This window comes from Mesoplodon mirus (assembly GCF_964341445.2).
Source record: "Mesoplodon mirus genome assembly, chromosome: 2".
Taxonomy (NCBI): Eukaryota; Metazoa; Chordata; class Mammalia; order Artiodactyla; family Ziphiidae; genus Mesoplodon; species Mesoplodon mirus.
The window spans coordinates 31,962,467-32,029,770 of NC_138977.1; the positions used below are offsets into that span (position 1 = coordinate 31,962,467).

At 38.7% G+C, this 67,304-nt stretch overlaps 1 protein-coding gene across 2 annotated transcripts; it reads right to left on the reverse strand.

Moving 5' to 3' along the window:
* Positions 1–13,536: 13,536 nt before the first annotated feature.
* TMEM144 (transmembrane protein 144) lies at positions 13,537–60,481 on the reverse strand. 2 transcript variants are annotated; one of them, XM_082602361.1, is made up of 12 exons: positions 60,391–60,481; positions 47,310–47,481; positions 45,028–45,150; positions 42,022–42,121; positions 40,307–40,387; positions 33,490–33,571; positions 31,538–31,614; positions 29,219–29,337; positions 26,093–26,212; positions 24,514–24,611; positions 22,512–22,565; positions 13,537–16,760 (listed from the first exon to the last, which is right to left on the reverse strand). In XM_082602361.1, the coding sequence occupies exons 2-12, from the start codon at positions 47,416–47,418 to the stop codon at positions 16,677–16,679; spliced, it is 1,047 nt and encodes a 348-aa protein (XP_082458487.1). In that variant the 5' UTR covers positions 47,419–47,481; positions 60,391–60,481; the 3' UTR covers positions 13,537–16,676. The 2 variants fall into 2 exon arrangements, with proteins under 2 accessions (XP_082458487.1, XP_082458488.1); XM_082602362.1 differs by lacking the exons at positions 42,022–42,121; positions 45,028–45,150; positions 47,310–47,481; positions 60,391–60,481 and adding an exon at positions 41,409–41,488.
* Between the last annotated feature and the right edge of the window lie 6,823 nt (positions 60,482–67,304).

Consider the following 67,304-nt stretch of genomic DNA (forward strand, 5'->3'; position numbering starts at 1 on the left):
TTATTCAACATAAGAATTTCCCTAATATAAAAGTGTTGCATATATCTAAACATCTCTGTTGATACCCACACGCGCATGTGCGTACACACACACACACTTTGGGGGTAGAGAGAGAAGGCTAGGCCAGGCCTTAAGTGCTAGGCAGGTGCTGCAATTATGCGTTAGTTGTCTCATAGCTGTCTCTTTCCTGTGCAGTGGCTTCTGCTGTCACTGTGACCTGGACCTGGCAGGGAGCCATGTGAGGGACACACAGTATCTCTGTGTTGGGATAAAACACCAGTGCAGGTTTTACAGATTTGCAAATTAGGCAAAGCCAGTAAGCTGAAGTTGATAAAATGCTCAGACCAAAAAATCCCTAGAAATGAAAGTGGTTTCGTAAGGACTATACCATCTTTAGTTTTGATCTTAAAACAACCTGGCTACTTCTCTCAGGCACTTGATGCCCTCAGATTTCAGTACCAGTTGGTGAGTCCTGGTCTTGCTGTTACAGGACTTGACCCTGATTCCAGATCTGCCGTTTATAGTTCACCCATGGTGGACACCAAAACTCTCTGAACTTCAACTTCCTATCTGCAAAATGAGGGCTCTGACTGGACTAGGTTGTCTCTAGAGCTGCTTCTCACTCCATCAGTCTCATTTTCTTACTTTGTAGCGGCCGCCCACGGTGATGCATGATCCTGCAGGAACTGCACTGTTCCTTTCTACTCAGACTCTCTCCTCACCATGAACTCAAGGGTCCCAAACTTTCCTGTCTTTCCTTGATGCCCCTATTCCTTCTCTGTCTCATTCACACTCTCCTTTCCCTTTCTAACCCCTTAAATCTTGGCCTTTCCCACAATTCATGCTATAATCCCTCTTTTTCACTCTATACACTCTCCCCGTGTGACCTCATAAGCTTGAGGCTATCACTCTGTGCCGTGGACTCCTCCAACTTTGGAGTGTTTACTTACTGTCCACTGTGCATCTTCCGACTTCATGGCAGCTCCAATCAGCATGTCCAGAACGAACTGACCACCTTCCATTCTAAGCCTCCTCCTACTTGCTAATGCCATCAGCATTTACTGGTCATTCCTGTGTTTAGCCTTCACTTTTCCCCTTCCTTCACCGTTCCTATGCTATCAGTTAACTCTTGAGTATTTCACATTTTCACTGCCCTCGTGCAGAAAATCTCAAATGAACAACTGACCCCCTACCCACTTCAGCTCTCCTTGTCCAGGGTCTTGCTCTGTCGTACAATTCTGACCATCTCTCTCTAGGGTTTGAAAGCTTCATTGACTTTTCATGGACTAGAGTAGAGTACCCAGTTTGTAGCCTATAAACCTTTGATGATATTTTGATATTTTGGTTAATGTTTGCAGATCTATGCTGGGTGCAAAATTTGATTATAATCTGAAAAAATATCCACTATAGAAAATATTATGGAGGTTCCTTAAAAAACTAAAAGTAGAGCTACCATATGATTTAGCAATCCTTCTCCTGGGTATATATCTGGAAAAAATAAAAACTGTAATTTGAAAAGATACATGCACCCCAATAATAGTGCTGTAATAGCAGCACTATTTACAATAACCAAGACATGAAAGCAAGTTAAGTGTCCATGGACAAATGAATATGGGTAAACAAGATGTGTTCTGTATATACAATGGAGTACTACGCAGCCATAAAGAGAATGAAATAATGCCATTTTCAGCAACATGGATGGACCTAGAGAATATTATACTTAGTGAGGTAAGTCAGATAGAGAAAAACAAATACTATATGATATCACTTGTATGTGGAATCTAGAAAATAATACAAATAAGTTTACATACACAACAGAAACAGACTCATAGACATAGAAAACAAACTTATGGTTACCAAAGGGGAGAGGGAGGGAAAGAGGGACAAATTAGGAGTATGGGATTAACAGATACACACTATTATACATAAAATAGATAAACAAGGATTTACTGCATAGGCACAGGAAATTATATTCAATATCTTGTAATAACCTATAATGGAATATAGTATGAAGAAATACATGTAACTGAATCACTTTGCTTGATACTAACACAATTATTGTAAATCAACTATACTTCAACAAAAATAATAATACGTCATACATAATTACATGATTGTTTTTCAAAAGGTTGTAGATGCAGGTTATGACTAGTAATATAAATAATAATTTCCTCAATTGTGGTGAACTTGTGGTAATGTTTGACATTGTGTATTTTCTTTTTTTTTAAATGTTGGGAGTAGGAGTTTATTAATTTATTTATTCGTTTATTTTTGCTGTGTTGGGTCTTCGTTTCTGTGCGAGGTCTTTCTCTAGTTGTGGCAAGCGGGGGCCACTCTTCATCGCGGTGTGCAGGCCTCTCACTATCGCGGCCTCTCTTGTTGTGGAGCACAGGCTCCAGACGCACAGGCTCAGTAGTTGCGGCTCACGGGCCTAGTTGCTCCACGGCATGTGGGATCCTCCCAGACCAGGGCTTGAACCCGTGTCCCCTGCATTAGCAGGCAGATTCTCAACCACTGCGCCACCAGGGAAGCCCAGACATTGTGTATTTTTAATGTATGTGAATATTAAAAGCACAGTTACCATCATGTGGAGGCCCTAAATTCATCAATGTTAAAAGGGGGTTCTCACATTTGAAAAAGTTGGCAGCCTTTGACTAAATTCTAAGCTTTCTAGAAATGACTTACAGATCCATGACCAGACCCCTATGCTCCTAGTTACCTCTTCTGCCTCATTTTATAACCACCTACCTGGGACACTTAACTCTTTGTGGTCCCCCATTATGCAACATGGTATTTTTCTTTTATGTGCCTTTACAAATGAAGAAGAAACTGACGCTTAGAAGGCATAATGTACCAGAGTTTACCCAAATACCAAGTGGTGGAGCTAGAGTTTAACTTGGGTCAATAAAATGCTAGTCTGTTTATATCAGTCACTGCATTGCACACCCTTTCTTAAGTGGCGCTGACGTATCTAGAAGAAGTAAGCAGCCTAAAGTCACAACAAATCGTTATTCCCTGTGGCTAACTTTGGCATACACGATTGATGACCCTTGATCTAGTATAAGAACAACTCAATTGCTATATATTAAAAAACAAAGAGTTGGGGCTCAGGCCAGGCATCCCCCAAATATGCCACAATTGCATATGGATTACTTTGAATAGAAGTTGCTGGAGAAGCAGCCAATCCAAGAAGAAAATTGACCCTTCTCTGTCTCCCAGAAAAGCAGGAAATAAGTCTCCCCTGTGAAAGTTGATCTCCCCGCATCTAGAGGTGGAAGGACATCCTTACTGTCAGAGACGGGGAATTTGAGTGGAGAAGCCTATATAAACAAACCATATTTCTTTTTAAATTTACTACCCCAAGTCCAAACACTGTTTAGATTCTTCACTAATTGAGCGCCCAAAGCCTAAGTTTTTTGTCCTGTCAATTCCTCACAAATGTATTGTTTCTTGGTCTAAAAATTATAAAACCTGCCTGCTTTGGCCACTTCTTAGGTCCCATTTCTATGAGACCTCCATGAGCATGAATTAATAGTTGTTTTTTATTTTTTTCACCTGTTAATCTGTCTTGTGTTAATTTTCTTATTAGTCTAGCCACAAGAACTCAAGAGGGGTCCAGGGGAAATTTCCCATTCCCTGACAAAAGTAAATATCCATCAGAGAAAGTAGAATACATAAAAATCCTAAATAATGAACAAGTGCTGAGATTTCATGTCTTAATCCTGTTTAATTTATGCAGCAAAGACATCCTCTTAGAATAACTATTAATTTGAATACTAGATACATTTATATTTCCTAAGATAATGAGGTAAGTAAAATCTCTCTCCTAAGATACTTGATTAGGGCACTGAAAGCACACTAATGGGTACTTAATGTTACAGGATGTTAGTTTGAATAATAATGTTTTCGTTTGCATTAATCCCTTGTTTCTCCAAATAACTGTGCTAGGCGGGGTTGGTATTTTATTTTATTTTTTCCACATTTTTATTTTATTTTTTAAACATCTTTATTGGAATATAACTGCTTTATAATGTTGTTAGTTTCTGCTTTATAACAAAGTGAATCAGTTATACATATACATATGTTCCCATATCTCTTCCCTCTTGCGTCTCCCTCCCTCCCACCCTCCCTATTCCACCCCTCTAGGTGGTCACACAGCACCGAGCTAATCTCCCTGTGCTCTGCGGCTGCTTCCCACTAGCTATCTCTTTTACATTTGGTAGTGTATATATGTCCATGCCTCTCTCTCACTTCGTCCCAGCTTACCCTTCCCCCTCCCCGTGTCCTCAAGTCCATTCTCTACGTCTGCATCTTTATTCCTGTCCTGCCCCTAGCTTGTTTTGAGTTCTGACAGGTACATCATCTTTCTTTTACTGTGACTTTGGCATGCCTCTGAAATTACTTCTTCATCCTAGCTGTTGCTGCGTTTGCTTTGTCCCTGCAACCCTGTTAACCCAATTCGGGGTTTGGTCTTTTTCTGAGTTCATCCTGGTCTGATGACTGCTGATGCCATTTTGTCTCTGGGCTCATCCTCTCTTTGTGTGACAAGCCTCTGGAACTTTGCTGTCTCACAGATTGTCTTCAGCACTCTGGCCAATAATGTGGCCTCATAATAGATGAAGAAACCAAGGCTCAGGGAGGTTAATCAAATGATCTAGTACTACAGTACTAGTAGGTGGCAGAATCAGGTTTTAAGCGTTTGCCTCTCTGATAATGTAAGCAGCTTTTGGCAGGAAAGAGCTCTCTGCAGGAGGCCCCTTGGTCTTGTCACTAACCTTAAACCAGGCACCCCATGCTCTACTCATCTCTGGCCCTAGCACACCTTTCAAAATCTTTTGATCACACCATACCTTGCCTAATTTGCTGGTTGTTTCCATAGATCAAAGAAGTAGAAATGGAGACTAAATCATTAATAGAGGACCAGACCTCTTCCCAGCCTCCCCTTCAGTAATCTCATAAACAAGCTGTGCGAACAAGATAGCATCTAAAGAAAGATCACAAGAAGTCAACAGCCTGTACACAGTGGGGGACGGCAACAGCTGTGACCCCCTATCTCAGTGATTCATTGAGATTGCTTCCCTTTTTGCTTTTAAAAACCTTCACGGCTGAACAGAATCTTCAGAGTTGTTTTGTAGACAGTGAGTCTACCATCTCCCCAGATTGCCAGCATTCTGATTAAAAGCAACCTTCCTGTCCACTAGCATTTGCCTCTCTCTAGTATTGATTTTTGAGAGGCAAGCAGCCAGACCTGAGTTTGGAATAATACTGAAAATTATAGTCTTGAATATGACTGCACAGGGTTTTTGATACCGACCAGGGTTCTTGGCCTCCCCCAATCAATAGAAATTGATCAGAGGCCAGACAAGAAATTCAGGCAGAGCTATGAGAAGCCCGCGCACCACAACGAAGAGTAGCCCCCACTTGCTGCAACTAGAGAAAGCCCACGCGCAACAACGAAGACCCAACGCAGCCAAAAATAGATAAATAAAAAAATAAAAAATAAAACAAAAGCGTGGATTCTGGAGTCAGACCAGCTGGGCTTGAATCCTGGCTCTGGCACTTATTAGCTGTATGCCCCTAGGCAAGTGTCTTTTTGTGCCTCAGTTGTTTAATCTGTAGAATGGAGAAACTGAGAGCAGCTATGTTAAAGACTTACTGTGAGGATTGTGTGTTAATATGTGAAAAGCATTGGGACACAGATCGGTACATGGGTAAGCACTGAAGAAGTATTAATTACTATTGTACATGAATATGCTAGATTAACATGGCCACTTCAATTCAAAAACCAACAAAAATATATTGAGTCTATACTACATTTACTGAGCTTGACCCACACTCTGTAGTTTGCCCCATGATCTTATTTTTTCCCCTCTTGCTTATGGATTTAGTAGGCCAATTACAAAGCCTAGACTGACCCATTCCCTAAGATGGGCAAATGGCTGAGAGCTGTGATGTCAAATGTGATAACCACTAGCTATCTGTGGCTATTAAAATTAAAATTTATATTACTGGAAATGGAATAAAATAAAAAATTCAGTTCCTTGGTCACATTAGCCACATTTCAAGAGCTCAATGGTCACATGTTGCTAGTGGCTACCATAAGGAACAGTACAAATATAAGCATCTCCAACTTTGCAGAAAGTTCTTTTGGGTAGTTCTGATAGAGTTTGGTAGTGTGCCAGCTCTCTTGTTCCATTCTAACCTATAGCTAATATAAATAGCTTCTAATTTACAAATGAGATGCACACTGAAAGTTCATTTGCAAGTTGGTGGGAACTTTGAATACAGGTCCCTATGGACCTATTATATTAAGATTATGGCAACATAAATCCTGTGAAGAGGTCAATGGCTACAAACATAAGGAAATATTCAGGCTCATTGAAAATGGAAATTATGACAATGAGCTTAGGTTTGATTATCCAACTGGAATGATTAAAATAGTGTTCACGTTCAATGCTGGTAAATGTGCAGTGAAGCACGAATTTGTGGGTTTATATGTTGGTGAAATTTATCTGTAAAGTAATTTGGCAATACATTTTAAAAATCTTAAAATTGTTTGTACTCTTTGGCCCTATAATTCACTCTCCAGGACTTTAATATAAAAAAATAGAGATACTTCCAAGATCCAGTACAGAGGTTCTCATAACAGGATTAATTATAGTAACAGTTGGAAACAACCCAAGTGTTTTACAACAGGGAGAGGGTTAGGTCAGTTATGACTTGGATATATTGGAATGCTGTATATCCATTAAAATGCTAATGTTAATTAAAATGTTCTTCTTTTACAACATAGGAAATACTCATGTAGAAATAACTGAAAAATAATATTTAATACTGCATAGAATGATTAAGTAAAATATCCTTAGGAAACAGTTGAAAATAAACTAAAATGTTAATAGTAATAATCTAAGTTTTATGGGATGGTGTGTGATTTCTTTTTTAATATTCTCTTATACTTTTAAGTTGTCTACAGCAGGGGTCCCAAATACTTGTTTAAAGGCTATGAAAAAGACAATAAATAAGGTTGATTTAATAGGTATATGCTGAATTTAATAGTCTGAGAACAGTTATGACACCTTATTTTCAAACATCATTAAGCATTTATAGAAATAAGATCCTATCTTAGCACACAAAAAATTCTTCAGTATATTTTAATAAATAGAAAGAATATAGATTGCATTAATTATGTGAAAAATAGAAAGTAGAAAAATAAAAATTAAAAATTTTAACCACCTGGACATTTTTAAGTGCTGCCTTAATTATTCTTGTGTAAAGCAGGATACTGAAATTGATAGTACAGAATCCCTAGAAAATGAAAATAAAAACTCTAGATATCAAAAATTATGTGACTTGTCTAAAACCATATTTATAGAAAAATTAATAGGCCTAGGAACTTATACTTACTAAAAGAAGTAGAATAAAACATTGAATTAACCACTTAACTCAGATTAAAAATAAAGAGGATTAAAATGATTACAACAGATATATGAAAGATAAGTAGTAGAATTGATAAATAAAACCAAGAACTGGTACCTTAAAACAATAAAAGTAAGATAGAAAATCACGCAGTAGCACAACCAAAATATTTTAAAAATGTGCAAAGATATTAGATGCTCTTGAATAGGAAGACTCAATATTTGAAATTTATATATTGAATTATTTGAATTGTTATTAAAATATGATTCAATATTTGAATTAAATCTACAAATTCAGATGCTATCCAAACAAAATACAAACAGATGTCTCATTGCTGTTATATGCGTTTGCTTGGAACTTGATAAACTTATTCTAAATTCATCCAGAAGAGTAAGCATGCAAGAATAGCCTGGAATAACCTGAAAGAGAATAACAACAATAATGGACAAGCTAAACAATTTTAATATATGTTATTAAGACAGTAACTACAGCACTTCCCTGGTGGCACAGTGGTTAGGAATCTGCCTGCCAATGCAGGGGACACGGGTTCCATTGCTGGTCCGGGAAGATCCCACATGCCGCGGAGCAACTAAGCCCGTGCACCACAACTACTGAGCCTGTGCTCTAGAGCCCGCGAGCCACAACTACTGAGCTCACGTGCCTAGAGCCCGAGCTCCACAACAAGAGAAGCCCCCACTCACCGCAACTAGAGAAAGCCCGCGCGCAGCAACAAAGACCCAACGCAGCCAAAAATAATATAAATAAATAAATAATATGAATAAATAAATAAATAAATAAAGGAAACTTAAAAAAAAAAAAAAAAAAAGACCAGTACATTACAACTCGGTGGTCCTAGCACAAAAAATGATTACAGGACCCACAGATTTATTCAAGTACCTACAGGAATTTTGTATTCATTAAAAACATTTCAGAACACCAGACAAAAGCAGAATTTTTCAACAAATGGTGCTGGAATAAATACCAAGTTGTCATCCAACCCCTCCGCCTCCAATAAAATGCACAAAATCCTATTGGAATATATTGTGAGTTAATTATATATATTTTTTCTTATCACCTATTTAAGAACTATGTTATATTTCCATGTGAAAGCTGAAGGTTTTATTACTAAGACAACACCTATATGTGATTTTGGAATTTCAGACCTGAGGTCCTCAATAGGAAGCATCACAAGATGATGTAAATGAAGAGACAGGATTCTAAATGACTTCTGTTGTGTAAATGAAGAGAAATTAAGAAGATTCTGGAAAATATCTCCGTTTCTGATTTGAGCATTTTAGACATGTCCAGCTTTCCTATCTCCGTGGAACTTGTTTCACGGTAATTTTCCACCAGGCACTTCAGAGCTGAAACAGACATCAGGCTCATTTGCTACTGCATTTACGTCAAACAATTCACCTTAGTAAGACATCGTTCTGTACCCAGGAAATAGGAACTGAGAACACGCCTTCCACAAGCCAGTCTACCAGTGATGGGAAGACCCTTAAGAATCCATATTTAGAATCCATCCAGATACCGCGTAGGATTTCTTAATAGCCTATTGGGAAAACATTTCTGCCTCTTGGTTGCAAAAAGTTCTTCAAAAATAGCAGGGCAAATAGTCCCAGGTCTCTGTGACCTAAAATGCCTAATGAAGCTGAAGAATTATTAGAGCATCTTAGAGAAACCTGAGGCAATTCGGCCTGACGATTTAGTAATGACGGTTCTGTCACTGGCTCAGAGAATTACGAGACTTCTAGCTCAGTATTTGTTCAGCATTACTCACAGTGCTGGCAGCACGGGCTGCGAGAATTCTTCTAGGTCCTGAATATTCTAAGGCGACACACTCTTCTGTTTGAACAACTCTAGGTATGGGTTTATTTTGTGATGTGTTCAACTTCTAGGAAACCAAATGATAAAGTCCAAATAATAAAGCTGAAAAGGCGTGAAAACATACAGAATTAAAAGCAGACGTCACACTGAGGATTCGACTGATACATGTAAGACATAAGGCAGGCAGTAGTTTTCTTTCCTAGTTCAGATTTTTAAAATCCATTGATGGGGCTTCCCTGGTGGCGCAGTGGTTGAGAGTCCGCCTGCCGATGCAGGGGACACGGGTTCGCGCCCCGGTCCGGGAGGATCCCACATGCCGCGGAGCGGCTGGGCCCGTGAGCCATGGCCGCTGAGCCTGCGCGCCCGGAGCCTGTGCTCCGCAACGGGAGAGGCCACAACAGTGAGAGGCCTGTGTACTGCAAAAAAAAAAAAACAAACAAAAAAACAAACAAAAAAACCAACACACACACACACAAAAACAAAAACAAACAAAAAAATCCATTGATGGCGAATTATAGTCATTTCCGAAGAGACGTGCAGGGCAGGGGTGGGGACGGGGAAGAGTGAGGAAGCCCAAACTTAAAAAAATAAAGTTTACACGTTTTAACATAGACTATCACAACTAAGCCTATACTGCCTCCTGGTGGTCAAATATGAAAATGTATTTCTACAGATGAATTAAGTGAATGGTTATTCAGCATACGTCAAAATAACTAAAGGTAGAGCAACCAAGTGCCTCACTTTGTATGAATATCCCATTTTCACTAACTCACCTGACTACATTTCCCTAGTTATTAAGGTTGAATGGCTCTTTTTTGGAGAGGTCCCAATTCTACACTTTTCTAAACTGTAAGTAGTAAATTGTATTGGATAATACTACTTATATACTTGGGATTTAGGTATTTACATATGTTACAACTTATGCAGAAATAATAAGAAAGAATATTTTCCTCGATCTGTTACACTACTTAATCTTAAAAAGTAGACAATGAGGGCTTCCCTGGTGGCGCAGTGGTTGAGAGTCTGCCTGCCAATGCAGGGGACGCGGGTTCGTGCCCCGGTCTGGGAGGATCCCACATGCGGCGGAGCAGCTGGGCCCGTGAGCCATGGCCGCTGAGCCTGCTCATCCGGAGCCTGTGCTCCACAATGGGAGAGGCCACAACAGTGAGAGGCCCGCATATGCAAAAAAACAAAACAAAACAAAAAGTAGACAATGAATTATTTAATGCCTTAAATAATTTTACCATGCATATTTATCAGGCATATTAAAATGAATATTTTAGGAACACAGACATGTACATTATTATCACGGTATATCAGGCTATATAGTCTCTTAACCCAGCAATCATACCTAGTGCTCTTGGTGGTCAGATAATTTTTCTGATTGACAATTTTAAATTTCTCAAACTTGAACTTTACTACTTGCACAATAAAAGATATTTCTTTAAAAGCAAAAATATGAAATGCAGAGGAATCAAATGATCTGCCCACAGTTTCACTGATGGTAGTATGTAGGGGCCCTAACACCATCCAGTGATTTTCTCTCTAGTCTTCAAAGTATGACATATTTCCTGTTACTAGCAAAAATGTAAAGTTTCCTCTGAACCTGCTTTTCATTACAATGTGCTGTTCCTATTTGCTTTCAGTCGCATTTCAGATGCTAATCCCTTTGGGGTGAGTACTCAGGTGTGGGGCTTTAGACCTCCAGTGAGGTCTTAGTTCCCCGACCAGGGATTGCACTGGAAGCATGGAGTCTTTTTTTTTTTGGGGGGGGGGAAGTTGCTTTACACTGCTGTGTCAGTTTCTGCCGTACAGCAAAGTGAATCAGTTATACGTATACATATATCCCCTCTTATTTAGATTTCCTTCCCGTTTGGGTCGCCACAGAGTACAGAGTACAGTTCCCTGTGCTCTACAGTAGGTTCTCATTAGTTATCTATTTTATACATAGTAGTGCATATATGTCAATCCCAATCTCCCAATCCATCCCACCCTCCCCTTCCCCCTTGCACAGTCTTAACCAATGGACCACCAGGGAAGTCCTCAAAAGAGTTGTTCTTGGGTGCCTTTCCCCAGCATGTCAGTGGGGTCATTAGTGGGTGTCCACTCTTCACTGGGGCTGTAAGACAGATGAAGAAGCTTCTCTGTAGATGCTTATACACTGAAAACCAGTGGAGAGCTGTCTGCAAGATCAGACAAGGGCAACTCCCCCTTGTTCTTTGCTGGCTTCCGTTCCTCATACAGCAGACATTGTTAGGAGCTGCTGTGAAGCAGTATCAGTTCAGTCCACACAAACCGACCTTCTCTTACCCATGGCCTATCACCCAGCAAATGTCACAAATTGCCTCAATAAAAGTAAACCTCAAAGTTTCCCCAAAGCTTCTTTCTCTTCCTATATCATATTTTGAACCAAATAGAAACACTATTTCGAACATAGTCTTACCATGTTTTTCTCCATCAAAATTTATGGAATTTTATCACTTACTAAAACATTGTATGTATTTAAAAAATTTATTGTGAATGAACTGACCACCAAGCTCATAATGCTGTGACCAGTCAAGTAAATGACAACTTACCCTACTCCTTTGTATTTCAACAGCTCTGTGTCAGGTTTCAGCTGACAGATGCGTTACACACATGGAGAAAATCTATTGAGTTTCCTTTTTCAGACTGTGCACAAATTTTTTAAAAGGCTGAACCATGCTTTTTTACATGCTTCCACATGTTTACTTCTATAGAGCTTAATTTGACTTTAATATAAGTGAGTGAAATTTGAATTAATGTCAGATCAGGTATGATCCAGAGGAAAACCTCCTAAGAATTGCATGTTCTTTTGTGTGTTTATAATAAACATGTTTTTACTAGAGTCTCAGGCACATCGTAAAAATCTCCACATGGTAGTATCACCAAACAGTGGTTTGTTTGTTTTCATGGGATCTTGTCAACATGAATTGTGTTAGAGATTTTATACTGGAGGAAGAATCAATTTGCATAATCTGAAGTGAAAATAGACTTGGCCACCAGGCAGAGATGATTCAATGTGTGGAAGTTAAGTGGTTTGAGCCAAAAAAGAGAATATGATGCTCAGTCATTATTACTGTTATTTTTTGCCAAAAATTCCACTTAAACCGGATGGTTTCAAACATTTCATTTTTTTCTCCTAAAAATCTTCATAAAATTAAGTGGATACCTATTCTTTTATATCTTCTCTCTTTCCTCTAGGAGTGGAAGACAATATTCTTTATTATTTTGTAATAACCTAGTACTTTGAAATTTTTTAGATAGCAAGGTATAAGTCACAAATAGAAAAAATTTAGAGCACAAGTGTGGTAAGAATCACCAAGAGTACTTGTAAAAAGTGCAAATTCATACTTCCCAGCCCCAGAGATTATAATCCATTAGGTCATTGTAAGAAACCCAAGAACAGGCGTTTTTTTTCAACATGTAGAAAATGGAGGTCATCTAGTTTAAGCAGTTTAATATCTTACAGCCCCTCAAAAGAGAACATTATAGGGTGGGGATGGACTCAAAGGGTAGCTAAGAATTCTTCTTAACCACACTATTAATTTAAAATGGTGACTTTCTGGAACATGACACATCACACACTTAAATATAACAATTCCAAATGTTAATCATTTTTGCTTTAGTTGTTATTTTGAATACACACATATGCTTTCTTCCACTAGGGAGGATAATTGAGAATGCATTAAAATTGTTTTAGATCAGTAAAAATTGTTTGAAAATGGCTAGAAGATGAAAGAAATCAGATATGAAGGGTACATTGTATATGATCCCATTTATATGAAATCTTAGAATAGGCAAAAGTAATCTAGAATGACAGAAAACAGATCACCAGTAAGCTACAAAGAGGCAGAAGGGAACTTTGTGGGTTGCTGGAAATGTTCTGTATCTAGGGTGTAGTGGTGGTTCCATGAGAATATATTTGCTGAAGCTCATAGCACTGTTCACTTAAAATGGGAGAATTTTATTGGATGCAAATTATACCTCTTAAAGTTGATTAAAATAGACTACAAGGTATTTGTGAGGTTTTTTTTGTTGTTGTTTAATGAGGCCAAATTTCTGCAACAACTCTATTAGTTAGCTCACAGAATCTCCAGCAGGACCATGGAATTGGGCTTGGAGGCTCCATGGTCAGAAAAACCCTTAGATCCTACCACAGGGAGGCTAGGAAAGCGAGTTTCTGGCTTCCACCTTTAGGAGGTGGGACTCCCACACTGGAAAATTTCCCAGCTTTGTCTTGATCTTTGTCTTTTTAGTTTGTTTGTGTGTGTGTGTGTTCATTCTTGCTTTGATATTTTAAACAGTTCCTAGTTTGAATTACTTTAACATTTTAGACATATGCTTCTGAGATTTTCTGCCATTGATTCTTTAACACATATTAAAGAACACATAGATGAATTTATTGCCATAAAAATTAGAGTATTACAGGTAATGCTCAAGGTCACCTTGACCTAGTGTCACCATTTTATTCTCACTATATGAGTTTGGTACATATGTTTTTCTACTATGTTGCATAAATATGAATTCACAGAAAATGTACATATTACTTTGATTTTTTAAAATTTAGTTAAATGGTATCATACCATGCACACATCTCTACAACTCACCTTTTTTACTCAATGTGTTTTTCAGAAGCTCTCCCAATATTGATACATACAAGGCTAGTAGGTAGCAACTCTATAAGTACAAATAAATCAGTATAACAGGACTAAAAGGAGGTTTGGTAGCTCAGGGGAAAGTCTGTACTATTAATTCTTTAAAACTCATTAGGGATTTTTGGTAATCAGGCATTTTTCTTCTGATAGTAGAAAATTACCATAATCTGGATGCCAGCTTCATTGGGGGCTATGCTCTCCTAAGGTACTGCCTTCTGAACACAGAGACAGAAAGCCAAGCCAAAATTAATGCATACACAAGAATCTTACCATACTAGACAAGGAAAAAGAAAACTCCCAAACTTTAAGAACCATGGGCATTAACTTCCTAAGGTAAGCGAAGGGAGTGGAGATTTGGAAATTGCCCATTTAGACTAACCTCTACATAAAAAGTTGTTTGTTTGGTAAGCATTTTGAAAAAGCTTGTTCTCTCCCACACTACTGTACTAACATTATAGGCTCTATCTGGTAGCAGAAACTGTAGAGTGGTAATAAGATTTTTTTTCATTTTTCCTCTGCAATTGATTTACTTCACATTTAAAATTTTGCATACAAACTGGCAACCTCAGCTAAAGAATAATTCAATGCCATTAATATCAAATTTTAAAATATATTTAAACAAGAAAAATAGCTTCATATCGTGTCAGTTGATTCAAAGATATCAATATTTTAGGTTAAAATTAAAATGAATTTTTGGAAGATGTTACAATCAAATATTTATTTATATTCACACTTCAACAATTAAACAGGGACTCCAGTATCACTTTTAATTTGAGCTCATAGAAAGGCATAAGGAGTTGTTTGAGTGTGGATGGTGTTGAGAGGAGTAGCTCTTACAAAGTATTCTCCAATCTACAGACACAGGCTTTCTTTCTCAAACAAGACATATTATAATAGCTAAGAATTAGAGGGACTTCCCTCATGGCGCAGTGGTTAGGAATCCACCTGCCAGTGCAGGGGACATGGGTTCGAGCCCTGGCCCGGGAAGATCCCACATGCCATGGAGCAACTAAGCCCGTGCACCACAACTACTGAGCCTGCGCTCTAGAGCTCGCGAGCCACAGCTACTGAGCCCGCGTGCCTAGAGCCTGTGCTCCGCAACAAGAGAAGCCACCGCAATAAGAAGCCTGTGCACCGCAGTGAATAGTAGCCCCCGCTTGCCGCAACTAGAGAAAAACCCGTGCAGCAACGAAGACCCATTGCGGCCAGAAGTGAATTTAAAAAAAAGAATTCTATATTTGCCAAGCGCCAGACACTCACGAAAATATTTTACAGATTTTCACTAATTTGAACGTCCCATTAACCCTGTGAGATGGATGTTACAATTATCTCCAGTTTACAGATGGGGAATCTGATACAAGGGGTGCAGGACCTTTACCCAAAGTCACACAATTAAGATGAAGCAGAGGCGGGATTTGAACCCATACAGATTAGCTAGGGAGTCACACACTTTCTGCCTGTCCTAGCGGCAAAGTAAAGTGCTTCTAGGAGAGGGAGTGGGTGAAATTGACACAGCACTCTTCCAGGGTTTTTTTTTGTTTTTTGTTTTTTGTTTTCGGTACGCGGGCCTCTCACTGTCGTGGCCTCTCCCGTTGCGGAGCACAGGCTCCGGACGCGCAGGCTCCGCGGCCATGGCTCACGGGCCCAGCCGCTCCGCGGCATGTGGGATCTTCGCAGACCAGGACACGAACCCGTGTCCTCTACATCGTCAGGCGGACTCTCAACCACTGCGCCACCAGGGAAGCCCTCTTCCAGGTTTTTAAATTCGACTATTTTGAGAGTTTGGGAACCATGGTGACAAACACTGTACTAGCAGTTCCATTTCAGTTTTCTTAAAGAACACTATCATTTTCTGTGATTTTCTTTTACCTAGTGGAAACAGCCAGTTAAAACAGGAAGAAAACCACCTGTTACAAGAGGGATTTTAGAAAAATGTATTTCAGGAAAAAAAATTAAATTGTACATCTAAAGGAGTGTGTTGGTCCCTTAAAATTCTCACTCCGATAAGCTAGAATCTCACTTCACCAATTCTAGAATCTCCCCCCAATTTGGAGTAGTACATACATATATGCATGTGTATTCATGTGTGTACTTGTTTATGTATGTATATGTGTTACACACATATTCTCAATGGTGGAAGTTTTTGTTCTCTGAGGATGGATTTTTATCTGGAGATAATCAAAAGGCACTTTGAGCTAAGTCAGCTGAGTGATGGAGAACTGGGTAACATTAATTTGAGGTTAAAATAAGTCTGGGCTAAAAATAATGAAACGGCCCTTTTCACATTCTGTTACCAGCTCTGACATTTACTTTTTCTTGCAAAGGCCCCAGATATCTTTGGATTCTAATTCCACTATGTCTTCTTCCCACTCCTCCCCTCCAAACATTTTTTATGCCTCTCTTCACTAATGAGGTTCATATGTTGGAAATATGGACATGTACCAAGTTCTTTGTATACGAAATCCACACTGTTTTCTAGATTATGTACCAGTAAATACATATTGTCATTAAAGCAGCATCCTTAGATGTAATGCTTCATAAATAGTTCATTAGAAGAATTCCTCATTTTTATGCTCAACTGAAAGTGTTTTCCTTCATTCTCACATTTGTGGGGAAAAAAAAATCATTTACCCTAATCCGGGTTGGATGGAGATCCATTTGCTGTATGAACATGAACCCTGCTCTCAGCACAGTCTCTGTGTCCAGGAGAGACGTGTTCTCAAGCACTGCTGCCATCTGCTGGCCTCATGGTTGTTAGATTTTAGAAAAAGCTGTGCATAAGGCTCCAGCCAAGATGATGCAAAATGCAAGTATCATCAGCAGGTAGTTTTGTCGACCCTAAGTAATAAAAATGAATAACTGTCATTAAGAAAATCTGAACCAAATATGCAAAAAGCACAGACTCTCAACGTTGCTGTGGACCTTACCAACCATCTGGTTTACCTCCTGTATATTTTTTTGCTACCCCTCTGCCTGATCTTCCTGACTCTCTGGAAACCCCACAGATCCTGCATCATTTAACTATTCAGTAAACACATGTGCGATCCCACTATGCATCCACACTTGCTGAGGTTAAAATGGTGAACAAAAACGTGACCCTATTCAGCTACTCACATAATATGGGAGACAGGAATGAATAAAATCATTACAGAAAGGCATGTTAAAAGACAGAGAGAGGCTAACAAGCAAACACTCAAGGCTGTTTGTGTGTTACCAAGGAATCTTAAGGTGGGAGGTTTGAGGTTGAGTTGAGCTTCTAAGCATCAATGAACTGAGCAGGGAAGGAGGGTAGCAGGTAGAGATCCTGGGTGGAAGGAGTGTGTGTGCAGAGCTCTGCTGCAAGAGAAACATGGTACTCGCCAGGGATTAAAAGAAGGTCCGAGAGGATTAAAAAAAGGTTCAAGAGGCTACAGCAGTGAGTTAGGTGGAGCTCGCTGAGGTTGGAAGCTATGGGCCTGAGCACACAGGCCTCTTAGAGGCCATGCTCTACTTTTGGTTTTATTTTTCCAAGCAGTGGGAAAACATCGGAGAAATAGGCAGAGCTGGGTGTGGCAAAAAGATGGGATTTGCATTTTGTAAAGCCCACGCTTTTGCAGACGGTGAACAGATTGGAGGGGACCAGAATGGATGCAAGGGAACCAATGAGAAGGTGATCGCAGTCCTCCTGGGCAGAAACGATGCAGTGCAGATGGAGAGACAGAGACCAGTCTAAAGGGCAAGGGAAAAACAGAGATGGAGTTTACTCGCCCAGCTATGTTGTCTTAAAGATGGAAGCATGGAGGACCACTTCCCACCGCAGCCAGCCCATCTGTACCTTAACAAAGAAAGACTGTCCTGTGCGCAGTAGAAATATTGTATTTCTCATAAGTTCCATCTCTAGGGGTACGGATAGATCAATTCTAATCTCTCTTCCACAAGATAAACCCTCAAACATTGAAAAATAAGTGTCTTTTATCCCTGAAGAATCTTTTTCCCTGGTCAATATTTTAGCTTCTTTGACTATCTTTCAAATGGAACGGTTTCAAGCTCTCGCACGGTCCTGGATGTTCCCTTCTGAATGATTGCCAGGCTGTCTACATAGCTCTTTAAATATAGACCCAATACTCGGAGGCAAGTAATATAGGGTCTCAGAGATCTCCTGGTAGTCAAATCATATGATACTATTACCAGCTTTTTTTAAAGATTAATGACAATTAATATATAGTCAAAAATGTATATCCCCTTCTTTTTCATCTTAAAAAACAGGTGGGTTAAAGTGGGTGATTTTGCGTCTGTTTGATGACCACAGTGGTCTTTGCAAGTTGGGTTGGGCTGGTTGAATTACCTGATTCACTGTCAGCACCAGCCCTACCAGAAGTCACTCTAATTCAGGTTCTACAAGTGAAAGACAGCACAAATCCTTGCCAGGCACAGGGCAGCCTATTTACACACACACACACACACACACACACACACACACACACACACACACTCCTGCATGAAGGCGTTAAGGGTCCCTGACATTTTTTTCTTAGTCTTAAAGATTGCAGCCTTTGCCTAGATACCAGTACTGGTGCAGAGTGGGCGCTCAATAAATATTTGTTCAAAGAATCAATACACTCATCAATACACTCAATACATTTGGCAATTTCCAAATGTGCTTTGTGAATTAGCCAATTGATGCAATCACTGAAATAAGAGAAAACAATATATGGGGCCTCACTTATCAGCAGTTTACCACCTACTTATGTGAACGCTTCATAAACTCTCTATTTTATTGTCTATGTAGACAGAAGAACAATGTTCTTAAGGGATAAAAATTTTTCCCTTTTAAGGTTAAGAATCTGTCCAAACTGCCTAGTGTCCTAGATAAAAAGACTGATTATATTTGGGCAAAATAGTTTTCCTTTGTCAAAGGTGAATGTTGACTCTTAGAAAGATCATGCTAACATTCCTTCCCAAGCAAAAAAAGTGTTTAACTTGGATTTCTGAGACAGCTACTAAAATGACAAATCATCTCATTCTTTATCTGGGTGTTGCTACGGACCTGTAAATTGCTGTGGTAACAATCCCCTGCATTGGGATTACTGTGGACACACTGACTAAAATGTGTTGCTAAAAATATAATGTCTGTCTAGTTTAAAATAGCTAAATATAAGATTCTAAAACAAACTTCCCAAAGAAGAACAGATATCAGATATAAAAGAATGTCTCAAGGGCAAAGCAGACAAATCAGAGCCCTGATGTCATTAAAATGAAATAAAATCGTTAAAATTTTTCACACAAAAAGTGTTTGGATCTCTGATTAAATCCTTATTGCTCCAGGTTGTAGACTTTTAAATATGTGTCTTTGAGGACTGCTTCAAGACATAGCTGATAGGACCTATGAGTCATAAAGATAAACGTTTTGGTTTTGTTTTCCTCTAGGTTTTATCTTCTTTATAAGAAAAATAATTTTAAAAATTCAGATAGGATTTTGGCATCACTGTCTAGTTGATAACTCTTTGTTAAACTCGTTGGCATGGGAAGTATTTAAAACTTTCCTTTAAAGTTGCTGTCAAGAGGCAACTCAGTATCTGCACTGAATAAGTACGCTGGACACACCTTAAGTTCTGTTTGTAGACAGATTTGTAAGGCTTTTTAAACTAGAGTTAAAAGGTCAGCAAAACTCGCTGTGCTTTCAGCTTTGCCCTCTCTCTATTTTTACTTACATACTTGGCCAAACTTTTGCACCCATTCTCAAATCTGCAGATCAAACACACTGGGATTTTATCTGAATTACACTGAATGTAATTGGAGGTGCTGCCTAAACCACAGTGAGCTGTTCCATCAGGGATATCTGAGTCTCCTATTTGTTCTGATAGTTTTTTATGTTTTGTAGTAAATTTCTGCAGTAAAGGAAAAGATTTTATAAATCCAGCACATTTCTTGTTAATTATTTTCTTTTATTTTTATAATTTTTGTAGGTATTAATAGCATTTATTTTCCTCTTTTTAATTGGTTCTTGGTGGCATATTGGAAAGCTATTGATTTAATATTTATCCTATATTTCAGTGCCTTAGTAAATGATCTTATTGGGTCTCAAGATTTTCAGCTGATACTCTTAAATTTTTAAAGAAGAGAATGTTATATGCAAGTGACAATTTTCTCTCCTATATCTAGTCCTCTTATTTCTTAATTTTATCTTATCACACTGGCTAGGATCTCCAGAAAATACTGCATAATAGCAATGATGGAAAATCTATGACTTCCAACTTACAGAGCACTCTTATTTTTTCAGTTCTATTGAGATAGAATTGACAGAGAACTCTTACATTTCACCTTAGTTACGTATTTGCTATTGTTTTTTGATAGACATCTTGTATCAACTAAAGCTTCTTCCTATTTGTAAGAGGTTTCTACTATTGTAAGAGGTTGTTTTCTTAATTAAAAACTGGTTTTTAATTTTAGTAAATGCCTTTTGAATATATATTGTCACAGAGTTTCTTTCTGTTTATCTAATAGTATAATAAATTGCATTAATTAACTTGCATATTATGAACCATCCTTGCATTCCTGAATTAAACCCTACTTGGTCATGTTTTATCATTTTAAAAAGTTCCTCCTCTATTTGGTCTGAGCTGTTTTTTTCAAAGGTGTCTTAAAAAAACATTTCTTTGAATGTGCTTAGTGTTTTTTAGAGGACTCTGAAGAATTAACATGAGGCCCAATGGTTAGGGATTCTCTCTCTCAAAGGAGTTCTTGTATCTAGGGAAGAAGATTTTAAATTCAGTATCATTATTACTGTGGTAGCGACTAAAATAATTTTTAAATGTTTCATAATAAATCTATTCTTAGTTTGTGCCTATTTATATCTATAGTTGTAAATAAGCTATGGTTACTTACTTGTTCTTTTCTAAGGCTTCAGAGTGTTATGCTGGATAATACTCAGTGCTTAAATAGAAATCATTATCCTTCATGAGGCAGATGAAATATTTGCAAAGAGATTTACAGCATGCCTTGGGCATAGAATTACTTTCTGTGGAAAGCAACCCTAACTAAAATAAGTAAGAAACATGTGCACAAAAGTAACTTATGGGTCTACAAATGTTTTAAATTGTCTTGTAAATTTAAAAACACAAAAATTAAGATTGTGATCCAAGTATCTTCTAAACAAATTTATTACTTCTTCAATCTGAAAATCTTACTTGTATTAACATCTTATGGCTTTCTAGGTCAAAACATTTCATTTGGAATGAATGAAATGATGTTTTAAATGTAAAGCTGAAAAATCATTTTAAGAATTATCCAGTGACATGTTCAATTTATGGCTCTCAGAGATTAGCAACATCAGATCTTCTTAGAAATAGGAATTATTTGCTGCTTATTAAGACAAAAGTTATTATATCTATGATGCCTTGACAGTGTCTCTAGTTTATATATTTTTTTAGTAAAAACTATTACAAAATATTGGGCTTCCCTGGTGGTGCAGTGGTTGAGAGTCCACCTGCCGATGCAGGGGACGCGTGCTCGTGTCCCAGCCGGTGAAAATCCCACATGCCGCAGAGCGGCTGGGCCCGTGAGCCATGGCCATTGAGCCTGCACGTCTGGAACCTGTGCTCCGCAGCGGGAGGGGCCTCAACAGTGAGAGGCCTCACAACAGCGGGAGGGGCCTCAACAACAACAACAACAAAAATACTATTCACATAGATTGCTCAACTGAAGACTTTTTCCACAAATAAAGGTAAAGGGGAAAAATCCTAAAACAATTTTTAATGAGAATACACACACACATCCTAGAACTATTTGATGAATGCAATTTTAAGTCCACACCATTGGGGGCTTCCCTGCTGGTGCAGTGGTTAGGAATCCGCCTGCCAACTCAGGGGACATGGGTTCAAGCCCTGGTCCGGGAAGATCCCACATTCCATGGAGCAACTAAGCCCGTGTGCCACAACTACTGAGCCCCTGTGCCACAACTACTGAAGCCTGTGCACCTAGAGCCTGTGCTCCACAGCAAGAGAAGCCACCACAATGAGAAGCCCACGCACCACAACGAAGAGTAGCCCCCGCTTGCCACAACTAGAGAAAGCCTGTGCACAGCAGCAAAGACCCAACACAGCCAAATAAATTAATAAAAAAAAAAGTCAGCACCATTTACACTCGAGAGGGAAGAGGTGGTCGTCACCTGTTACCACACTGTTTTCCTGTAAAGTTGGTAGTTGGATATGGAGGACCTTGGGAGGCATGAGAGCTAACAGAAACTCTATTCCCAAATTCCATTTGCCTCAGGGATATTTTAATCTTTGGGATAAAAAATCTTTCATCTTGTTTATCTACCATATTTTACACTAGATAAAATTTCCTCTCTATCATATTTTATTGGATTATTTAACCAAAATCTCTTACAGGAAAATAAAGTCAACTAAAGCATTTTTCCCTGAAGTTGGGGTGGAGAAAAACATGTTCATAATAATTGTCATATCGTTAATATTTTCTTTCCTAGTTAGAGATAATAGCACTTTCAGCATCTGACCTGTCAAATTCATTCGTGTTGCATGCAATTTTCAGAAAATAACACATAGTATTAAATACCCTTCTCAACTGGACCTACACCTTTCGTGTACATACCTGTATTTCCTTAAACATGAAGACACCCCACATTGCAGCTATAAATCCTGGACCCTTAAATAAAAATAAGAACTTTATTTAAATTGGTTATTTTTCTGTGACTGTACTCTACACAAATACAGTAAGGTGGAGAGCTGACCTGACACTTTCCTCAAATAAACTTCTATTGTAAAAACAATATAACAATATTGTCAGGACAAACTATTCATAATCTCAATCTGAGCTCACCATTGAGTTAAACTAAGTAGCGTTAGGTGAAAAAATGAAGACTTTTTTCCTTTTTTTTACCTCTATGGTTTTCATTTTTATTATTTTGATGATGCTATAATATTTTATGCCATACAATGTGTTTCTTTAATGTGATTTATAATAAAATATTTTAATAATCAAATAGTTTATTTTTTCTAGTGAACTACTTCCTTAGGGTTCTAGAAATGGGCTTAAAAGGAAAAAGTGTATGAATAAACTTATAACTTCCTTTGGCATTAGATAATATCATAACTAAAGAAATTTCAGTATGTTCTTTTGGACCTGAAAAATAATGTGCATAGGGCTTCCCTGGTGGCGCAGTGGTTGACAGTCCGCCTGCCGATGCAGGGGACCCGGGTTCGTGCCCCGGTCCAGGAAGATCCCACATGCCGCGGAGCGGCTGGGCCCGTGAGCCATGGCCACTGAGCCTGTGCATCCGGAGCCTGTGCTCCGAACAGAAGAGGCCACAACAGTGAGAGGCCCGTGTACCGCAAAAAAAAAAAAAAAAAGAATTCCTTATAACTTGCTCAATTTTGATAACATTTTCCCTCAATAGAAATTAAGAATGTCAAAATGTGGGCCCTTTAAACTAATAAAAACCTAACCTATTAAAATAGTTCACTTTAGTGTACCACTAAATTCAAATAAAAAATAAAGCCAACGGTTTTATGAACACAGAACTGTCAAGATATGCTGTTTGAAACCCAGAATTTAAATGAAAATTTAAGGATGTTTCAAACTTTTATGCAATTGTATTTTAGACCAGGCAATGTGTTTAAAAATATCAGTTTTGTAGGCTTGCACAGGTGTGCTGCTAAAATGTTTTAGGCAAATTTTGTTTGTGATGATGATTTAGGAAGCAGGGAGGCAGGGAGGCAGGTAAACAACTTAACAATCTAAGATACTAGAGTAGAAATAAGAGCTCAACGTTAAAGCAATTAATTCGTGTGTGTGTGTGTGTGTGTGTGTCTCGGTCCTAGTACCATAAGGAACCTGAAACATTCTAGGATTCTATACTAAAGGCAAAATGTAGCCCTGCATACAAGAAACTCTCTCCTGAGAAGCCCTGAGATGTCCACGTAGCCATGTTCTTTCAGACGACTCTGTCAGCTATTGCCTCAATTTTCTCATCTTCAAAATGGGGACAAGCTTGACAATATCTGTCCTGCCTATGTCAAAAGAAACATTTTTGCTTTTCTGTTACCTATGCGCTACATGATTGGCACCTAAAAAAATTAGATGAAGCAAACTGCATTACGAATGCGTGGTAAATGGCACCATCCAGAGACAATACTTTGCTTCAGCACGTTCTGAAAGCCTTCCTGAAAATATTGACGAGCCCTATGAATGGGGGCTGAAATACTTTCTGTCTCACAAGGCTGTCATGAGACTCAAGTGTGATATTACACACAAAAGCATTTTTTACATCTATAAACTGTTATATAGAGATGAATATTGTTATCAATAGCAAATTACAATATATCCCAAATGAAATTAGGTAAACCGACCAAACAAAAACTGCAAGGGTATCAAAGATGAACAAACCTGCTAAAATGAGGTTAGCAATATTCCCTTAGAGATCAAGGACATGAGATTAGAGGGTATCAGTTTATCTACATGAATCTGTTATACTAATTATACTCCTTAAAAATTAAGCTCCATGACAGGCTTCAGTGATTCACTAAGAACGCTTGAGAAAAATTAGATTTACATTTGAAAAACAAAAATTTTCAAAAGCAGTTCAGCTACTTACAGCAGTGATGATTGGAAAACTGACCACAGCACTGAGGGAGTGGTTCGCTATGAACCAACAGCAGGTAGCAATGGCCCAGAGTATTCCAGACAGGAATCCTGAAACACACACACACCACACGTTTACCAACCACCTCCCCTCCTGAAAAATCCACACTCCAGGTAGAGCGGGAATGTTAAAGTTCTCAGATCAACACACTCCTATCAACACTGATGGCCAATATGGGTTTTTTAGCCATGTTTTAGGACCATTTTGGAAACCAAATGATTTCTCTTTTCTTGACTGCTGTGGGTATAAAGATCACCTTTTACCTTACTGGCATGAAATCAAGTACCCAAAATAGTAGTTGAGGTAAAGATTGGGTAATGGAGGGGGACCCGGGAAGACACTGGGTCTGAACATATTCTGCAAACACCATTTACTCTAAACCATGACCATAAAAATCTGTGAAATTCAGAATGATGCTTAGCTAAGGGGAAAAAGACTCCTAGAATTTGAATAAAAATATCAGCTAAAATTTTTGATACTTTAGCTAGGCATTCAGTAAATATTCTACCATTTTCTAAAACGGTATAGTGGTACAGTAGTACTCTTTGGCTTAAATGAATCAGGCACTCAAAGTAAATCTCGGACATATGCTTTATTTTGTTCTTTAAAAAATTTTACTTGTGGATCTATATTCCATATCGAATTATAGCAAACTCTTAAATAAGTGAGAAATTATAACTTTTCATTATATATACAATTTTTTTACCAGTGCCTAACTGATTAAATCCAAAAGCATGTGCATTTAACATAACTTTTTAAAAATTTAAAATAATTTCCCCTAAATTTTTGGAGAAAATGTTTATTTTCCCAAGTGACTGGAGATTTGCATTTGTTGACACTTTAAAAATATATACTGGTCTTCCCTGGTGGTGCAGTAGTTAAGAATTCACCTGCCAATGCAGGGCACATGGGTTTGATCCCCGGTCCAGAAAGATCCCACATGCTGTGGAGCAACTAAGCCTGTGCACCACAACTACTGAAGCCCACGTGCCTAGAACCTGTGCTCTGCAACAAGAGAAGCCACCAAAATGAGAAGCCCATGCACCTCAACTAAGAGTAGCCCCCAATCACTGCAAACAGAGAGAGCCCGAGGGCAGCATCAAAGTCCCAACACAGCCATAAATAAATAGATAGATAGATAGATAGATGGATAAATAAAAATATAGAGAGAGCCCCAGGACTCTGACTTTTAATATACATCCTTAGTTGGTGAAGAAGAAATACTAAAGTCTGATCCTCAGTACACAAGATGTTTCAGCAGAGGAAATAATCTTAGATTCATTGTTCAAGTTCTAGGTTCTGTAATAATGACTTGGCATTTCAAACCCAGTTTCATGGTTTTTAAATCCTTCATATTTGGTGGTGAACTGGGCCAAAGTCACTGAGGGAATGAACACATATGCACACAGACACACAAAAACGGACACACACAGAGAACGGCTTGGTTTCCAGAAGATGATTATTCAAGCTAAATGAATAGGGCATGATACTTTCAGAGAGTAAGAAGAGTTTCTGTCATTAATATTCTTACCTGGCAAGACTGCTTTGGGATATAGTTTAGGATTATTTTTCATGGCTATACAGTAGGCCAGAAAGTAGACTGTACTTGCAAGGAAGATGCCACTGAAGTGTGCAAAAACGTAGTCTAAATCTGGAAATACAGGTTAGAAAACTCTCAAGCATATCAGTTTAGTCATTTCAAATACATCTGGAGTTCTAAGAATAAAACAAACTCACTCAAATCAACCTTAAATGTAAAGGAAGCATTAATTCTATTTTATCATCTACATGTTATTTATATAGAATTTTAATTAACATATTTAAAATAGTAAGAAGTTAGTTACTATAATCAAATCTAAAAGACTGGTTTTTATGATTATCTTGGAAAGCTAAATAAGAAACAACAAACATTATGTGAATATAATATTAATATCTCCTTTTTTTAAATTAAAAAAAATTGTTTTTAACATCTTTATTGGAGTATAATTGCTTTACAATGGTGTGTTAGTTTCTGCTTTATAACAAAGAACATATCTCCTTTTTTAAGAACAGGTATCAGACCTAATTTTACTGATGGCTATAGCCATTGTAGCAAATCTCCAAGTAGACTGTAGTTGGGGGATGGTGTGTAAAAAAATTTTAGAAGTGCTAATTTTATATGGTGTATTGATCAATCTGGAGACAAGCTTCCAGGTTGCAGATGGCAGCTACCCAGGCAGCTATACAGAAGGATATTCAGGAAGTTATTCCAAAGAGGATTTTATTTGTTTTCTATAAACCTAATTACACGGGGGTGTTAATAACACAGATGGTGGCCCAATATCTGAGAAACCCAACTCCACTGACTATTTAAAGCAGAGGGTCCTTTGGCCAAACAGATGGGTGTAATGCAGGTTCTTGGCTGGGAAGGTCACACTGGACTCAATGTTTCTCTCAACTAAATTTGGAGAAAGATGAGTGGCCCTGTTTAGCCAGAAAATCTTGAAAGTCAAAGGGTTTGTCTCTTCTTCTAAAGTCTTAAATCCTTCTTCTGAGCCATATCACAGCACATCCACCCAAAGACCACCAGAAAAGGCAGCATAATCTAGCGATTAAAACACTGACAACCTGGTGGGACTCATCAATCCACCACTTGCTAATTTGGAGACTTGAGTAAGTTACCTACTCTCTCTCTGTTTTAATTTTCTCAATTGTAAAACTGGAATTATAATGGTATCCAACCAGTAAGGTTGCTAGGAGGATCACTTGAGTTATTACCGTAACTAGAACAGTGCCCAGCACAGAGCATATACCATTTATGTGATTGTTAAATAAGTGACATTAAAAAAATATGCCCCCTTGAATTATTTTTGAATCAATTGAAATAAAGTGTATCTCTATCAGATGACATTTGAGTTGTCATAAGTTCTTGTCCCTAAGAACTGATTGTACTATTTACGGGAAGAGATTGTTGAGGACATTGTTTATTATGCCCCAGTACCAAGAACAACTGTACTCCTGAACAATTAGTTGTTTTAATTTTGTGTTTGCTGAATTCTGGGACTGATCTGATTTCCTTTGTGGCTGTAAGAAATCTTAGAGCCAAATTATGACTCATCACTAGCAAGTGTACAAGTGTAGCACAGTTTTTCGACTCTTTCATGGCTCTTTTCTTTTGTCACTCTTTTTTCCTTCTCTCTTAATTTATCCTATGCTATTCTATTTTTATTAGTTTTTATCCTTTAAAATGAAAAGAATAAAAATACAAAAGGTGTTTGTATAAAATCTTTTTAAAAAGTCAGAAATTAATAAAAGTTTGAGTACTGTTCGTGGGGCTGAATATAAAAAGGAAGAAACAGACCATGGTAGTCACTCAAAGTCTATCTGCTCATTTAGAGTTCAAAAACCGGCTTCTCCATCAATCTTTCCCTCATGACTTGGCCTCCAGAAGTCTCCCTTATCGGATCACAGATGACATTCATTTTCTGTGCCATGGATGTAGAACTGTCTTAACCACGATATCATTCTTTTATTGTTTTGTGGGTGTAAGCCACGTTTCAGTATAATCACAGGATCCTGAATTAGATACTCTCACCTCCTTCGGAGCCTGCAGAAGGCTGTTGCACACTATGTGGAAGTGACGTCTTGAGAGATTAATTCTAGAGCTAGAAACTGAGATAATTTGGAAGCATTACATTGGGCCTTTCAATGCGTTACTCTGTGCTCAAAAAATAATATACTAAGCAGGCCATATTTTGACCTTTATTTGATTTTAAAGTACTATGTGCTACACTTCAGTTTTTTGTTTTTTGTTATTTTTTTAAAGAGGAGAAGAATACATATTTTCCTAGAGATCATCAAACTGGAAAATAATCTCCAAATCTTGCAGTAAAGCCAGAAACCATGTGTTAAGATCCAAGTAGCTGAAATGAATCCTGACTAAAATTGATTCTATTTGTATGTTAAAGATCACATGAAAATATTCAAACAGTCCTTTATTTATTTATTTTTTTAGTTTCCCGTGCCCTTCTAACTCACCACTTACAATGACAACGTAAGATCAAATCTGATGAAATGAAATTTTATTTTAAGGCGCGACGAGAAAATCTAAACATCAAATTCTCTCTGTGTCTGTCTGGGCTTCCTTCTTCTCTAATGTGAGGTGTGCATCTGCATTACCCTTTAACTGGAGCTTCTCAAAATGGGAGTGCTTGCTTGACCGTAACGATCAATTTCTTTTTTGCTTCTGATGCTACCAATGTATAATAACTTCTTAAAAGAAGAGTGTTCTTTCCCAGCTCTGTGGCAGGTCGTGGTGACCTGCTGCTCCTTTGTAGCTTCTTACCTGGACTATGTATCCTTGGTGAACTTTATGTAAAATATCAGTATGTCATTTTGATGTACGATCCTTTGTCTCGAAAAAGTATGTGACAATGTGTTTGCCTTTTAACAGGCGGAAGGGTTCTCAGAGCTTTCTGAGAGTCTGTCTCCTGGGTTATAATCCTCAGTTTGGCTCAGTTAAAATTCCCTTTTTTCGCTTCTTAACTTGACTGTTAACTGAATTTTCATCGACAAATCTATGTACCAATATCTACCACAGTCCCATTCTTTTCATACTCTTAACTAGAAACATGGGTATTGAGTTTATTTATAAAGTAAAATAACTTCTTCCTCTCACCGTTCTGACTTGCCCCTGCATATATACTATCATTTCTCTTGCTGTGGTCCTTGATGTAAATGATGGGCACAAATGTAGATCCATAGAGTATTCCAGATATTACCGCGAGGCTGCAGCCCCTTAAAAACAAATAAATCACTATGCATCTGGGCCCAAAGCAATGTTTCTGCCAAACGCACACATGCAATCATATCAAAAGCATGCTTCAAAATGGAAATCACAAGGCATTATGTAGCACTCACCCATCTATCTCAAGTGGGGTGACAAGCAAAAGCCCCAGGAGTGCCCTGCAGGGTCAAGGTACCTGATGCCACCTTACTGTGATGCAGCTTCAGTCCTCCACCATCTAATGGTGGAAGGACATGATTTACAGATGCTGCAATGGATTATCATGATAAATTGTCATTACGTAGGTGAGAATATTGCCATCATATTCTACAGGTGACATAAATAAACCTGGCTCTCTCATTAAATTATGCAGTATTTGTAGACTGACACCGTGCCCGATGCTTCTTTTGTAAACCCTCTGTGATGATAGCACAGATAATAATAATGACTAGAATAGACCAAGGACCAAACACACGTTTGTTCAAAACAGCTACTGAGATCCCAGACTTGCCTATGTCTTAGGCATGGTCAAGGGGAAGTGCTGAGTTAATAACATAATTTAAGAAACCTTTTTTTTTTTTTTTGCCATGCCTACGACCTGTGGGATCGTAGTTCCCAGACCAGGGATTGAACCCAGGCCCCCTGCAGTGAAAGTGCCAAGTCCTAACCCTGGACTGCCAGGGAATTCCCTAACAAAATAATTTGAATATTTCAGGTAAAACATTACTTTCTGTAAGAAGAAAATGTTTTGCCTTAAGCACTAGGGTCACGTTGATCCCTCAGACTTGGGCCATATCTGCATGAAGCAAGCGTTTCCAATGGTTTTGGTGGGGAGGTGATTAATATTTTGGAACAATCCCTTTGGCTTAATACAAAGGACAATGGCATGAAACAGGAAAGAGTTTTAGGCAAAAACCATACCTTTCCAAGCTTGAAAACAAATGCTTAGGGACTTCCCTGATGGTTAAGACTCCATGCTTCCACTACAGGGGGCATGGGTTCGATCCCTGGTTGGGGAACTAAGATCCCACATGCCACGGGGTGCGGCCCCCCAAAAAAAGAAGTCTATTTTAGTGGTGTTTTAAGGAATATGAGACTGTAGGCACTCACATGGCCAGTGAGCTCTGTTCATGATGGAAACCCCTGCATCTTGGGGAGGCCTAGACCACCTGGTCCTGGAGGAGGGTCCCAAATGCAGACCAGACTAATAGACTAGGCTGGCCAATGAGACAACTGAAAACATTCTTCTTAACAAATATTCCCTTAACAAAGGCAATGCTTTGTGAAAAATATTTTGTTTGATAGATCTATTTTATTCCAAAGCAAAAATAGCAACATATTTATTTCTTCCAAAGTGTGTGGGTTAGTTCATTCTTTCATTCATTCCACTTATTCAAATATTTATTGAGCATCTATTATGTGCCTAGTACTGCCTCTTTCCCACTGTGAGGTCATTGTATATACTAACAGAGGACATGCCTTCTATTCTTTAGGTGTCACTACAGAAAGTCTAAAACAGCTCTCAACTGAAAAATGCAAACTACATACTATTACATATCCATATTTCTTATATAAAATATACAAAATTTTCATACATAAAGCATAAACTTTCTCATATTTCTTTGCCAGCCCCCAAAACCCTAAAATATAAGGGCTGTCATTGAGCCTAACTCTCCTGGTCTTGATACAAAGAATTGGGGGTGGGCACTAGGACCTACACTGACACAAAATATTCTACTATATTTGACAATAAATATCTTGGGATTATAAAACTATCTGACACACGAGTGGAGGTATTTCCAGTGGAGAGCAACCTAGGTGATGTAATGGAGACGTGGACCTAATTCAATTGGGATGGCTGGGAGCATACTGGCCATTATACTCTGTGGCTGATAGTTTTACTTTTCTTTTCTTTTTTTTCTTTTTTTTTTTGTAACTTTACTTTTACTTTAGGCATGAAAGTCCTGTAAAATGAGATTGCTTTTGTCAGCTACTTATTGGCTAGAGACACTGCAGTGGCTTAGGAATTCCTTGGAGCACTGGGACCAAGGCCCTCTGTACCTTAAAATTCAGCAAGCGACCAGAAAGTCTCTCTACCATGGAGCTAGGAGGTCAAAGCTTGTGTTACCATTTTCGTCTTGAACTCAGATGAATATTACTTCACTCTTGCTTTAACCAAATATAAAACAGAATAAGAGAACCTCTTCTTACACTAAGCGGTTTTGCACTGTAGAAAGTTTATCCACCCAGGAATAATCAGGATCGGGATCTGGAGTTTTGTTAATCACCTATTGAAAACATTGGCAAAAATCAAAAGGAAAACAGCATTCAATGGATAACCACACTGGTGACAAGAAGATTTTCAGCGTTTTTCTCTTCTCTCTCAAACACACTTTAAAATATGACCATGTCACCCTGTATACTGATTCTGTGGGCATCTCTAGACTCAAATGTTTCTGATTCTGTTTCTCTTTCACTCAGAATGGTCTGGCAGTGGGCAACTTCTCTGTTTAAATGTTTTTCACAGTTTATTAAATGGCTATTTTGATACAGCTGTCAAAGCTAACAAAATTTATTAATGCTTGCATTCTATTTGCAAATTTTAATAACTTGTAAAGAAATTAGAACTTAGACTCTTCTACTATGGAATACTTAAGATCAATAGGCATATTTTAATCCAGATTCTTTAACTAAATTAGCTAACGAAACATTTCCAGCCTTGTTTTAAGATTAGCTAATATTCTAAGTCAGGAAAAGTTATGAGCAAATTCATAATATTTCTACTATTGAATGTAATCATCTTTGTCTCTTAGCTGAAGTTTCCTTGATGCCATACTCCTAATGCTTTCATAAGAGATGAGAAACTATTGTACATTTGAATTCTTCGTTATGTGCTAAATCAAGCTTTCCTTTGGCAACCATGCTTTCTCACCCCACGAGCAGCTCGTGATGTGCAGCAGCATCGTAACCAATACTTTTTATGTATCTTTAAATTTAAGTTTGCTTACATACTTCCATCTTGATGGAAAAATCTAAGGCCATTAGCCTGCTCTGTAGCTTTAACCAAGTTGCATTTATCTTCCTTTCTTCCCCCTTTGTTTGCAAGGAAGTTGGTTAGGAGGTATCTGGGTCCCTAAAGTGGGCAAGGAATACCAGACACCTTCTCCCCGTCTCACTCCTTCATTCTCTCTGAAACATCTTCCTGATCAGAGAGGCCTACGGATCAATACATCTCTTTCCTCTAACACCTAAGCTACTTATTATTTGACTTTAGTGTCAATTTAACTAAGGTTTCTGTCACCTTAGTTGATAAGAGTTTTGATAGGGGAAGAAGGAAGGGGAAGAAACGATTCATTTTGAAGTAAGGAGTAGAGGCAGCGCCTTCCAGGGAGGCAGCGCCTCAGTGTGTGGGTGGGAGGTGGGATTTCAAGGGCGGCAGCCAGCACTGGGCCCTCAGCAGGCGCTTGAGACACTCAGCACCCGTGGCGCTGGAATCTGCGCTCATGGCCATGGCGGTTTGCCCTGGAACCACTTCTGTATACGGAGCCACTGGCCCTAGTGCTGCGGGCTGTCTTGTAAAGGTTGCCCCTGTTTAACCTAGACATGCTATTCCAGACTAATTTATGTCCTTCAGGGTCAAAACAGTGACTCCTTACATATTTCCTGTCTTCACCTTTGAGTGGAATGGGATACAGCAGAAAAGAGAAATAGAAGAAAGTCAAGTCTAATTCCCACTTTCGTGTGATTTGATTTACCCTTTCACTGGCTTTGTCTTATCTGTGGCCTGTGCCCCCCCCCAGCCCTACTTTAAAGCCTCCTTCCTCCCCCTTTCTAAAGTCACTTTCATGTTCCTCTTCAGTATTCAGCATTCCCGTACTGCAGAAATCCTTAAGTTATTCCAAAATATGGGCTTGTGTGCACATCTTCCTAGGAGGGATCTACTGTTAATAAAAATAAGTCGACCTCTGTGTTTGTTGAGCATCTTTACTGTGGAAATATTGATTGCTACATAGACCTAGACATAATAAATATGCTAAAATATTTCAGATAGCCCTGATTTAAAAAAACACCCCATTACCCTCTTATCTGAGTTCAAATCCATGCATTTTCCTTTTGTCTTAATTATATGTTTCAGATCAAGGTGGTTCTCATTCTCTACTCACATGCTCTGTTATTAATGGTGTGGTGTCCACAGAATATGTGTTATTTGGTATTTTGCTTTTGATGAACAAAAATATGAAAGCGCTGCAAAGAAAAGAAATTTTAGTGACATTTATCACAACTCTGGTTCACATTAAGTTGTCCAAATTTTAAGGGAAAACACAGCTTAAATTTAGTCTTAATGATATGATGATTACTTCCAAACTGCCTCTTCAGGGGTCCTGTCATTTCTCTAGCACGGCCGTTCTCTTTGACATCTCTCCTTTTCCTTAATTACAATAGCTTAAAAGCTAGACTCATAAGCTTCCCTCCTAAATCAGATCTTTCTCCTGATTTTCTTGTTTCAGTCAATGGCCCCATCTTTCTTTTTATTCATGCTTAACCCTGGAATCACATGGTAAAAAACACAAATGGAAACACCTTGAAATAATATATCTCACCTGTTCTATTGACAAACCCCCCAAAGCTTAACATCCTCAACTGGACAAACTCGAGGGGATAAGTACAACTGGTGTGAGTGCAGAACTGTGTGACCCCTGCAGAGGACACCCTGAGGCCATGTACCAAAGGCATAGGTGTGTCCACTCCTGACCCTACCAGTCCTGCTCTGGGACCTCTAACACAAGCACAGCCACATTCAGGTGAGCTGACCTTCATGGTCATCCAGTGGAATATGACACAACCATGAAAAAGGAATGAGGATGCCCTCTGTGCTCTGATATGGAAAGACCTCCAGAGTATATTTTAAGAGATAAAAACACACACTTAAGCCTAATGCCTTTTTGCCCTTTAACCTCTCTCTCCCAAGGCACTGACTATTCATGTCCAGTATCTTTGTAACAAATGCTTCACCGACCTTGACTTTTGAAACTCGCCAAAACGCTAAAACGTGTTAAAATATTAAATTAACTGAAGGAAACTGACGACTTTGGTATACTTTTGATATTCCTTTTTAAAAACATTTGCATGGTTCAAAAGTTAAAGCAATATAAGAAGTTTTCAAAGCACACATGAGACTGAAATAGTATAGGTAGCTGAGTGCAGACTAGTGAACCCAGATGTGCTATCTTTTGTACAAAAATTTAAAATGTCGAGTTAGCTTCCTTAGTTCAGTCTCTTGGCTGCTTTATAAACTTGAATGGTTCCATATTCCCTTCCATAGGAAATTGAAGTTTCACTTTGATTTTTACTGCTCTCTGCTTCATGCCCCATTCAAACTTTCTCAACATAATTCCCCCATGGACTTCTTTCCCTGACCAGCCCCTGCTCCAAGCTTGTACGTCGTGCTTGTGAGCCTTCCTTAGCTGGACACACTGTGTCCTCACCTCTTACCCAAACTAGAGAAGAAGTGAAGTGCTGACTGTGAGAAGGGAGACCCACCCCCAGCCAGTCCTCCCCTATCTTCCTCTTCTCTGAATTCCCGAAACACTGAGAATTGTCATCACACGGTCCAGACCATCTGCCACAGGTCCATGTAATTTTTTTTCTCTAAAGACTTTCCAATTCAATAGAAGATAGGAACCACATTTTCCATCTGCTTCAAGGTCATCGAAGTACCTGACACTCAGTAAAACTGAATGCATAAAACCTGATTATATGTGTCTATCTTAATTGTTAAATAGGCATGTGTGTGCTCTCATATACATGTTAATTCACAAAGCTAACATTAGACACTGCAACTGCATTTTCTTCTCAAAGTTACCATGAAAACCCTCTACTTTGTATAGACCTATCTGTTTTTCTAATAGCAATAGAGGATGATATGTTAGAAATATACTTGAAGGACACAGAGAAAAGCCCTAGAGTGCTTCTTCAAACAACTGTGTGACCCTCCAACAAATCACTTAATCTCTCTGACCCTCAATTTTTTTCATCTAAAAAATGGGGAGGGGCTTCCCTGGTGGCGCAGTGGTTGAGAATCGCCTGCCAATGCAGGGGACACGGGTTCAAGCCTTGGTCTGGGAAGCTCCCACATGCCAAAGAGCAACTAAATCCATGCACCACAACTACTGAAGCCCATGTGCCACAACTACTAAGCCCACGAGCCACAACTACTGAAGCCTGCACACCTAGAGCCCGGGCTCTGCAACAGGAGAAGCCACCGCAACGAGAAGCCCACACACCACAATGAAGAGTTGCCCCTGTTCACCACAACTAGAGAAAGCCCACATGCAGCCAAAAGATTTTTTTAAATAAAATAAAAAATGGAGATATACCCACTTTACAGAACTGCGATGAGAATTAAATAGTAATGGCTACAAAATTCTCAGGATACTTTTTGGCACATGATAAAATCTCAAAATATGTTAGTCAGTTGAGAAGCTTAACTACAAATTGGATGGGAGACGGGGTGCTGAGCATGAAGAAGAAATGAAGACTAAGGAATCAGTGGTCTGAGCCTTTGTACTAGACATAAAATGGGTAAGTCAGAAAGAACAATCCAGCTCAATTAGGTCAAGAGGGAATCTGGTGGCACTAAGTTAGGACAAGGTAATGAGATGTATCTTATGGATATGAACATAAAGCCAAATAGATCACAAGGTCTTCTGGGCTACAGACTTGAAGAACTTGGTACAGTGTGTCAAACACAAAGTTCCATGATCGAGTCTGTGAATGCTTTCAAAAGCATGGGAAACTAAAAATAAATCAATATGTTATACACAAGGGTACTTCTCTATACTTTCAACCTTTCCAATTTCCCTAGATTTGCAACCCTATACACATTACTATTAGTAAAACTCACGTGTGTGTTTACACTGACAACTGATTTCAACAGCATCTATTATATGTCAAGCACCGTGCAGCGAAGTCTGATAGTGATGGTGGGAGAAATGGTGCACAAAGAAAATAACAGACTTTGTCCTTCAGGATCTCATAGTTTAAGGATAAAGAGGGTTGTCTGAATAATACAACACAGACCCTGAGAATGTGGGTAATAGAAGAAGTGCAAAATACAATGGGAGTTTAGGGGCGACTCATTCTATTGATAATTAGGAAGAAGAAGATCAAGAAAACATCATATAGAATGGGAAATCTTAACTGATATTTCAGGGAGGCAGAGGAAAGGGCTTTTGGGGCTGAAGGAAGTGTCGGGTATGATAAGTAATCCTGGGTCAGTGAACTGACAACCCAGGGCGAAACTGTGCTAGGAAGAAGTGTTGAATCTCTAACTGTGGAGGACATGCTGGATTAAGGAGACAGATTTACTCTGAATCCAGTGGGGAGCCTTCAGGGGTTCCTAAATAGAAGAGTGATGTCCTGATTTGAGAGCAGATACAAGCAAGTCATACTGGCAACAGAAAAGAATGGAACTAGGGGACTGAGATGTGAGATTTTTACAACTGTATACCAGTGGGTAGGTAGTATGGGACCAAGGGAAAGGAGAGGAGGAACCTGTGAAAGATTCAGAAAGAATTTTACAGGATTTGATACGGGGTCGGGTACAAAGGAAAAAAATTCAAGATGCCCGAGGTTCTGAATTTGAATGACTGTGGCTAATACCATCTACAGAGAGAAGGAACGCAGGAAGAGGGACCAGTTTTCAGGGAAGGCTAAAGTAAGAAAAGTAATTCTGATTGGGAAATGTTGAGGGCAAATAGAAAGGAACCACCAGCCCAGGGTTTGTGCAGGGCTGACCTTGTGCCTGACCTGGCAGGATCCCCTTCCACAGGTAGCCCCACCTGAGATGGAGTAGGAGGCACCCGGGGGACATGCATGTCGAGATGTTTAGCCTGGTCCGCAGTTCTATGTAAGGACTGTGGCTCTGAAGAAAGCTAACCGCTAGAATCAAAGATCTGGGTTTCTTCACAACACAACTCTACAGAGGAAGCAAGTTAAGGAAGTAGAGAAAAGAATGGAGAGTAGATTCAAGGATAATTCAAAGCCTTTTTTAAAAAATTTTAATTTATTTATTTTTGGCTGCATTGGGTCTTCATTGCTGCACGCAGGCTTTCTCTAGTTTTGGCGAGCGGGGGTTACTCTTCGTTGTGGTGTACGGGCTTCTCACTGCGGTGGCTTCTCTTGTTGCGGAGCACGGGCTCTAGGCATGCAGGCTTCAGTAGTTGAGGCACGCAGGCTCAGGAGTTGTGGCTCCTGGGCTCAGTAGTTGTAGCATGTGTACTCAGTAGTTGTGGCACATGGGCTCAGTAGTTATGGCTCGAGGGCTCTAGAGTGCAGGCTCAGTAGTTGTGGCACATGGGCTTATTTGCTCCGAGACATGTGGGCTCTTCCCAGACCAGGGCTCGAACCAGTGTCCCCTGCATTGGCAGGTGGATTCTTAACCACTGTGCCACCAGGGAAGTCCTCAAAGCCTTTTTTTAATTGAAAAGGAAATCTGTCTTCTTGTGAACTCCGACTCCTGGATCTTCACTGAAACACGTCTAAGAGAGTGTCCTGGACTTTGTTTCTTGGCATCCACTCCACTTCCACCCTGAACTATGGGGACTAGGAGACTGAAAATTACATTTGCCCAAACTGTGCTTCATCTCGGCTTTGCCAGCGGTGGGGGTGGGGTGGGGTCGGGCATCATCTTGCCTTTGGTGGCTGCAGGGATGTCAGCAGCTCAGGGCAGACACATTTCTCCCCACAGTGCCAGCTGGAGTGGGTGCCCTGGGGCTTTGGGTGATGCCGCCTTCTCCCTTTGCTCTTTTGGGATTTATAACACTTTTTGTCAACAATTCCCTGTGCTAAATCCTCTGCTGTTTAAGATGCCTGGGGTGATCTTGGATATGGAGACTGACTGATACTTACCCTGGATAACACGTAGGGAAGACGTAAGGCTAGACATGACCTTAGCAACGCTTTACCATTGACTGTACAGAGGATGGGAGCAATTGTTTCCATTTTAAAAAGAAAAGCAACATCCTAAGCCAATGTAACCAGATTCCAAGTTTCCTTATACTGGCTATGAAACTCCAAGTCATTTCAATGAATTCCCTTCAGAACAAACAGATTTAACGGAGTTAAAATGGAAAGGTTCCAGAAATTCCTTTTAGTAAAGGGTTAAAAATATTAACAAACATAACCCTCAGGTAAATAGAGTCGAGAGACCAGAATGGGGAGCTCACATGCCCTGTGATCATAGCAGAGCCCAACAGGAAAGAGGCAGACCTCTCTTCCTTCCTGGTCAGTCCTCAGCCAATGCACAGCCATGGACTTCTTGTTTACTATAACCCTCCCAACTTCCCTGTGTCCTCTATAAAAGCATTCTCCTTCCCTTGATGTGAGGGACTTGTACTGGCTCGCCATGGTTGCAGACCCCAAACTGCAATTCTCTGCTGATCCTGAATAAACCTATTTTTGCTGGGGACAATCTGGCCGTCTATTTGTTTCAGGTCAACAAAAGAAACTTAGAAGAGAGCCAGGATGCACCACAGAAGAGATCACTGCATTTTCCTGCCTCAGACCAAGATCCAGACTAAGTTGGGTGACTCCCAGACACGCTGGCTAGTTAACTGTTGAGTTGGACAACATAGGCCCAAGGGGGTAACAGTAACCAAACATGAAATAGTTATTAATTAAAAGAGTGACTATTGTAATTAAAATTACCTACCATATAGAGCATTAGCCATGTATCTAGCACTATACATAGCACTGAGCATATTTATTTAATCCTCAAAATATCCTATGAAGCTGGTGCAATTATCCCCACTTTATTCCCAGATGAAGAAACCAGGGTTTAAAGAAATTACGTGATTTGCCCAAGGTCACACAAGTAGAAGTGATAGAACGTGAATAATTTGTAATTTTAGAGAACGTACACTTTCTAAAGGAAGAAGGAACATGGAGAAAAACAAAGCCTGATGGACTGGATAAATTGGCCTCAAGTTATCATTAAGTCAAGACGAAGGCATTCTACATTCCAATTTTGGGGTGTAAAGAAAAGTTTTTTTTGAGAGAGCTCTTCAAAGCTCGAATGCTATGTGAATTGTACAAAATATACAAAATTGCCTCTAACCAAAAATGTCAAGAATCTGCTATTTTAGAATAATCAATGTTATTTCCTCTCCGATTGGCCTGGAAGAACTCTCTAAGGCAACACTTCAACGACAAAGAGATTGTTCCTGAATGTGCCTGGAGAAAAGCCATCAACCGCAGGAGGAAGGGAAATACAGTGTTCTTTCCCTGAAGAATAAAAAAGTACTAAAATCTTCGCAGGCAATACTATCCATTATGAGAGGCGCTGACAGGAAATACAGATGGACTCTAGAGAGGAAAAGGGACCAAATCTAAGGTGACCTAATTCTGTGATGGTTTTATGGACTGAACACTGCCATTCAGACAGTGAATATAACTAGACATCCCCAAACAGGTATTTACATGAGTGTGTGTTGTCACAGGTGAGAGAGTGGTTAACTGAGCGGGTTGAGAAGAGCTGAGTGATGTGACAGGAAAGTGGGAACTGAGTGGCAAAGAATACATGAGTAATAAGAGAGAATCAGTGGCTATTTCAGAGCACCAGGAAGCCAGAATAACGTTGACTTATAGCATTTTCTAGTTCGCAAAATACTTTAATTCTATTTGATCCTCATTTATGAGCTATGTCTTATGATTTTTCTGAATATTACAGATAATGAAAATGAGCTTCACATTAGCTAAAAGGTTTCCCAGAGTTTTGACCACTGAGGCTGGGGCCCCTGACCCCAGAGCTGATACTTTCTGTCCTCTGAAGCCATGCCTGTCAATGTAAATGAAGAATCTGAGAAAAAATCATGTTGATTGATGAGACGTGGGTGTAAAGCAATGTAAACACATCAGGATCTTTAACAAGTGTTCTGAGTGTTGGGAAGAAAAGTTAAATCATAAGAAATGGCCATGTACCTTACTACTGACAGCCCGGCTCCGATGTAATTGAGCAGTGGTTTTGACACCTCTTCTGCATCCATTCCAAACCAGCCAAACCTGGAAAAGCAGATACTGTTGAATATGTGTTCATCACAGTGTTTAAGGCCATTGACTCGGGGTCAGATTCCTGGATTGAAATCCTAGGTCCCTCACCTACTACCTGTGACTTGGATAAGTTAACTATCTTTATTGTGCCTCAATTTCCCATGTTTAAAACTGGTACAATTATACCTACAATTATACCTCACGTACAGGTTTCTTAAGATTAAATGAGCTAGTATATGTAAAAGTACTTGTCTAAAAGAAAAGTCCCTTCCTCATTAAGACTAAGGAAGAAGGAAGAAAAAAATAGATTAAGTGGATAATTGAATGCTGATGAGTTGACTGCTACTTTGTATAATATTTGAAATAGACTTCAGTAACTGCTTGGGTAAAGATCCCTGCTCTTTGGCATCCCTTTAAATTCTTTTTTTTTTTCCCCATGTCTTGAGGTTGTAGTGATCATCACCGACAATCACTGTGAACCACCCAGGGCCAGAGAAAGGAGGCAAGGACAGGAAAAAGAAAATAGCACTTGTAAAAAGCAGGGCGGGGATGAGGAAAGGACAGGAAAGAATGTACTGGAAGTTAGTTGGCTTTGTTATAACTGAGCTTGTTGTAGTGTTTTGAGCGGGAAGAGGGGCCCAGAAAGCAAGGTTAGAGTAAAAGCCCCCTTTTTATTTATTTTCCCAAACTCAACTTGAATGCTCATCTTAATGCTGACTGAGGATGGTGCAGTCCAAGAGGATCTTCTCAGATGATGAAGCTGTTCCCAGGCTGCACCGGAATATAGGGCAGCTTCCGCCAGATATGGCGATGGAGCACTTGACACGTGGCCAGTGCAGCCGAGGAACTCGATGCTTAACTTTATCACATTTTAATTAATTTAAATTTAAATACACGTGGCCACATGTGGCTTGTGGTGACCCTATCTGGACAGCTCAGCTCTAGAGCTGGGGGTTGGCAAACTTTCCCTTAAAGGGCCAGAGGGTAAATATTTTAGGCTTTGCGGGCTGGGTGGCCTCTTGCAACTACTCACCTCTACCATTCTAGGGAACAAGCAGTCACAGACACTCCTTAAACGGATGTGTGTGGCTGTGTTCCAATATCACTTTATTTACAAAAATGTCTGGGAAGCGGGACCAGGGTTTGCTGACACTGGCTTAGACCCTAGAGGGAAGAATATGGGCTTTAGAATCAGCAGGCCTGGGTTTGAATCTGGCTGAGTAGCTCTGTGAACTTCAGCAAGTTCCTCATCTTCTTTGTGTGTCAGTTCTCTTATAAGATAGCACTTACCTCATATAGTTGTGAAAATGAGATGGGAATAATGTATATAATATGTCCAGCAAATTGCCACACATAGAAAGGGAACATAAATAACAGTGTCCTTTCTCTCTCCCTACTTTTTTCCCTAGAGACAACTCTTTATCTTGATCAGAGTGTTAGATCACTTCTTTAGAACTTAAGGGAAATAGTAATTCAAGGTAGCATATGTTATGTATTCCTTACCAGCATATGTATTCCTTACCAGTAGTGACCTCTGTGAAGGTAGGAACTAAGCATTATTCCTCTCAGCTAGTCCCATTCTTAGCACTGGCCTTATACAGAGTGTGAGTGCAGAGAATCATAGTTGAAACTTTGCTTTGTGTTACCTTGAGCTTGCCCAGCCGATTAAGGCATTAAATGATCCCCAGATTAAGATTCCAAGGCCCAAACCAATGGTTTTGATAATTGGGACAACCGCAATGTTTCCTGTAGATGAAATATACAGAAGAAAGGTGTTATTTCCAATACAGAAAACAAGTTTATCAATTGAATTAATTTTTATTTTAATTTCAACTGAAGCTCATGGGAGGGTTCCCTTTTCTCCACATCTTCACCAGCATTTATTGTTTGCAGGTTTTTTGATGATGGCCATTCTGACCGGTGTAAGGTGATACCTCATTGTAGTTTTGATTTGCATTTACAATAGCCATGGAAGCAACCTAAATGTCCATCAACAGAGGAATGGATAAAGAAGATGTGGTACGTATATACAATGGAATATTTCTCTGCCATAAAAAGGAATGAAATAATGCCATTTGCACCAACGTGGATGGACCTAGAGATGATCATACTAAGTGAAGTAAGTCAGACAAAGACAAATATCATATGATATTGCTTACATGTGGAACCTAAAAGAGGGCTACAAGTAAACTTATCTGCAAAACAGAAATAGTTACAGATGTAGAAAATAAATTTATGGTTATCAGGGGGTAAGAGGGGTGGAGGGACAAATTGGAAGAGTGGGATTGACACATAGACACTTCTATATATAAAATAGCTAACTAATAAGGACATACTGTACAGCACAGGGAACTCTACTCAATACTCTGTAATGACCTATATGGGAAAAGAATCTTAAAAAAGAGTGGTTATATGTATATGTATAACTGATTCACTTTGCTGTACAGCAGAAACTAACACAACATTGTAAATCAACTACACCCCAATAAAAAATTTAAAAAATAAAACAAAATAAAGATTTAATAAAAATGAAAAAAAAGCTTATGGGATTTGGACAAACTTAGTAAAGTGCAATTCATCATTTAAAAAATAAAACAGCCACATGTTTTGGCATTAAAACTCATGATTATGACTGCTAAAAGAGCCAGGCTTAGGGCAAAATCCTACAGAGAAAATGTTGAATTAGCTCCTTGCCTAACTGCACCAATGCTCTTCATCCTTAGTGTAGGTCTCTGTTTTATGTGTTTTTGCAGAAGCTGGTCAATGATAAAATCAGTAGTGACAATCCCCTACGACTCAAACCAGGGCCAACCACTGGCAGATGGTCCTGTCCCAGTACGGCCCCAGACTTTGCTCTCCCATGCTCACCAACTTGTCTTCTGGATTCCTGCACCCAGTGCTTTGTGCTCAGGACTAAACTCATGGTTGGTCTTTCCAGTTCTTGATTGGCTGTCTGGTCTCAGTCAATCTCCTCTGGAAAGGTTCCCTCTCTTGGTTTCCAAGATCTCTTCATCTCCCAGGTCCCTCCTATTTCTCTCTTTCTCTGGTTGCTCTTTCTCATCACACCTTCCGGATTTAGATGCCCTCTGAATATTTTCCCTAGAACACACCCCTCTTCTTGCTATATTCTTCTTTGGGTACTTGACTAGTTTCATGGTTTCAGCTATCAGCTAGAGTCACATGCTTCCAGTGCTAGCCTGGACCTTCTCCAGAGTTTTAGTGCCAATAAGAAATTTCCGGGGCTTCCCTCGTGGCTCAGTGGTTAAGAATCCACCTGCCAATGCAGGGGACACAGGTTCGAGCCCTGGTCTGGGAAGATCCCACATGCCGTGGAGCAGCTAAGCCTGTGAGCCACAACTACTGAGCCTGCGCTCTGTAGCCCGTGAGTCACAGCTACTGAAGCCCACATGCCTAGAGCCCGTGCTCTGCAACAAGAGAAGCCACAGCAATGAGAAGCCTGCGCACCGCATTGAAGAGTAGCTCCCGCTCGCCGCAACTAGAGAAAGCCTGCACGCACCAACGAAGACCCAACAGAGCCCAAAATAAATAAATTTATAAAAAGAAAAAAAAAAAAAGAAATTTCCAACACCAGGAACTTTCAGCTCAAAAGGTCCCAGTTGAACTCAATATTTTCCCTTTCAGACACGTTCTTTTCCCTGTTTTCCTCATCCAAGTCAATGACACCATCACTCTCCTAATCACTTACGAGAAAATCCCTACATCACCATTGGGTCCTCCCTTTCCTCTGCTCCCCACATACAATCAGCTACTGTAACCTACAGCATCCCCGATCTGCAGGACGAATGGTTGCTTTCTCTGTTCCCCTCTCCCATTAGACGTGACAATCATAAGCATACTAAGGTATAAGTGAGCTATAATAATCACAACTGTAGTGGAAATTTAAAAGTTAACTCTTTTGTCCTCCAACTCATAATCTTCACTAAAACACTTAATTCTGTAGAAATTCAAATTAAGTAGTTACTCAATACATTTTTAACGTTTAAAAATGTATTTTCTTTTAATCAAATTGCCTCTAGAGAGCCTTGATACTTGGGCTTCTCTTTGTTAAAGAGAAGAAAACTCTCCTGGGGTGTATTTATATTAATAGAAGAAAAACATTCCTGATTGGTCAAGCAAAGGTGTAAATTCTAGTTATATAACTTCAGGGAACAGTGAGAAGGCAACAGAGGGAAGATTTTTGTTTGCTTTTGTTTTTCCGCCAGTGCTTTTGAAATGATAATGTGTCTGTGTTTGTCTACTTTTAAGGACAAGTTCTAAAAATGATAGCAGTAGAAACAACTGTTTAATAAATATTTTCTGACAAACATAATGGGAAAGAAAGACAGAAAGACCAGAGCACTTAAACTAATATATGAGTTATGCTTGAACAGATAACGAGTGAAACATTTTTCCTATAATAATTTTATATAATTATATATATAATATATAGTAATAATTTTACTATCACAATTATCTACCAGGAACTAAGAAAGAAATCATTAACAGGAAAGAGTCAGGAATCTACCAAAAATATTTATGGAGCATATAAATGAAAGAAACTAAATTGTTCATTTAGTTCCCTTCTATTATGAACCAGATTTATTTTGATCATAGCATATAATGATTAAAGAATAAATTATATCAAATATTACCTGTTGCCCAAATGCAGCCCCCAACCATTGCAAAAGGCCAAAACTTAGGGCAATGTAATATCAGGTTGACCACCAAGGCAACCAACCATATGGCAGCACAAAGTACCCACTGGAGAAACATTCCTGAAAAAAAAAAAATTGGTGTCATTGGTTCAAACCGATCTAAGGAAATTAGTGCGCTTAGGAATATCAATGAATTATTATAGTAATGGTCACAATTTATTGCATGCCTATATGCCAGGCACTTTACATGTTTCTTATATTTCTTGTAACTACTATGCATCATAATTAACCCTAATTCAAAGACAGAAAATGAATCTGAGATGAAGCAACTTGTCCAAATAGCTCACAGTTTGTAAAACTGGAATTTAAACTTAACTTGACTCCAAAGCTTGCTCTACACTGTGCATTCCAGCTTAACAGGGATCAAAAATTTTCTACCAAAGAATGTTGGCAAGACCAAGACTATATATTTTCATTCAGATGCTATACTTAGTGCCATTCCTCACCAAAGACATGGCATTAAGCACTTCACAATAGCATGATAGTAATTTAAACTTTTGGGGATCATATGAGCCATTTTGGGATAAACATAAAGTCCTTTGTGGCCATATGTAGGTCTCATGCACTTGGAGTTGAGTGTCTGCAATGAGTCAGACATTCCAGACCTGAGAATTAGCCTTCTAGGTCAGGGCTACTCCCCTTCCTATGCTCTGGGCTACCATCTGCCAGTTACTTGAAGGTCACATGGTGATATGAGGTGTATCTGTACTTTTCTGAGGCTTAGAAGGAGGGTTTAGGGATTAAAAGGATACAGAAAACATTGACATTGGAAAAAATACTAAGGTAGTTATGTGTGTGCCTTACCAGTAGTGATCTCTGTAGCACTGTAGCTACAGTGGTCACTACTGTAGTGACCTCTGTAGCACTTTTGACTCTATTGGAAAATTTTGCCTATTTCTATTCAGTCTCACGGTGGAGGAGAGAAAAAAAGGCTGTTAACCTCTAAGACAAAAAAAGTAAGAACACAGAGATGAAAGGGAACTTCATTTTACAATGAGAAACTGAGAACAGAAGAGTGGATAAGGTTTGTCTGGGATCACATGGTTCTTGTAGAACACCCAAAAGTCAGGTCCTCTAACCCTTAGTATGTTTTTTGTTATTTTTTTAGCACTTTTCATTCCTGTTCTAACTCCAAAGGGAAGAAGAAGGCAGGCTCTGGAGGGAAACGATTTGTAACTCTATTGTCTTAGTGGTATAAAGACATAAGAAAAAAGCCTGAGATAAAGTTGAAAAAAAAAAAAGACATAAATTGGAGTGAAAACACAATGCTTCCCAGGCTTTCACCATAACATCCCCAATTTCTCCTCCTGGCTTTAACAGGAAAGGCAGGTAGATAAAAACAACTACTGCTTCTCCTGCCCTATAATTCACATTACAGTCAGTTCTACCATAATGTGACATGTGTGTTCCTAAACATCACTGTACTGTGTAAAATCATGTGATAAAACCTGCAGAGCTTAGAGGGAAAATGGGGCTAAGGAAACAACACTCAGAAACTTCATCAACAACTTATTAAGAAAAGATAGGAGCCTAAAAAAATGGTAGTGCAGTTTTACACTGGTTAAGTGGTTAAGACATTCACAAATGCTGCAATAAATATGGAACTTTACCTTAAAAAAGATCTGAAGTTGGCTTATGCAAATGGATGTCAGAAGTGTTGTAGCTTGCGAATTATTGGGAAGGTGGTGAATGAGGGTTTGAACACCAGATGTGTATGGGTGTGATGTAACAGACCTGGTGGTTGTGTGAAGAGGTGTGTGTGAGCATATTTTGTGCATTACTATGCATCTTTGTTCATCTGGGTGCAGTTTTCTGTGTTCACCTAATGTTTGTCAGAGTCAAAACTGCTCATAGGCAAACACAGGTTTCGTGTTATGTGCAAATTGTTTTCTATTATATGATTTGTGTTGGCAATTTGTGTGTGCAAAACAAGTGTTATCAGTAGAGCTAACTTCCTTCTTTTCTAAACATAACAGATATGGCTAAAAGACTTTCCCCATCCTAGCTTTATGATGAAACACAATCTTAAGGTTATCCTATACTGACTAGCAGTCAGATAACATGGCATGGGCATTGTCAAATGAATTTTTTAAAGCTCTATTCATTTGGCTTCAGGTACAGCAAAATTCATTTTTATAGCCATCATTTAAAAAAGACCGAAAAAGTGAACTTCACATTTAAAATTAATTTAAGACTAACAATGAAGGAAACATAACTACCATCGCCAGTCTCATATTTTTTAAGTGGTACAAAGTTTGAGCCAAACAAAACGATGGCTACAATAGAGGATATGAAACCAGTGGTGAGGTCTGTTCCATTATTGTTCATGGCTCTGGTCCTGCCCGAGAGCAAGCTGGTTCACTTTCAACTTGATGTACTTTTCAAGAGCTTCTGAAATAAAAGGAATAAAAATGAAACAATTAAAAAGTTGTGAATCTGTGAGCAAACTGTGATCAATACATGATACTTATTGAGTTTTTCAAAAGTATGGTAAGAGTCCTTCCAGATAAAAAGTTAAGACATTATGGAATTATGTATTACATTCACACCCTATGTTCATTCATTCATTTTTTCAGTTATTTTGTCAACAAATATTTTTTGATCACTGACCTAAAAACAAACAAAAAAAACCAAGCAAAATTTGTCTTCAGAGCTTGAAAACCTAACTTCTTCCAAGACCTGGATACAATTTGTATGATATTGTAAAGAAATTCTTCTGTGTGGGTAGACTGTATAATGAAGATTTGTGGACCAGGATCCTGTTCAGTTCAATTGGTTGTTGTGACAAGTAAATGACAGAGCACGGGTGAAGACTTTGAGAACTATCAGTGCCTTCTGAACACAAGCTGTTCTACTATTTAACACAAGCTTAAGGGTACATTTAAGTTGTATTGTTGCTACATACTCAGGATCCCCTAGAGGTAAAGACACTTTTCTTCAACAGTAGCACCACCTCGGTGTGTATTAGTTTAAATAGTTCATGAAATTATATTTGTGACTTTTTAAAAAAGTGAACACATAGAAGAATCTCCTAAAGATCTCTTTTTTTTTTCCTTTGTGGTTCGCGGGCCTCTCACTGTTGTCACCTCTCCCATTGCGGAGCACAGGCTCCAGACACACAGGCTCAGAGGCCATGGCTCACGGGCCCAGCTGCTCCACGGAATGTGGGATCTTCCCGGACCGGGGCACGAACCCGTGTCCCCTTCATCGGCAGGCGGACTCTCAACCACAGCGGCACCAGGGAAGCCCCTAAAGATCTCTTTAACAATCTCTTGAAGGTGGCCAAGATGGTGGAGAAGGAAGACCCTGAGCCTCCCTCCTTCCAAAATCACAACTATTTACAAAGAAACTATCAATGAAAGTGACCTGAAGGCTAGCAGAAAAGATCTTCTACAACTAAAGGTATAAAGAAGGAACCACAGAGGATGGGAGGAGGGGTGAAGACACAGTAGAGTTGAGACCAACACCCATGGGTAGGTGACCACAAACAGTAGGATAATCACAATTGTAGAGATTTCCCCAAGAAGCGAGGAGTCTAAACCCCACATTGGGCTCCCCAGACTGGGGATCCTGCACAGAGAAGATGAGTCCCCAGAACTTCTAGCTTTGAAGGCAAGTGAGACTTGCATTTGGGAAAATCAGAGGTCTGTAGGAAACAGAGCCTCTGCTCTTAGAGGGTGCACACAAAAGCTCACACACTCCAAGACCCAGGGCAAAGGCAGTAATATGAAAAGAACCTGGGTCAGACTTCTTGCTGATCTTGGAGAGTTGCCTGGAGAGGCGGGAGGCAAGCAATTCTCACCCTGGGGTCACAGATGTTGGCAACGGCCATTTTCAGGAGCTCATGCTGCCACTAGGGCACTGGTGCTAGCAAGCACCATTTTGAAGTCCTCCCACTAGCCTATTAACACTGGAATCTCGCCTCACCAAAAGGCCAGTTGTCATCAGTCCTGCCCAAGTCATCAGTGATGCCCAAGGCTAAGCAGCTAGCAATGCAGAGACTAGCCCAACCCACTAGCAAGCCAGCAGAAACCATAGGTAGACCCCCCTAGTCCCCAGTATCCACAGAACCTGGTCCTGCCTATCAGCAGGCCAAGACTAGCTCTAGGACTCCCTGGCTTGCAGCTAGCCACCCCAGGACTTGATTCTGCATTAGGGGGTCATGGAGCTAGTGTTAGACCACTAGTACAGCATGTGAGATTTTGCATTCTCTCTTTAAGAGCGGAGTCTCTGTTTCCACACTGGGCTGGCACTAGACACATGACCCCCTGGTGCACTTCAGCCAGCTGCATCAAGAGATGGCCTCACTAGCCAGTGAGTGGGCACCAGCCTTGGGACAACATGGTCCCCATAGCCACCCATCCTGGGACTTGGCCCCTTCCATCAGTGGCCAGCAGCCTCTGCACTAGGCAGGGCCTGGCAATCAACAGGGCTGAGGGCCAGCCACACCTACCAGTGTACCCACAGTAGTTGGCCCTAACACAACAAAAGGGCTCACGCAGCCCATATAAGAAGCACCCCTAGAGAATACATCGCTGGTGAACAGCGGGGAGTGTGCTGCTGGGATGAATAGGATGTCTACTACTTAAGGCCACTTCTCCAAGATCAGAAAATATAACCAGCCTATATAATACAGAGAAGAACAAAAACAAAGAACCAGAAAAATGAGGTGACAAAGGAATATTTTCAAAATGGAAAAACAAGATAAAAATCCACAAGAAATGCTAAGTGAAGTGAAGGTAAGCAATTTACCCAATAAAGAGTTTAGGTAATGATCAGAGAGATGCTCAACAAACTTGGGGAAAGAATGGATGAAACAGTGGGAATTTTAACAATGAGTTAGAAAATACAAAGAAGAACTAAAGAGAGGTGCAGAACACAATAACTGAAATAAAAAATACACTAGAAAAAAATAACAGTAGATTAGATAATATAGAGGAAGGGATCATCAAACTGGAAGAAAAAACAGTGGAAGTCACCCAAGCTAAACAGAAAAAAGAATTAAAAAAAAATAAGGATAGCTTAAGAAACCCCTGAGACAACATCAAACATACTAACATTCACATTAAGGGGTATAGGAATGAGAAGGGAGAGAAAAGGGGGAGAAAACATATTTTAAAAAATAATAGCTGATACACCATACTAAAAAATTGAAGAATAAAAACCATATGATCATATCAAAAGATGCAGAAAAAGCTTTTGACAAAATTCAACCCCCAATTATGATAAAAACTCTCCAGAAAGTGGGCATAGAGGGAACCTACCTCAACATACTAAAGACCATATATGACAAACCCACAGCCAATATCATTCTCAATGGTGAAAAACTGAAAGCATTTCCTCTAAGATCAGGAACAAGACAAGGGTGCCCACTCTCACCACTATAATTCAACATAGTTTTGGAAGTGCTAGCCACAGCAATCAGAGAAGAAAAAGAAATAAAAGGAATCCAAATCACAAAGGAAGAAATAAAATTGCCACTGTTTGCAGATGACATGATACTATACATAGAAAATCCTAAAGATGCCACCAGAAAACTATTAGAGTTAATCAACAAATCTGGTAAAGTTGCAGGATATAAAATTAATATACAGAAATCTCTTGCATTGCTATACACTAACAACAAAAGAAAACAAAGAAAAATTAAGTAAACAATCCCATTTACTATCGTGTAAAAAGAATAAAATACCTAGGAAAAAAACTACCTAAGGAGGCAAAAATACCCATATTCAGCAAACTATAAGATACTGATGAAAGAAATCAAAGATGACACAAACAAATTGAGAGATATACCATGTTTTCTTGGATTGGAAGAATGAATATTGTGAAAATGACTATGCTACCCAAAACAATCTACAGATTCAGTGCAATCCATATCAAATCACCAATGGCATTTTTCACGGAATTAGAAGAAAAAAATTTTTACTTTATATGGAAACACAAAAGACTCCAAACAGCCAAAACAATATTGAGAAAGAAAAACAGAGCTGGAGAAATCAGGCTCCCTGACTTCAGACTACACTACAAAGCTACAGTAATCAAGACAGGATGGTACTGGCACAAAAACAGAAATATAGAAGAGTGGAACAGGATAGAAAGCCCAGAGATAAACCCACGCACCTATGATCACCTTATCTTTGATAAAGGAGGCAAGAATATACAATGGAGAAAAGACAGTCTCTTCAATAAGTGGTGCTGGGAAAACTGGACAGCTACATGTCAAAGAATGAAATTAGAACACTCCATAACACCATACACAAAAATAAACTAAAAATGGATTAAAGACCTAAATGTAAGGCCAGACAGTATAAAACTCTTAGAGGAAAACATAAGCAGAACACTCTTTGACATAAATCACAGCAGGATCTTTTTGACCTGCCTCATAGGGTAAGGAAAATAAAAACAAAAATAAAAAAATGGGACCTAATTAAAGTTAAAAGCTTTTGCACAACAAAGGAAACCATAAATGAGACAAAAGGGCAGCCCTCAAAATGGGAGAAAATATTTGCAAATGAAGCAACTAACAAAGGATTAATCTCAAAAATATACAAGCAGCTCATGCAGCTCAATATAAAAAAAAAAAGCAACCCAATCAAAAATGGACAGAAGACCTAAATAGACATTCCTCCAAAGAAGACATACAGGTGGCCAAGAGTCACATGAAAAGATGCTTGACATCACTAATTATTTGAGAAATGAAAATCAAAACTACAATGAGGTATCACCTCACACTGGTCAGAATCCCCATCAAAAAAATCTACAAACAATAAATGCTGGAGAGGATATGGAGAAAAGGGAACTCTCCTGCATTGTTGGTGGGAATGTAAATTGGTGCAGTCACTATGGAGAACAGTATGGAGTTTCCTTAAAAAACTAAAGATAGAACTACCATATGATCAAGCAATCCCAGCATATACCCAGGGAAAACCATAATTCAAAAAGATACATGCACCCCAGTGTTCACTGCAGCACTGTTTACAATAGCCAGAACATGGAAGCAACCTAAACGTCCATCAATGGATGAATGGATAAAGAAGATGTGGTACATATATACAATGGAAAATTACTCAGCCATTAAAAAGAATGAAATAATGCCATTTGCAGCAACATGGATGGACTTGGAGATTATCATACTAAGTGAAGTAAGTCAGACAGAGAAAGATAAAAATCATATGATATCACTTACAAGTGGAATCTAAAAAAAAAAGTGATACAAATGACCTTATTTACAAAACAGAAACAGATTCACAGACTTAGAGAATGAACTTATGGTTACCAGGTGGGAATGGTGGGTGTGGGGAGGGATAGACTGAGAGTTTGAGATTAACATGTACACACTGCTGTATTTTAAATAGATAACAAACAAGGGCCTACTGTAAAAAATAAGTTAAAAATAATAATAATAGCTGAAATATTCCATGATCTCAGGAAAGAAACATACATTCAGATGCAATAAGCAAGAAAGTCCCAGACAAGATAAAATCAAAGAGGTCCACAAAATGGCAAAAATTAAAGATAGAGAGAATATTAAAAGCAGCAAAGAAAAAACAACTAGTTACATACAAGAGCACTCCCACTTCAGCAGAAACTTTGCAGGCCACAAGGGAGTGGCATGATATATGTAAAGTGATTAAAGGAAAAAACCTACAACCAAGAATACTCTACCTGTTGAGGATATCGTTCAGATCTGAAGGAGAGATAAAGAGTTTTTCAGACAAGCAAAAGCTTAAAGAGTTCAGCACCACCAAATCAGTGTTACAGGAAAGGTGAAAGGGAATTCTCTGAGTGGAAAAGAAAAGACTACAACTAGATATGAAAATTATGAAAGGAAAAATCTCACTGGTAAAGATGAATATACAGTAAAGGTAGTAGATCAACAACTTACCAAGCTAATAGAAAGGTTAACAGACAAAAGTAGTAAAATCATCTATATCAACATAAGTAGTTAAGGGATACAGAAGACAAAATGATGTAAGATATGACGTCAAAAACATTAAACATCTGGTGGGGATTAAAATGCAGGGTTATTCAAATGTATTCAAACTTGAGAGATCATCAACTTAAAAAAAATCACACACACACACACACACACACACACACACATATATGAGTTGCTATATATAAATTTCATGGTTACCAAAAACCAAAAATCTATAATAGATGCACACACACAAAAAAAATAGAAAGGAATTTAAACATAATACTAAAGGTAGTCATTAAATCACAAGGGAAGAGAGCAAAAGAAAAAAAAAGGAGCAAAAAAGAACTGAAAAACAATCCCAAAACAATTTTTAAAATGGTAATAAGTACATACCTAATTATTAATTACTTTAAATGTAAATGGAATAAATGCTTCAATCAAAAAACACAGAGTGGCTGAATGGATTAAAAAAACAAGACCCATCTATATGCTGTCTACTAAAGACTCACTTCTGATCTTAAGCCACACCCAGACTGAATGTGAGGGGATGGAAAAAGGAATTCTATGCAAATGGAGGTCAAAAGAAAGCTGGAGTAGCAATACTCAAATCAGATAAAATAGGCTTTAAAATAAAGACTGTAACAAGAGACAAAGACAGCCATTACACATTGATAAATGGATCAATACAATAAGAAGATATTGGGTGTAAATACATATGCATCTAACACAGGAGCACCTAAATACATGGGAAGGGACTTTTAACACTCCACTTACATCAATCAACAGGTCTTCCAGACAGAAAATCAATGAGGAAACACAAGCTTTAAATGACACATTAGGTAAAATGGATTTAGATAGATAAATATATGGAGAGATATTTATAGAACATTCCATCCAAAAGCAGCAGAATACACATTCTTTTCAAGTGTGCAATGGAGCATTCTCCAGGGCAGCTCACATACTGGGCCACAAAATAAGTCACATTAAATTTAAAAAACTGAAATCATATCAAGTATCTTTTCAAACCACAATGCTCTGAGATTGCAGAAATCAACCACAAGTAAAAAACTGCAATAAACACTAACACCAGGAAGTTAAACAGTATGTTACTAAACAACGAATAGGTCACTGAAGAAATTAAGAGGAAATCAAAACATACCTGGAGACAAATGAAAATTAAAACACACGGATCCAAAATCCATGGGATATAGCAAAAGCAGTTCTAAAAGGGAAGTTTATAGCAATACAAACTTACCTCAGGAAACAAGAAAAATCTCAAATAAACAACCTAACCTTAAACCTAAGGGAACTAGAAAAAGAAAAACAAACAAAACCCAAAGTTAGTATAAGGAAAGAAATCATAAATATAAGAGCAGAAAAAAACAGAGACTAAAAAAAAAAAACAATCAAACTAAGATTTTGATCACTGAAACTAAGAGCTTGTTCTTTGAAAAGATAAACAAAATTGATAAACCTTTAGTCAGATTCATCAAGAAAAAAAAGGTCAAAATAAATTAATCAGAAATGAAACAGTAGTTATAACTGACACCACAGAAATACAAAGGATCATAAGATATTACTACAAGCAATTATATACCAATAAAATAAACAAGTTAGAAGAAATAGACAAATTTCTAGAAATGTACAATATCCCAAGATTGAATAAAAAAGAAATAGAAAATATGAACAGACCAATTATCAAAATGAAATTTACTCAGGTAAAAAAAAAAGCCAACAAACAAAAATCCAGGACCAGATGGCTTCACAGGTGAATTCTACCAAACATTTAAAAAGAATTAATGCTTATCCTTCTCAAACTATTCCAAAAAATTGCAGAGCAAGGAATGCTCTGTACTCTTTCTATGAGGTCAGCATCACTTTGATTTCAAAACCAGACAAAGACACCACAAAAAAAGAAAATTAGAGGCTAACATCCCTGATGAACATAGATACAAAAATACTCAATAAAATATTAGCAAACCGAATTCAACAATACATTAAAAGGATCACATATCCTGATCAAGTAGGATTTATTCCAGGGCTGCAGGGATATTTCAATATCTGCAAATCAATCAGTGTGATACACCACATAACAAACTGAATAATAAAAACCATACAATCATCTCAACAGATGAAGAAAAAACTTCTGAGAAAATTTAATATCCATTTATGATAAAAACTCTCAACAAAGTAGATAGAGAGGGAACCTACCTCAACATAATAAAGGCAATATATGACAAACCCACAGCAAAAATCATACTCAATGGTGAAAAGCTGAAAGCATTTCCTCTAAGATCAGGAACAAGACAAGGATGTCCACTCTCATCACTCTTATTGAATACAGTATTGGAAGTCTTAGCCATGACAATGTGGACAAAAAAAGAAATAAGAGGAATCCAAATTGTAAAGAAAGAAGTAAAACTGTCACTGTTTGCAGATGCCATGATACTACATATAGAAAATCCTAAAAATGAATCAAAAAATCATTAGAACTAGTAAATGAATTCAGTGAAGTTGCAGGATACAAAATAAATATACAAAATCTGTTGTGTTTCTGTACACTAAGAATGAACTATCAGAGAGAGAAATAAATAAAACAATCCCATTTACAATAGCATCAAAAAGAATAAAATATCTAGGAATAAATTTAACCAAGGAGGTAAAAGACCTGAACTTGAAAAACTGTAAGACACTGATGAAATTGAAGATGATACAAACAAGTGGAAAAACATACCATGCTCATAGAGCAAAAGAATTAATATCGTTAAAATGACCATACTACCCAAGGCAATCTATAGATTTCCTGCAATTCCCATCAAAACAGCAATGGCATTTTTCACAGAACTAGAAAAAATAATTCTAAAATTTGTATGGAAACTTAAAAGACCCCAAAGAGACAAAACAATCTTGAGAAAGAACAAAAAAGCTTGAGTTATCATGCTCCCTGATTTCATACTTCTAAGCTACAGTAATCAAAACAATATGGTACTGGCACAAAAACAGAAACATAGATCAATGGAAAAGAATAGAGAGCCCGGAAATAAACCTACACACATATGGTCAATTAATCTATGACAAAGGAAGCAAGAATATACAATGGGGAAATAAAGCCTCTTTGATAAACAGTGTTGGGTAAACTGGTCAGCTACATGAAAAAGAGTCAAACTGGACTGCTTTCTCATACCATGTACAAAAATAAACTCAAAATGGATTAAGGACTTAAATGTGAGGCCTGAAACCATAAAATTCCTAGAAGAAAACATAGGCAGTTCACTCGTTGACACTGGCCTTAGCAATATTTTTTGGAACCTGTCTCTCCAGACAAGGGAAACAAAAGCAAAAATAAAAAACAAATGAGGGACTTCCCTGGTGGTGCAGTGGTTAAGACTCCGCCTGCTAACGCAGGGGACACGGGTTCGACATCTGGTCTGGGAAGATCCCACATGCCGCGGAGCAGCTAAGCCTGTGTGCCACAACTACTGAGCCTCTGCTCTAGAGCCTGCAAGCCACAACTACTGAGCCCATGTGCCGCAACTACTGAAGCCCGCACACCTAGAGCCCGTGCTCCATAACAAGAGAAACCACCGCATTGAGAAGCCTGCACACCACAACGAAGAGTAGCCCCTGTTCGCCGCAACAAGAGAAAGCCCGCACACAGCAATGAAGACCCAACACAGCCAAAAATAAATAGATAAATAAATAAACAAATCTTGAAAAAACAAAAACAAACGGGACTACTCTAACTAAAAAGCTTTTGCACAGCATGGGAACTACCAATCAAATGAAAAGGCTGCCTACTAAATCAGAGAAGATATTTGCAAATGATATACCTCATAATAGGTTAATATCCAAAAAATACAAAGGACTCATAAAACTCAATATCAAAAAACAAATAACCTAATTAAAAAATGGACAGAGGATATGAATAGACATTTTTCCAAAGAAGACACACCCTTGGCCAACAGATACATGAAAAGATTCTCAACAGCACTAAACATCAGAGAAATGCAAATCAAACCACAATGATATATCACCTCACACCTGTCAGAATAGCCATCATCAAAAAGTCTACAAATCACAAATGCTGGAGAGGGTATGGAGAAAGGGAACCCTCCTACACAGTTGGTGCGAATGTAAATTGGTGCAGCCACTATGGAGAACAGTATGGAGGTTCCTCAAAAAAACTAAAAATAGAACTGCCATACAATCCAGAAAAACCACTTCTTGGTATCATTCTGAAGAAAAACTAAAACACTGATTCAAAATGATATATGCACACCTCTATTCATTACAGCATTATTTACAACAGTCAAGATATGGAAGCATCCTAAGTGCCCAGCAACAGATGAATGGATAAAGAAGATGTGATATATATATATACACATACACACACACACACATGCACACACACACAACATGGAATATTACTCAGCCATAATAATAAGGAAATCTTGCCATTTGTGAAAATATGGATGGACCTAGAAGGTATTATGCTAAGTGACATAAATCATATGGAGAAAAATAAATACCATACGATTTCACTAATATATGGACTCTGAAAAACAAAACAAAAGAACAAACATAAAAAAGAACAGACTCATAGATACAGAGAACAAATAGGTGGTCACCAGAGGGCAACAGGGTCGGGGGGTGAGTGAAATAGGTGAGGGAGTTAAGAGGAACAAACTTCCAGTTACAAAATAAATGAGTCCCAGGCATAAAGATGAAATGTACAGTATGGGGAAAATTGTTAATTATATTGTAATAACTTTGTATGGTGACAGATGGTAACTAGACTTATTGTAGGATCTTTTTGTAATGCATAGAAATATCGAGTCACTGTATTGTGCACCTGGAAATAACAGAGTGATGTAGGTCAACTATGCCTCAATTGAAAAAAAAAATAGGTAGACACTGGGAGGAAATGTGTCAAAATGCTAAAATAGTTATCTCTGGAGGGTGGGGATTATGGGAGATTGCAAATTTTTACGTTATGCTTTTATGTGTTTCTGGTAGTCTGCAGTGAACATGTATTGCTCGTAATATGAAAACAAAGCAATAAATGTCATTAAAAATGAAATGAAAAAAACATATCTCTTAAATCCCTTCCAGATTAAGGCTCTTGAAAAATACCTTCAGGACTCCCAGACAGTACAAGGTCAGCAGTTGTGTCTTGTGCAATATTATCAACCAGCCAGCAGAACAAAGGGGAACAGCTAGTCAGATATTTGTGCAATCCGGTAGCCACTGGTCACATATGGGTAACTAAATTTTCATTAAAATTTAGTAAAAGAAAAAAACTCAGTTCCTTAGCTAAGTTAACTACATTTCAAGTGCTCAATAACCACATATAATCAGCAGCTACCATACTGGACAGAGCAGATTATATGTAGAACACGCCTATCATTGTAGAAAATTCTACTGGACGACACTGCTATGTTTATTAAAAAGTTCTAGTTTCCTAAAGGACCAAAACCCAAATAGCTAAGAACCAGACATTTTTCATAAGATAACATTTGGAAAAGGGTATTGAACATAATTCACTTTTTTAATTGTACAAGCTACATGAGAAAAAAATAACACAGTCATTTTTAACACAGGTTACCAGAGTCATGCCCCAATACCATTTTGAAATCATTGTGCACATTGACCTTTTGATTCATTCACTTCTCTATATAAATCTTCTGGAATGGAATTTAAAATAATCCAGTGGTTTTATTCCCCCAAATTTAATATTATAGTGATAACCTCTTGTGGATATGTACTGAACAAAGTACATCTGAAATTACCTTTCCTTATTATTTTATTTTACAATGATAAATTTTTACATTTAAGGTGTTTCATTTTTTTTTCACGTATTGTTCCTTATGTGTTCTTTGCAGAGAATTATCAAATATACCACTATCTACAATATATCTTCTTTGGTATTATTAAACATAGTTTAACCCAAAACAAGAATAACTTCAAATTGATGAATAAATTTTAGCAAAAAAGATATCTATTTAAAATTTTGTGTGTTTTCTTAAAATAAAACAAAATGCTGTTTAGACAATATCCTCCATGGGACCGTAGTTGAGGAAGAGATGCTAAGACATTTAAACACTGACACAGTAACACTACTTCAATAAAAATAATAATAGTCTTACTATTAGATGCAAAGAAAGTTTCAGCCCTGTGGCTTCCCTCAATAGCTTACGTGGGTTTTGCTCAAGGGTCAAGCTGGTGGATTGTTGCTAAAATACCAGAGCTGCAATAGGTCAGAGGGGCAGGAGGTATCCAGGAAGAATATCACAGGACTAAGGACACGTGATTAAGTCCAGCTAAGAAACTTATTTTGTTTCCATTTTAACTAAAATCAGCTAAGCTAAAAAAACCCTTTATAAGCACATTGTGAAGAGAATGCCTACCCTTAAAAAAATAGCAACATGAGCAAAACGATGTCTCTACTGTAGAATATTGACAACCCTAAACCTCTCAGATTTCCTTGAAAGAATAATCTGGTGTGCTAATCACAGTGCATACACTGCATTTTGACTGCTGAGTGAACTTCAACCAGTGTTACTTAGTTATTACCTGCAGATAAATGAAGTTTATTGCATGCCTCTCTGGTACATTTCAGAAAGCATGTGATCTAATTTCATTGTGGGTTGGCAATGTTTACTATCTTTAAGGAAGTATCTACCTCATCCTAAATCAATGAAGTTCTGTGGAAAGGAAAAAATATCACTCTAGCACACACTAGACCCAGTTTTTAAAAATGCAAACCTGTTGAGTTAACAAGGCTCAAACTACTTTTGAATAATATTTAAATTAACTTAATATGCTTTAGAATAAAGTAGTTTTCACATGTTTAAGTATATGCTGATATATTGTTAAACTATATTCATTTATTTTTGTTCTGGTACTTTTGTTTCATTGAATAGTACTTCTCCCTTAAATCTCTCGTAGTAATTTAGACTTTTTCCTGTAAACCTCTCCCTATGGAGACCTTTTAGTTAGCATTTAGTACGTGCTGATCAATATTGCTTGCTCCACTTCACCTAAGATTCGGTTTTAGTTTCATGTTAATTTCCTCAAATCCCCTGGCAAGCTCCTCTGGTGTCTTGGCTAAAATTAGCAGTGCTTGAATCTACTTATTCTGAGCCTTGGTTTTTTTTTTTCAATCAGGAGCACGTTTTGAAAAATGATCAGACACTCCCCTGCAAAGCTGCTCGGGTTTCCTTGAGTTGCGGTCCTCGCCGCGCCCAGGGCCGGGGCTGAAATTCCCTGGGCTCTGCACCCGCGCGGCCGCCTCCCCCGCGCCGGCGCCCAGCCTGCACCCGCCTGATTCCCTCTGCGCCGGGCACCCGGCCAGCCTGGACTTACTGCGGGACCCTTACCTGTGCACCTGCAGGAAGGGAGGGCGGGACTCCGGCACCCACGTTCCCGTACTAGTCCGGGCGCCGTTCCTTACCGCCGAGACGGTGACCGACGCACCTGGCAGGGGGAGGAGGGGGGGGAAGGCTTAACAAAGGAGACCCGGGACCTGCCCGGAGCGGCAGGTTGGAAAACACCTTTTTCCAGCTGCTGGGCAGCGCACGGTCATGTGACTCCATGTGAAGTCACCAGGCCCTCTGTCAATCAACCAGCAAACTAAAGAGGCTTTTGTGTATTTTAAGAGATGATTGCTTAGGGAACTCAGCGTGTCACCCTCTCCAGATGTCCCAGAGCTTGGTATGATTTGTACCGTTTATGGATAAAAGGACAAGGAATTTCACACAGTCGTTAGAGATTATCTAAAGCTGAATTTTTTTTTCATGGAACGTCAAGAAATTCATCTGAACCACTAATGTCACTAATTTTCTCTTGCGACATCACAAGATTTCACTTGTAATCACTAATCCTTTATAAACGCCCCTAGACCTTTTATCTGTATATTTATTTGGTCTATTCTGAGGGTCGAGCGAGAACAGATCTTCTAGATGCTCAAGCCTGACTGCCCGTAACAGTCTCCAGGGGAGAGTTTCTGTCTTGTTTCATTTTTTATTTTTTTATTTTTTTTTAATTTTTTTTTTTTTGCTGTACGCGGGCCTCTCACTGCTGTGGCCTCTCCCGTTGCGGAGCACAGGCTCCGGACACACAGGCTCCGCGGCCGTGGCTCGCGGGCCCAGCCGCTCCGCGGCACGCGGGATCCTCCGGGATCGGGGCACGAACCCGCGTCCCCTGCATCGGCAGGCGGACCCCCAACCACTGCGCCACCAGGGAAGCCCTTGTTTCATTTTTTAAATACTAATACCTGAACCCCACACCAGACCAATTGAAATAGAATCTCTAGGGGTGTGGCTGGGACACTGTTCTCTTTTAAAACCTCCTCCAGGTGAGTCTAATGTGAAGCCAAGATTGAGAATCCCATTCTAGACCAGCAGTTGTAACATTTTACTGGTAAGAATTACCTGGAGAATGGATCAATAAGCAGATTCCTGACATCTTGACATCTTGATTTAGATTTTGAGAAACATTGCTCTAGCCCTCCACCGTCTGATATGTGGCCACTAGCAGTTTACAGCTATTTAAATTTAAATTGGGATTAAAAATTCAGTAGTTCACTTGTACTTTTCAAGTGCTCAACAATCACTTGCAGATGATAGACTATCTCTATCCTGCAGAAAGTTCTAGTGCATAGTACCATCCTAGACTGTCAGCCCTGGGGGTGCAGCTGTGACTTATGCAGAGTCCACCCTCATGAAGATTCCAGAATAGCAAGGGACAAAGATATGAACATGTAGGTTCAGAAAGAGGAAGTGCTGGGTTCTGTCCTGTCTAAGAGTTCAAGGAAGGCCTCTATGAGGAAGTGACATTGCACACTGAGACATTTCAGTGGTTGGTAATGGTTGTGGAGTTACCACGAGAAAACATAAGGACAATCCAAAGGCAAAGGAAATCCTGGAAGGAAGTCCTGCTTTAAATATTATTCACATTCATAAGCTATAGTGTATTTAAGCAGGTGAGAAGGTAAAGTGTCATGTCATTTAAAGAATTAAAGAAGCTAAGGCTTTTCACTTAAGGGAGAAGCTTAATTTAGCAGTTCAGAAAAATTGTAAAGAAATAACTTCCTCTTTCACATATCCATACCCACAGACCCACAGATACACACATATACAAACTCTCTCTTCCAAAAATATGGAGCCTAAATACAACCTAGCACTGCTTCATTTGTGAGTGCAAGAGACCTCAATGAATGATCATGTGGTTAGTTCTTGCTCCAGATTCATACTGAGAAACTGAGACTCCCACTGTTGTGAATTCCCTAAAATCTAAATGGGAGCTGGGGTCTGAGTCAGGCTTGAGGACATTTATTCTGGAATATCCCAGGGTAGGGCTTTTTATATCAGGCCACAGAGTCAACTGAAATGTGGACGATCCTCTCTTACATGGAAGTTTTCCTTTCACATTGTTTCAGGTGCATTAATGACTGAACACACACATCTGTGTTGCAGGAGTCTTGGCAGGGTCTAGAAGATGTGGGTTAGCTTCACCTACCGGCCCTTTGTCTTTAGGAAAGTTATTTAATCTCCTTCAGCCTCAGTTTTCTTGTAGGTTAAATGCCAATAATAAGATCTGTGTACCTTGTGAAATAAAAATTTGTATTTAATGGCAAGACAAGAAAAATTTAAACATAAAAAAGCCTTCTCTGACCTTTGGCCCCCTCTCTCCCGGCACTATGCATTGTGTATCTGCATTATGCATCGGCCAGACCTCCCCCATTTGTAGGAATACCTGCTCAACCACAACGAGCAACATTCTCCCAGCATTAACAAGACAACTCATTAAAAGACAACATTCCTGGGCTTCCCTGGTGGTGCAGTGGTTGAGAGTCCACCTGCCGATGCAGGGGACATGGGTTCGTGCCCCGGTCCGGGAGGATCCCACATGCCGTGGAGCGGCTGGGCCCGTGAGCCGTGGCAACTGGGCCTGCGCATCCGGAGCCTGTGCTCCACAACGGGAGAGGCTGCAACAGTGGGAGGCCCGCGTACCACAAAAAAAAAAAAAAAAAAAAAAAGACAACATTCCTTCCTGGTCTTGTAGGGGATCACATGACCTACCACGATGCCGATTAGATCTGGATCATGTAAACTGCCAGTAATATGTCATTTGATGTACAGCCCTCTGTCTGAAGAAACTTACATAACTGCCTTGACTTCTAATGGGCACAATAGTTCTTAGAGCTTTCTGAGATGCTCTTCCTGAGTTATAATCCTCAAAACTGGCTTGAATAAAATTTTCCATTTCTTTCTTAGATCGACTAATTTTTCATTGGCACCCTTTCATGTCGTCAAAAGATATAATGGATATAAAATATTATTATTAGGACTTCAGGTTTCCACTCTGACGTATGAAGATCTTGGAAACTGTCACTGCTGCCATCACAGCAAGAAAAAAGCTGAACCAACTGAAAATCAACAATTCTTCTTACATCTACCAGAGAATTCAGGACAAATCATCTCCCTGAAAACTGAAGAAATAGGTGAATGCAGACTATCCCAGCTGACTAGGAACAAGAGCCAGTAATGGGTGGGGACACTTAAGCAGTAATCTGTGAATAGCTGGAGACTGAGTGTGGACTTAATTGAGAATGGAAAACTCTGGGGCAGCAGGACCCAGCCTTAGGGGAGCACACACACTTTCAAGAGTTTTACCTTCAGGAGCCCACAAGGCTCTCCTGTGAAGATCAGAGAATAATTCTCTCTTGCCTCTGGCAAGGGGAGGGAAAAAGCAATCATTTTGAAATATACCCAAAGCTTCCTTTTCCTGAAACAAAGGCTAGCCCTCAAGGGAAACTTCAATATTAGAGCTCCATCTGACCTCCAGGGAGAACAATTAGATACCTTGTGCCTCTTCTAACCTGTCTCACATGAGAGAAAAAAGAACTGCTGGTTCCCACTTGGACATTTGAAGGTGCTGGAAGTTGTCATGCCTGTCATCACAACAAGAAAAAAGCTGAACAACTATTTTGAAGGTCATAGCCTGGGGATTCCTGCCGGATAAAAAGGAAGATTTAATCATAAGATTATAGAATGCCTCTCCTTCCCAATACCTTATGATCTATTAAAAGTTCTCCAGTACAGTAACAGTGGATTACAACTGAGAGAGCTGCAGGACACAGACACCATTCAGAAAGAAGTTTCTAAGTAAACCCAAAGACACGAGAGCAGACAGAACAAAGGATGTTAAAGGAAAGTGAAACCTCTGACACAGCAAACATGTTAACATAAAACCTCACACTAAAGACCTGCTTACCTCAGTTCCTATTATCTGATACATCATGTGTGGTTTGTAAAGAATTAGAATGCTTGCTAAAAGGCAAGAAAAAACACAGTCTGAAGAGATAAAGCAAGCATCAGACTCTGATATGGTAGAGGTTTTGGAATGATCAGACTGGGAATTTAAAGTACTTAAAATAATTAATATGATAAGAACTCTACCCCAGAAAGTTTATAACTTGCAAGAACAGATGTGTAATATAAGCAGAGAGATGAAAACTCTAAGAATCAGAAGAAGCTGCTGGAAAACAAAAACAATACAAACTCACACACATGAGCTTGAAGATATGTCAATAGAAACATCTCAAATTTAAGTGTAAAGAGAAAAAAGATTTTTTTTTGAAAAAGGAACAATATTCGAGAACTATGAAAAAATTACAAAAAAGTGTAAAATATAAGTAATGGGAATACCAGACAGTAAAGAGAGGAAGGAGAAGAATTATTTGAAGTAATAGTGGCTGAGAATTTTCCAGAATTGATGGCAGATACCAAACCGGAGACTCAAGAAGCTCAGAAAACACCAAACAGGATAAATACAAAAATATCTACATGTAGGTATATCATATTCAAGTTGTAGAATATCAGACAAAAAAAATATTGAAAGAAACTGGAAGAAAAAATATACCTTACCTATGGCAAAGCAAGAATAGAATTACATCAGACTTCTTTCTTCAGAAACCATGCAACCAAGAAGAGTGGAATGAAGTATTTATAGTGCTGAAAGAAAAATCCACCAATGTAGAATTCTGTATCTAGTGTTATTACCCTTTTTTTTTTTTTTTTTTTTTTTTTTTTGCGGTACGCGGGCCTCTCACTGTTGTGGCCTCTCCTGTTGCGGAGCACAGGCTCCAGATGCGCAGGCTCAGCGGCCATGGGTCATGGGCCTAGCCGCTCTGCGGCATGTGAGATCTTCCCGGACCGGGGCACGAATCTGTGTCCCCCGCATCGGCAGGCAGACTCTCAATCACTGCGCCACCAGGGAAGCCCCAGTGTAATTATCCTTTGAAAGTGGAGAGGAGATAGACTTTCTCAGACAATAAAAACTGAGGAAATTTTTCATGAGTAGACCTGCCTTGGAAGAAATGTTAAAAGAAGTTTTTCATAGAGAAGAAAAATGATATAGTCAGAAACTTGGATCTACATGAAGAAAGGAAGAACTTGAGAAAAGGAATAAATGAAAGTAAAAATAAGACCTTATTTTTTATTCTTAATTCATCTAATAGATAACTTCAAAATAATAATAACAATAAGTTGGGTGATTATAGCTTATGGGTAAGTGAAATGAATGACAGCAATGTTATAAGGGACAGGAGGGAGGAACTGGGAATAGTTTATTATAAAGAACATGCATTACCTGTGAAGAGGTATAGTGTTATTTGAAAGTGGATTTAGAATAGTTATAAATGTTTACTGCATATTCTAGGGCAACCCTTAAAATATTTTAAAAAGTATAATTAATATGCTAAGAGAGGAGAGAAAATAGAATCATATAAATCCCTGATTAAAACCAGAAAAAGGGAGGGAAGACAAAAAAAGAAAACAAAGCAGAAGGGCAACAAATAGAAAAAAGTATATGGTACATATTAATCCACCTCTATCAATAATCACTTTAAATGTGAATTGTCTAAATACACCAATTAAAAGATAAAGACTAACAGAGTGAATAAAATATAGGACCCAATTATATGTTGTTTACAAGAAACCCACTTTAATTATAAAGACACATTAAAAATGGAGAAAGATACACAGTGCTAACACTAATTAGAAGAAAGCTGGAATGGCCATTTTAATTTCAGACAAAGCAGACTTCAGAACAAGGAAATTTTCAGGGATACATAATGATAAAGGGTCAACTCACCAAGAAGACACGACAATCCTGTGTCTGAACCTCACAACCGAACATCAAAGTACATGAGGCAAAACCAGATAAAACTGCAGGGAGAAAGAGACATAAATGCACTATTACACTTGCAGTTTCAGCACCCCTCTATTGGTAATGGACAGATCCAGCAGGCATGGAATCAGTGAGGATATAGTTGAATTGAATAGCGCCATTATCATCTGGATCTAAAAGACAGTTGTGTATTTCATCCAATCACAAGAGACAACACATAAAACACTAACCTCACATAGAAGCTCAGTAAGCTCAAATAAAATGTTAACCAGAATAGGCTACATTCTAGGCTGTACAACACATCTTAACACATTTACAAGAATATGTGTCACACAAAGCATGCTCTCAGACCACAATGAAATTAAACTAGAAATAAGTAACAGAAAGATATCTAGCTGGAAAATCCCCAAATATTGGAAATTACACAACATGACTCTAAAAAACTAAGGCATCAAAAAACAGTTTTCAAAATAAAATTTATATTGAGCTAAAATGAAAATACTGCTTATCAAGCTTATGGGAAGCAGTGAAAGCAGTGCACAGAAGGAAATTTATAGTATTTAATACATATACTAGAAAAGAAAGATCTAAAATCAGTAATCTCTTTTCCCATAGTAGGAGACTAGAAACAGAAGAGCAAATTAAATGCAAAGTAAGCAGAAGAAAGAAAAAAGTAGAAATCAATGAAATTCAAAACAGCAGAACAATAGAGAAAATAAAGGAAACATCTGATTATTTGAAAAGAGCAATAAAATGTCTAAATCTCTAGCTAGGCTAACTGAAGAAAAAAGATACAAATTACTATTATTAGAAATGAAAGTGAGGCTATCACTACTTATCCCACGGATGTTGAAAGGGTAATAAAGGAATATTATGAACAGCGCTATGCTCACACACTTGATAAACTAGATGAATTGGACCAATCCCTAAAAAGACACAATGTGACAAAACTCATCTAAAGAGGAGCACACAGTCTGCATAGGCTTATATTAAATAAATTGAATCAATAATTAATAAGCTTTCAAAACAGAAAGCACCAGGCCCAGATAAGTTCATAAGTGAATTCTACCGACATTTAGGAAAGAAATGTATACCAACT

Excerpts from the sequence above, each read along its gene's own strand:
- TMEM144 (XM_082602361.1), bottom strand. The coding sequence starts at position 47,418 with ATGAACAATAATGGAACAGACCTCACCACTGGTTTCATATCCTCTATT. Across the intron at positions 29,338-31,537 it reads ACAGTGCAAAACCGCTTAGT|GGGCTGCAGCCTCGCGGTAA; the intron begins GTAAGAAGAGGT and ends TTTGTTTTTAAG. Across the intron at positions 22,566-24,513 it reads GTTTTCCAATCATCACTGCT|GGTCCAGGATTTATAGCTGC; the intron begins GTAAGTAGCTGA and ends TTTTTATTTAAG.